Source organism: Coffea arabica, chromosome 1c (assembly GCF_036785885.1).
Source record: "Coffea arabica cultivar ET-39 chromosome 1c, Coffea Arabica ET-39 HiFi, whole genome shotgun sequence".
Lineage (NCBI taxonomy): Eukaryota > Viridiplantae > Streptophyta > Magnoliopsida > Gentianales > Rubiaceae > Coffea > Coffea arabica.
Genome location: NC_092310.1, coordinates 42,864,149 through 42,936,237, shown reverse-complemented (window position 1 = coordinate 42,936,237; position 72,089 = coordinate 42,864,149). Strand labels below are relative to the sequence as shown.

Here is a 72,089-nt window from a genome sequence, read left to right as displayed (position 1 = left end):
ATGGAAGTGCAGCAAACTGGTTTCATAGTGATGACAGAAATGTCTCATACGTTCTGTATGAAATTGTTTGAGTTGGTTCAGATTTGGCATTATTGTTGTTTGATTTTGGGGTTTAAATTGACAAATTTCATGTTTGCAAAGTAGAGAAATGTATGAGAGTTTGCTTAGTCTTTATTTGAGGAATATGTGATGGTTCATTTAATGTCCAATTGCAGCAACTCACGCGTCTCAGAAGCTGTAGAAAGAAAAGGAATTGCAGAAATTTTAGTCGTGAATGATATTTTGCATGCATGAAATAATTTCTTCAAAATTGCCTCTTAACCCCCTCAAGTTTCCTTTGGTTGCACTATGACCCAATCAATTGAATAATTTCATCAGTTTAGTCCTTAGTAGTTTTAATTTGTGCAACTTCATTGCTTGTTTGCCTCAACTAACTACCGTGCTTTGTTTCAATTGCACTTAAGCCATGACTTTAGAGGCTTTATGCTCAAGTGAGCCTTGTTTTGCACATTCCTTTTAGTTTTCTTAAATAAAGTGGTACCTTGACCTTTTTCTTGTTTTGAAGCCATTTTTACTTCATTTGATTACCATCGAAGGGGAGGTATAATTTCTTTTATCTTTTTTTGTTTCTTCTAGGTGATCCAACGTGCTACGTGAGAATTGCATGTCTACTTGCTTTACTAGTTTTTCCTTAATTCTTTTATTTCATTTGCTTTTGCTTTTATTTAAGTTATTCCTTATGGGGTATGTGTACACCTCTTGGCTTGTAATAGATAGGGCTTGGAGGAGCATTCAAGGAAGACCTATCGAAGACGTGTGCCTAGCTAGCAAATGTAATAGTTAGGGCTTTAATTGTCTTATTTGTCTTGCATACTTACGTGCTACGTGTTAATTTGCTTTATTAGGGCCTTGCATCTAGTCGAGTATGCTAAATGTTATGTGCTATGTGTTTATAAGTGTTTGGCATGTCTATCCGCTTTCCATGGCTATGAATGAATGTGATGGATGAATGTACGTTTCCGCTAGTCCAACGCTAGTCGGAATTCATAGAATGGGCTAGTCCAACGCTAGACCCTTAGGGATTTCCCCTCGTTAGTACATCATTTGCTTGTTCACCACATATCGCGCATTTTCCTTAGTTTTATCATTTGGCATGATCCTCGAACCCCTTTTCCCTCCATTTTAGGATTTTTTGCATTTCATACTAGGTATAGGTACATTTGCCTGAAGAGTCCCCTTAAATATGGGATATAGACGAGTGTGGCTTTTTCTAAGCCTTAGCACGCTTGTATCCCCTCTATAAAAGGGCAAATTGAGTCACGATTTAGGTCTCCCCGTACCCATTATGCATGAATTCCCTAGGTTCATGCATCCACTCTATCATTACATTTTCACTTTTCCTCCCATTTTGCACACGTGCACCTTTATTTTTCTTCACTTGCACACGAACACCTTTAATCGTCACTTGCACACATGCACTTCACATTATCATTTCACGTACCTTACCTTGCCCACTCACGTGCACATTTTCATTTACATATTTATTGTCTTTTATTACTTTTTCAAACTCATGTCCTCACATTGCATACATGCATTCCATTCATTTGCATCCCACTCGCATTATTCGTGGCCTCTTCAAAAGGATCGTTATTGGGCTTCACAATTAATGTGATTGGCACCATTCAACCTTTGAAGGGAAATTTCCCCCAATACCCCTAGGTCTAGGGTTTGCATTCATGTAGTGCATCCAAATGTAATAAATTCTTTGGTTAAAACGAGAAAATCTTTGATTAAATCAACGCAACTAGCCTTGGCTAGGTCGAAGGGGTGCCTTGGATTTTATCCTTGCCTTCCCCTTCGTCAAATGTGACTCCCGAACCTTTATCTTTATTTGCGTGGACTAGGAGTCGTTCAAAAGGGTTTTTCTTACTTTTTTCCTTAAAAATTCACTTTTTTTGGGTGACTTGGTACACCCTAACTCTATACCAAGTGGCGACTCCATTTTTCATATAAAAAAACCCTTTTTGAACTATTTTTCTTGGGTCAAATCGTCGCATTTTCAAAAAGTCCCATTTAGACCCATTTTTCTTTTAAATCACGATTCATCTTTTTCCAAACCAATAAAATCACAAAAACAATTTATTTATTTCATCAAAAAATGGGGCGCGACAGTTGGCGACTCCACTGGGGACATTCGAGAGTCCGAGCAAATTTGATTTAATCAACCTTTTTCTCTTTTTAACCTTTTCATTTATCACATTGGATGTTTAGGGTTGCATTTTTCCCTTTTTTAGGATTTTGCATTTCACGCGTATCCAACTACTCCCTCGCTTGCGAATGTATGTTTGGTTGATTGGATATATGTTTACTTGCTTATCTCGCGCTTGCATTGCATTTGGGTGGGGGACATCACCTTAGAGCCTTGCGTTGGTTCTCGATCCCTCCCCTCCAAACGAGCACTAGCATACGTGCATTCGCTTTATTATTCACCCTTCATTTATTTTTCTTTTAGTGGCTTGTCACGCCACTCCACCCTACTAGGATTAGGTGACTCACTTGGCCATGTGATCACGACACGATGTGTGTGTAGCATGTTCCAATGAGTCACTCAATCTTCCGCTTTAAACTATGGGTTGATAGCCTTTAGCTTTTAGTCGAAGGTTGAGGATTTTGATAGATTCACTCAAACACGTAGCCGCGACACGATGTGTGCGTAGCGGTGTTTGGGGAATCGCTCGAGCCACCGACAAAGAACCTTGGGATTGATGACCCTTGGTTTCTAAGTCTGAAGGCTCGGGGACCTGAGCTTATCGAGTCTAGATGCATTAGCGAACCCCAGCCTCATGCATCCATATTAGAATTGCCTAGGGTAGAGTCGGCCTTATCCTGAGCTAGGCACACTATTCACGAGGGGAGGGGTCCAACCCCTTTCTCCCTTTTATTGCTTTATTTCTTTATATTGATTTCGTTGCTACAATGTATTATGTGTATTTATCTGGCTGAACTAACTTTTCTTGGTTTTATGTCCCCATTGCATTCACAAACCCTATCAAATAAGAGGTCTGGCATGACCTTCTTTTAGAACCTACCCTCGTAGATAGGTTATTGCACGTTTAAAGATTTTGGTATATTGCATTCATAGATTTTGGTAATTGCATAGCATTTTAGGCCTACCCTGGCAAATAAAGGGTTCCTTAGGTCACGTTTCATTTCGAATTGCACATTTTATCGCTTTAATAACTGGCATCATGCATTAAACCCTAGAAAGGGAATGCCATTTAGGGGATCCCATATTAGGCATAAGCCACCTTGTGTCTCGGATACTTAATCCAACGAGACTTGCACGTTTACCTTTCTCGTACCATCCAAAGGGGTAGTGCACAAGGTAAGGTAGGATCCGATCATTTTCGTAGAGTGATCTTTGGAATATGAGCATCTAATAATCACTTTTTGGCCATTTTTATCAAAGTTGGTAAAAATCCCTTGCGCAAAGGACATTAATTTGAAGAAATTCACAAATGATTCTTCCTATTGAGACGATGAATAAATTGAGGCCAAATCGTGATTTTAGAAGGCTCATGGACTAATTTTCTGAAACCATCAATGGCCGAACGATTCAATCGATCCATTTTGTCAATTCCTAATCAATTTTGAATAAATCAATTCATTTGACCAATTTACCCTTTTAGGGTGATTTGGTCGATTTTTGCATAAATCATCAATCTCCATTTTATTCATTGGACCAATTTACTCATTTCTTAGGTCAACTCAATCAATTTTGAATAAGTCATTCGATTTCATTTGACTAGTTTACCCTTTTTAGGGTGATCTAGTCAATTTTGAATCAATCATTCGATCCATTGGACCGATTTGCCTAGTTTTAGGGCGAGTTGGTCAAATCATCATTTCACTCGATCTGTTTGATCAATTGACTTCATTCAATTCATTTGATTAGTTTAATTCATTCTTAGGGTTATCCATTCAATTTTGAATAAATGCATTTGACCATTTTACCCTTTTTGAAGGCGATTCGGTCGATTTTTGAATAAATCATCCATTTTATCCAATCCATTTTGTCAATTCATTCATCATTTGACCAATTCATTCATTTTGACCAATTTACCCTTTTTAGGGTCATCTGGTCGATTTTGAATAAATCATCAATTCATTTGACCTGTTTCCCTTTTTAGGGTAATCCGGTCGATTTTAAATAAATGGTCAATTTCATTCAACCCATTTGACTAATCAGGGTTTCAATTTCAAATTGGGAAATTTAGTTGATTTTTGAGAAAACCATCCATTGTATCCAGCCATTTGATCAGTTGGAGTTTTGACCCGTGCTCCACTGAAAAAATTTGGTCAACGAATTCCAATCTCTTCGATAGGAAGTTCGTCAAGGTCAAACCCGTGCGTTTTTGCAAGTTCTTGTATCGATCAAAAGTAATCAATCCCTTCGGACGAGGTCCTCATTTTGACAAACGTCTCTTCTCATTCCAATGGGCCAAATTTTTCAAATTATTTTTCACTCCATAAGCTGATCGGATCCATCAGGTATTGTATAGTGCCTGCTCTGAAGGATTGCATTTTCATGCTAGGCCTACCCTTGGCACAAAAAGGGCTCCCCCATAGGACATGCATACCGATTTTATATTCTTTCTTACTAACTCTGGGTATTTTCCTTTTGTTTTCCCCCTTCCCCCCTGCATTCATAAGAATATTTCAATAAGGCAAAAACATTTTTCTATGGCTGACGATAATTTTGATCTAATAAAGTTTGAAAATCACAAGTATTATTTGATTCTTGGGCAGATCCAACAATGGAAACCTGAAAAACCCATCTGAAAGCTCTAGGCTAAGAGCTTCTAAGAGATTTCATAATTGTTTTCAAGGAAAATTCTATATATTTGACTTGTTAATATATTTTTGTGTCAAAAGAAAAGGAGACAAAAAGTGTATATGTGGAGCTCTTTACAAGTTTCTCTCTTCTCATTTGTATCATAATTGAATGAGAATTTTTGTTTCAAACTTTTTCAGCAATAAAATTTTTGGACAATCATTGTCTTGTACATATCATTCTTTATTCTTATTCATTGGAGATTTCATGATGAATTTTGAGAAATAAAACAAATTGAGATTTTTTCAACCTCTAGCCTAAAAATTCACAAGTGTATGCTTCCTAAATCCTTACATTTGATCGGTGATCCAAGTTATACAATAAGAGTGCTCAGAGGAAAAAAGAGGTGAATGATCACTCAAAAAGCCCCTTGAGATACCTTTTCTCCTTCACTTAACCCCAAAATAAAATCAGTCACATTGATTGATAAATTGCAAATTGAAGCAACTTTTTGCTTGCAAATGCCCATTGGTTTAACCAGATTCAATTCACATCTAAGTGAAAGCAAAAATGTGCATTACTCTTGTTTGTTTTGAAAATTTGGAATGATACTTCGAGCAGTTTTTTCTCTACCTATACACATTTTATCATTTGCTCTCCCATTTGAGCCTTTGAAAGAATAATTTCGCTTCAAATAAGAGCCCTAATGATCACTACCCTATGTTGGAAAATTTTCAAATATCGAAAAGGGGAATGAATTTTCAATGACCATTTCGTTACTTTGGTTGTCATGAAGCGTAAGAATGATGCTTTGGCCATCGTTTCTCCAACCCAAACACTGTTTTACCCCTTGCATCCTCATTTGAGCTAAAATTGGTGGTTCTTTTCGAAGCACCTATGATCGCACCCCACATTGGGGAAGGAGATTGGGGAATTTTGAAAAAAAGAAAAAGAAAAGGGGAAAGGGAACCGCAAATTGAGAAAATTTGATTCCACTTGGGTTCCAATTTTGAAAAAAAAAAAAAAAAGAAAAGGAAGAGTTTTGTCCGTGTGGATCGCCTATGTTTCACAAATATGGATGAACAAGCGTCTCCCTCATTCAATTAATTCATATACATGCCAGAAATTTTGCATTAACGAAAGTTTCCTTTCAGAGTTATTGTAAGGAACGGAACAAAGGTCAGGCCCTCTTCTTTTCCAATCAAGCATTCTATCCCTAGTTATCCTTTTTTGAGCCTTCAAAATGAGTTATTTCGTTTGGCAACCCCTGAGAATCGCAAACCCCTCACTGGGGCAAGTTTGAGTTGAAAAGAAAAATTTCAAGAAGTGAAAAGTGAAAAGCCACAAAATCAAAAGACAAAAGAGAAAAGAGAACCTCAGTTCAAAAATAAACTGGGGCAAATTTTGTGAAAGTTCAAAAATGGCAAAAAGCTGAAAAATCAAAAGAAGAAAGAAAATGAAAGAGAAAAAGCCTCAATTGAGCATAAACTGGGGCAAAATTTTGATTTAACCCTAAAATAGGGTTGGCACAACAATGCGATCTCAGATTACTTAAACTACTCTTGAAATCTGCCTTCAAGCCTTAACTTTTCTAAACACCCCACCAGACCCCATTACAAAAGCCGAAAGTCCTGACTTCTGTTCTTTACAACGGCCCTGACAAGAAAATTTCTGATGTCGGAAAATTTTAGCTGTATTTCTGAATTGCTTGGATATGGGGTTGACGCTACTCACCAGGTAAAAACCTACCAAGTTGAGGGAAAGGAAAAGAGGCAAAAAGCAAAACAAGAAAAGTAAATGCAAGAAAATGTAGAAAATTCGACGCTGAAGTCCCTGGTGAGTGATGAGAAAAATGCAAACAAAGTCTGAGATCTTTAAGTTCAGAATAGGGGCGATTTTGAGAAGAATGCGATCTTTGGTGCAATGCCCTTGAAAATTATTTCTTTAACTATCGTTTCAAGCCACATTACAAGCTAATAAAGTCCATCGTTGACTTATTCTTTTATGACAATCCAAAGTGAGGATCATGCTCATAAGAAATTCATCAAGTCATTTGTGATCATAAGGGTATAACCCGTTTCCACATGTTTAGCTATCATTTCTACCCATTTGTTGCAAGCTTAAATCTTGTATGTTGACTAAGTTTTCTTGAAAATAAGGGTAACAAACTCTTTGCTTTCACTAAGATGTGATGTTGAATGGAGTACAATTTGTGGGCACAAGAACCAGACAAATCTTGACCTCTCATTTTCCTTGGCCACCTCAAAAATCGGAAATAAAGCCACTCGATTAGTCCTGAAGATGAGCCAACTGGAAATGGTGACCCATTACCCAAAACACAGATGCTAAAAGTGAGGAAGAAATCCTCTGTGATTTGGTTTTATTTCAAGAAATTCATCATGAAATTTTCTTGTAGGAAACATAGTTCTTACAGTGTTCAAATAAATGGAAAGTCATCCGAACAAGCTTTTTCCATTAAATGGGCCCACATTGGGACAAATTTTTATTCATGGGATTTCACAGAATAAGCCCACACTGGGGCAAAATTTTTATATAGTTCATTTGAGGATTTCGTCCAAGAATCAAATAATGCATTTTTCAAATCAAACACGCTGTTTCTTTTCATGAAATTCAAGTGCATGTCATATTTTTGTAAGCCCCCTGTGCAGGTATTCATAGTTGAAATCGACGAAGGAGCATCTGGTGATGTGGAAAGCAGACGCCGAAGAAAGAAAAGAGAGAAGGGAAAAGGGACCCTACACTGAGGGCAATTTATTTTGAAAAAATTTTTTTCGAAAAATCAGAAAATTCAAAATTCAAAAAATCAAAAAATCAAGTTCAAATTCTTGTTTCTTGGAAAATCAAATTTCTTGTTTCTTGACAATCACACTTAATTTCTTGACCAATTGGAGATAGGATTGGATCTTACCCCACTGAATATTTCAAAAATCACGTTGGGCCTGGATTTCGTGCCGCCAACCTTCCAAGAATCAAGTTGGGCCTGGACTTCGTGCCGCCAACACTCCAAAAAAAATAAAAAAAAAAAAAAAAAAAACACGTTGGGCCTGGAATTTGTGCCGCCAACTTCACAAAATCACGTTGGGCCTGGAATTTGTGCCGCCAACATCCCATTGAGTCTGAAATTTGTGCCGCCAGTGCAACCAAGGCAAGCTCGGGTATAATCCCACTGATCAATTCATCATACTGGGGCAAATTATTTTTGGGAAGTTTTTCAAAATAAAAAATAATAAATAAATAAAAAATCAAAAAAATCAAAAAAAATCAAAAAAATCAAAAATCAAAAAATCAAAAAAATCAAAAATCAAAAAATCAAAAAAATCAAAAATCAAAAAATCAAAAAAATCAAAAAAATCAAAAATCAAAAAATCAAAAAAATCAAAAATCAAAAATCAAAAATCGAATCAAGTTTCATCACGGCAGGCTCGGGTTTTATCCCACTGACCGCTTTTATTTTCGTTGGGCATGGGTTTGTTTTTATCCCTCCGACCTCGGCAGGCTCGGGTTTTATCCCACTGACCGCTTTTATTTTCGTTGGGCACGGGTTTTATCCCTCCGACCTCGGCAGGCTCGGGTTTTATCCCACTGACCGCTTTTATTTTCGTTAGGGCACGGGTTTTATCCCTCCGACCTCGGCAGGCTCGGGTTTTATCCCACTGACCGCTTTTATTTTCGTTAGGGCACGGGTTTTATCCCTCCGACCTCGGCAGGCTCGGGTTTTATCCCACTGACCGCTTTTATTTTCGTTAGGGCACGGGTTTTATCCCTCCGACCTCGGCAGGCTCGGGTTTTATCCCACTGACCGCTTTTATTTTCGTAGGGCACGGGTTTTATCCCTCCGACCTCGGCAGCCTCGGGTTTTATCCCACTGACCGCTTTTATTTTCGTTGGGCACGGGTTTTATCCCTCCGACCTCGGCAGGCTCGGGTTTTATCCCACTGACCGCTTTTATTTTCGTTAGGGCACGGGTTTTATCCCTCCGACCTCGGCAGGCTCGGGTTTTATCCCACTGACCGCTTTTATTTTCGTTGGGTATGGATTTTATCCCTCCGACCTCGGCAGGCTCGGGTTTTATCCCACTGACCGCTTTTATTTTCGTTGGGTATGGGTTTTATCCCTCTGACCTAGGCAGGCTCGGGTTTTATCCCACTGTCCGATTGTCAAAGCATGTTATTTTCATAGACACTGGAACGTGGGTCAGTCCCGCCAGTGAACATTTCAGTTTCACAGCCACTGGAACGTGGCTCAGTCCCATTAACACTTCATTTCACTTCTTTCATTTGCATCGCCAAAAAACATGGGTCAACCCCACTAAGACTCCATCTCACTTCAATTCATCTGATTAAAAATTCTGTTCGGGTCAGTCCCGTTTAAATCCTGTTCGGGTCAGTCCCGATTTTAAAATTTCCTGTCAGGGTCAGTCCCGTTTAAATTCTGTTCGGGTCAGTCCCCTTTAAATTTATGTTCGGGTCAGTCCCGTTTAAATTCTTGTTCGGGTCAGTCCCGTTTAAATCCTGTTCGGGTCAGTCCCGTTTAAAAATTCTGTTCGGGTCAGTCCCATTTAAAAATTCTGCTCGGGTCAGTCCCGTTTAAATTCTGTTCGGGTCAGTCCCGTTTAAATTCATGTTCGGTCCAGTCCCGTTTAAATTTCTGTCTCGGGTCAGTCCCGATTTTAAAATTTCCTGTCAGGGTCAGTCCCCATCATTTGAGTAATTCGCAGCCGAATAACGCAGGTAAGTATTTGGTGTCTACTTCTTTGTCTCAAGTTTTTCCAAAACTCAGACAAAGAGGGGCAAACTGTAGACACCAAATTTTTGGTGTTTTATTATTTACTTACTATTTGTTTTTATTTGTTCTATTTTTATTTGTCACATGTAGTTTTGTTTTCTTTTAGTTTAGTTGTTTTAGCATAGAATTTCTAAAAAAAAAAAAAAGAAAAATATATGTTTTAGATTAGTTTCTTCATTTAAAAGTGAAAAATTGAAAGAAATGAAAAAAGGAGAAAATGCCAAAAAGAAAAAGAGAAAAAATGAGAAAAAGGAAAAAATGGTTTAATGCATATGGCTTATTTTGAAAGAAAAAAAAGTGAAAAATTTTGAAAATTGAAGAAAGAGCTTTTAGTATAATAGGTATTATTTACTTTTTGATACATTTTAATTATTTTCAAAGAAAAGGAAAATTCCCAAAAAATATTAATTCAGGTTACAAGCATTTTGTTTTTTATTGATTGTTTCTATTATTGTTATTATTTATATTTTGTCAATTTCATTTAAGTAAAAAAAAAAAAAAAAAGAGGAAAATTGAAAAAAAAAAGAGACATTCTAGTCGCGGCAAGCTGCATTTTGGCAACTTGCACAAGAAGGGCCTGGGGGTTTCGACTGCAAATAAATGAAGGATTGCTGGGGTTTTAGGGTTAGAAACTGGGATATAAAAGAAAAAGAATGACAGCCGCAACCAAGAGAGAAAAGAGATACGAGAGAGTTACGGAGAGGGGGAACGAAAAAGAAACAGCAAGAAAAGAAAGCACGGAGGAAAATACAGCGGAAAAGACTGAGTGAGGAACCAGGGAGAAAAGAACAGAAAAAGGGAAAACAGAAACCAGGGAGGATAGTTTGACAGTCGAGTGATTGAGAGGATCCTTTGATGAAGTAGCGGCTGGAGAAGAAAACCAGAAGAGGCTAAGAGAGAAATCTGACCAGTGCTTGAAGGAGGAAAAGGTTTCGTTTCTGTCTTCATACGAAACTTTGGGAATCTGTTCACCTGAAACCTGCATCTTCAAAGTTGACATCTTGGTGCAACCTCTTCAATTTTTCTTTGCTCACTAGACACTATAAGGCATTAAAGGTAATCCTTTCTACCTAACATCTTTCAAGTAAGCTCAGTAAGTTGTATATTTCAGAATTGCATCATCCTTAGTTTGTTTTTTCATTGAGTTGTTTGTCCGGTTTCTCCTGGAATTTGTGCTTGGGTTATGAGGAAATTGACAGTTTTTTTGTGTTTGGGGTATGCGAGAATTGATAACTTGAGAGTGATGTGGGTTCGGGTCTAGTGAAGTGAAGGTTTCACCGTAGGAAGTATACCTGTTTTGTTTGTTTTGGAGTGTCGATTGTGTTAGTCATTTGATGGGGATATGTATGTATGTGGGCAGTGAGATAGAGCATGTTTCATTCTTTGGTTCGTTGTTTAAAATTGTGTGTCTGGATTGCCAATGAGCCGCACAGTCGCAACAAGGAAAATGGCAAGAAAACTTGTTCCAGATTTCGCGTGGCCTTTCCTTTCCTTTTTGTCATGTTGGTTTTTTTGGTTGTTTCTTTTTTTTTAGATGTTTCTTGTTGAATCTGCTAAGGCTGAGCAAATCATGCTTTGAGAATATGTTTAAAACTGATTGTGCTAGTTGGGTGTCGATGAAATGACAATTCTGGTTAGAGTTTCTACAGCAATAGCATCGCACAAAATGAGTTACGATTTTAGCAATAGAAATTTCTCTTTTACCAGAATTTAACAAGGGAATTATGGTTTCCTTTCTCCCTCTCCCTTGTATGTGACTTCTTAAAGATAAGTTTGCAGCTGGTTCCTATTTGAAATGACCCTTAAACATAGCTGCACAACGTTGCTGAAAAATGATTTTAGATTGCCGAATGGAAATTCTTTTTGACTTATCTCTTGAGTCTTGTCTCTCTTTTTTTTTCGAAATTTCAGTTATGGTGTTTGCTTAGATCATGATTCCATCCCATTTCTGTTTGGTTTGCTTGCCTGAATAATTTTAAATTGAATAAGGGAATGGCCTGAATGTGATTGAGGGGAAGGCTGAAGTCAATAGAGGAAGTGTCGGCAGTTTTGTTTTTCTTCAAATGATCGCATGTGCATTCCAGAATTTTGCATCAGTTTCTCTCCAGATTGTTTGTTGGTTTGAATGTTGAGGTTAAACATTTGTTGTCTGGTTTCAAGTTGTGATTATGTTTGGAATTTCGAAACAAAGCTTGTGTTTTTGGGGTCTGAAACACGAGTTTTAGAAATGGAAGTGCAGCAAACTGGTTTCATAGTGATGACAGAAATGTCTCATACGTTCTGTATGAAATTGTTTGAGTTGGTTCAGATTTGGCATTATTGTTGTTTGATTTTGGGGTTTAAATTGACAAATTTCATGTTTGCAAAGTAGAGAAATGTATGAGAGTTTGCTTAGTCTTTATTTGAGGAATATGTGATGGTTCATTTAATGTCCAATTGCAGCAACTCACGCGTCTCAGAAGCTGTAGAAAGAAAAGGAATTGCAGAAATTTTAGTCGTGAATGATATTTTGCATGCATGAAATAATTTCTTCAAAATTGCCTCTTAACCCCCTCAAGTTTCCTTTGGTTGCACTATGACCCAATCAATTGAATAATTTCATCAGTTTAGTCCTTAGTAGTTTTAATTTGTGCAACTTCATTGCTTGTTTGCCTCAACTAACTACCGTGCTTTGTTTCAATTGCACTTAAGCCATGACTTTAGAGGCTTTATGCTCAAGTGAGCCTTGTTTTGCACATTCCTTTTAGTTTTCTTAAATAAAGTGGTACCTTGACCTTTTTCTTGTTTTGAAGCCATTTTTACTTCATTTGATTACCATCGAAGGGGAGGTATAATTTCTTTTATCTTTTTTTGTTTCTTCTAGGTGATCCAACGTGCTACGTGAGAATTGCATGTCTACTTGCTTTACTAGTTTTTCCTTAATTCTTTTATTTCATTTGCTTTTGCTTTTATTTAAGTTATTCCTTATGGGGTATGTGTACACCTCTTGGCTTGTAATAGATAGGGCTTGGAGGAGCATTCAAGGAAGACCTATCGAAGACGTGTGCCTAGCTAGCAAATGTAATAGTTAGGGCTTTAATTGTCTTATTTGTCTTGCATACTTACGTGCTACGTGTTAATTTGCTTTATTAGGGCCTTGCATCTAGTCGAGTATGCTAAATGTTATGTGCTATGTGTTTATAAGTGTTTGGCATGTCTATCCGCTTTCCATGGCTATGAATGAATGTGATGGATGAATGTACGTTTCCGCTAGTCCAACGCTAGTCGGAATTCATAGAATGGGCTAGTCCAACGCTAGACCCTTAGGGATTTCCCCTCGTTAGTACATCATTTGCTTGTTCACCACATATCGCGCATTTTCCTTAGTTTTATCATTTGGCATGATCCTCGAACCCCTTTTCCCTCCATTTTAGGATTTTTTGCATTTCATACTAGGTATAGGTACATTTGCCTGAAGAGTCCCCTTAAATATGGGATATAGACGAGTGTGGCTTTTTCTAAGCCTTAGCACGCTTGTATCCCCTCTATAAAAGGGCAAATTGAGTCACGATTTAGGTCTCCCCGTACCCATTATGCATGAATTCCCTAGGTTCATGCATCCACTCTATCATTACATTTTCACTTTTCCTCCCATTTTGCACACGTGCACCTTTATTTTTCTTCACTTGCACACGAACACCTTTAATCGTCACTTGCACACATGCACTTCACATTATCATTTCACGTACCTTACCTTGCCCACTCACGTGCACATTTTCATTTACATATTTATTGTCTTTTATTACTTTTTCAAACTCATGTCCTCACATTGCATACATGCATTCCATTCATTTGCATCCCACTCGCATTATTCGTGGCCTCTTCAAAAGGATCGTTATTGGGCTTCACAATTAATGTGATTGGCACCATTCAACCTTTGAAGGGAAATTTCCCCCAATACCCCTAGGTCTAGGGTTTGCATTCATGTAGTGCATCCAAATGTAATAAATTCTTTGGTTAAAACAAGAAAATCTTTGATTAAATCAACGCAACTAGCCTTGGCTAGGTCGAAGGGGTGCCTTGGATTTTATCCTTGCCTTCCCCTTCGTCAAATGTGACTCCCGAACCTTTATCTTTATTTGCGTGGACTAGGAGTCGTTCAAAAGGGTTTTTCTTACTTTTTTCCTTAAAAATTCACTTTTTTTGGGTGACTTGGTACACCCTAACTCTATACCAAGTGGCGACTCCATTTTTCATATAAAAAAACCCTTTTTGAACTATTTTTCTTGGGTCAAATCGTCGCATTTTCAAAAAGTCCCATTTAGACCCATTTTTCTTTTAAATCACGATTCATCTTTTTCCAAACCAATAAAATCACAAAAACAATTTATTTATTTCATCAAAAAATGGGGCGCGACAGTTGGCGACTCCACTGGGGACATTCGAGAGTCCGAGCAAATTTGATTTAATCAACCTTTTTCTCTTTTTAACCTTTTCATTTATCACATTGGATGTTTAGGGTTGCATTTTTCCCTTTTTTAGGATTTTGCATTTCACGCGTATCCAACTACTCCCTCGCTTGCGAATGTATGTTTGGTTGATTGGATATATGTTTACTTGCTTATCTCGCGCTTGCATTGCATTTGGGTGGGGGACATCACCTTAGAGCCTTGCGTTGGTTCTCGATCCCTCCCCTCCAAACGAGCACTAGCATACGTGCATTCGCTTTATTATTCACCCTTCATTTATTTTTCTTTTAGTGGCTTGTCACGCCACTCCACCCTACTAGGATTAGGTGACTCACTTGGCCATGTGATCACGACACGATGTGTGTGTAGCATGTTCCAATGAGTCACTCAATCTTCCGCTTTAAACTATGGGTTGATAGCCTTTAGCTTTTAGTCGAAGGTTGAGGATTTTGATAGATTCACTCAAACACGTAGCCGCGACACGATGTGTGCGTAGCGGTGTTTGGGGAATCGCTCGAGCCACCGACAAAGAACCTTGGGATTGATGACCCTTGGTTTCTAAGTCTGAAGGCTCGGGGACCTGAGCTTATCGAGTCTAGATGCATTAGCGAACCCCAGCCTCATGCATCCATATTAGAATTGCCTAGGGTAGAGTCGGCCTTATCCTGAGCTAGGCACACTATTCACGAGGGGAGGGGTCCAACCCCTTTCTCCCTTTTATTGCTTTATTTCTTTATATTGATTTCGTTGCTACAATGTATTATGTGTATTTATCTGGCTGAACTAACTTTTCTTGGTTTTATGTCCCCATTGCATTCACAAACCCTATCAAATAAGAGGTCTGGCATGACCTTCTTTTAGAACCTACCCTCGTAGATAGGTTATTGCACGTTTAAAGATTTTGGTATATTGCATTCATAGATTTTGGTAATTGCATAGCATTTTAGGCCTACCCTGGCAAATAAAGGGTTCCTTAGGTCACGTTTCATTTCGAATTGCACATTTTATCGCTTTAATAACTGGCATCATGCATTAAACCCTAGAAAGGGAATGCCATTTAGGGGATCCCATATTAGGCATAAGCCACCTTGTGTCTCGGATACTTAATCCAACGAGACTTGCACGTTTACCTTTCTCGTACCATCCAAAGGGGTAGTGCACAAGGTAAGGTAGGATCCGATCATTTTCGTAGAGTGATCTTTGGAATATGAGCATCTAATAATCACTTTTTGGCCATTTTTATCAAAGTTGGTAAAAATCCCTTGCGCAAAGGACATTAATTTGAAGAAATTCACAAATGATTCTTCCTATTGAGACGATGAATAAATTGAGGCCAAATCGTGATTTTAGAAGGCTCATGGACTAATTTTCTGAAACCATCAATGGCCGAACGATTCAATCGATCCATTTTGTCAATTCCTAATCAATTTTGAATAAATCAATTCATTTGACCAATTTACCCTTTTAGGGTGATTTGGTCGATTTTTGCATAAATCATCAATCTCCATTTTATTCATTGGACCAATTTACTCATTTCTTAGGTCAACTCAATCAATTTTGAATAAGTCATTCGATTTCATTTGACTAGTTTACCCTTTTTAGGGTGATCTAGTCAATTTTGAATCAATCATTCGATCCATTGGACCGATTTGCCTAGTTTTAGGGCGAGTTGGTCAAATCATCATTTCACTCGATCTGTTTGATCAATTGACTTCATTCAATTCATTTGATTAGTTTAATTCATTCTTAGGGTTATCCATTCAATTTTGAATAAATGCATTTGACCATTTTACCCTTTTTGAAGGCGATTCGGTCGATTTTTGAATAAATCATCCATTTTATCCAATCCATTTTGTCAATTCATTCATCATTTGACCAATTCATTCATTTTGACCAATTTACCCTTTTTAGGGTCATCTGGTCGATTTTGAATAAATCATCAATTCATTTGACCTGTTTCCCTTTTTAGGGTAATCCGGTCGATTTTAAATAAATGGTCAATTTCATTCAACCCATTTGACTAATCAGGGTTTCAATTTCAAATTGGGAAATTTAGTTGATTTTTGAGAAAACCATCCATTGTATCCAGCCATTTGATCAGTTGGAGTTTTGACCCGTGCTCCACTGAAAAAATTTGGTCAACGAATTCCAATCTCTTCGATAGGAAGTTCGTCAAGGTCAAACCCGTGCGTTTTTGCAAGTTCTTGTATCGATCAAAAGTAATCAATCCCTTCGGACGAGGTCCTCATTTTGACAAACGTCTCTTCTCATTCCAATGGGCCAAATTTTTCAAATTATTTTTCACTCCATAAGCTGATCGGATCCATCAGGTATTGTATAGTGCCTGCTCTGAAGGATTGCATTTTCATGCTAGGCCTACCCTTGGCACAAAAAGGGCTCCCCCATAGGACATGCATACCGATTTTATATTCTTTCTTACTAACTCTGGGTATTTTCCTTTTGTTTTCCCCCTTCCCCCCTGCATTCATAAGAATATTTCAATAAGGCAAAAACATTTTTCTATGGCTGACGATAATTTTGATCTAATAAAGTTTGAAAATCACAAGTATTATTTGATTCTTGGGCAGATCCAACAATGGAAACCTGAAAAACCCATCTGAAAGCTCTAGGCTAAGAGCTTCTAAGAGATTTCATAATTGTTTTCAAGGAAAATTCTATATATTTGACTTGTTAATATATTTTTGTGTCAAAAGAAAAGGAGACAAAAAGTGTATATGTGGAGCTCTTTACAAGTTTCTCTCTTCTCATTTGTATCATAATTGAATGAGAATTTTTGTTTCAAACTTTTTCAGCAATAAAATTTTTGGACAATCATTGTCTTGTACATATCATTCTTTATTCTTATTCATTGGAGATTTCATGATGAATTTTGAGAAATAAAACAAATTGAGATTTTTTCAACCTCTAGCCTAAAAATTCACAAGTGTATGCTTCCTAAATCCTTACATTTGATCGGTGATCCAAGTTATACAATAAGAGTGCTCAGAGGAAAAAAGAGGTGAATGATCACTCAAAAAGCCCCTTGAGATACCTTTTCTCCTTCACTTAACCCCAAAATAAAATCAGTCACATTGATTGATAAATTGCAAATTGAAGCAACTTTTTGCTTGCAAATGCCCATTGGTTTAACCAGATTCAATTCACATCTAAGTGAAAGCAAAAATGTGCATTACTCTTGTTTGTTTTGAAAATTTGGAATGATACTTCGAGCAGTTTTTTCTCTACCTATACACATTTTATCATTTGCTCTCCCATTTGAGCCTTTGAAAGAATAATTTCGCTTCAAATAAGAGCCCTAATGATCACTACCCTATGTTGGAAAATTTTCAAATATCGAAAAGGGGAATGAATTTTCAATGACCATTTCGTTACTTTGGTTGTCATGAAGCGTAAGAATGATGCTTTGGCCATCGTTTCTCCAACCCAAACACTGTTTTACCCCTTGCATCCTCATTTGAGCTAAAATTGGTGGTTCTTTTCGAAGCACCTATGATCGCACCCCACATTGGGGAAGGAGATTGGGGAATTTTGAAAAAAAGAAAAAGAAAAGGGGAAAGGGAACCGCAAATTGAGAAAATTTGATTCCACTTGGGTTCCAATTTTGAAAAAAAAAAAAAAAAGAAAAGGAAGAGTTTTGTCCGTGTGGATCGCCTATGTTTCACAAATATGGATGAACAAGCGTCTCCCTCATTCAATTAATTCATATACATGCCAGAAATTTTGCATTAACGAAAGTTTCCTTTCAGAGTTATTGTAAGGAACGGAACAAAGGTCAGGCCCTCTTCTTTTCCAATCAAGCATTCTATCCCTAGTTATCCTTTTTTGAGCCTTCAAAATGAGTTATTTCGTTTGGCAACCCCTGAGAATCGCAAACCCCTCACTGGGGCAAGTTTGAGTTGAAAAGAAAAATTTCAAGAAGTGAAAAGTGAAAAGCCACAAAATCAAAAGACAAAAGAGAAAAGAGAACCTCAGTTCAAAAATAAACTGGGGCAAATTTTGTGAAAGTTCAAAAATGGCAAAAAGCTGAAAAATCAAAAGAAGAAAGAAAATGAAAGAGAAAAAGCCTCAATTGAGCATAAACTGGGGCAAAATTTTGATTTAACCCTAAAATAGGGTTGGCACAACAATGCGATCTCAGATTACTTAAACTACTCTTGAAATCTGCCTTCAAGCCTTAACTTTTCTAAACACCCCACCAGACCCCATTACAAAAGCCGAAAGTCCTGACTTCTGTTCTTTACAACGGCCCTGACAAGAAAATTTCTGATGTCGGAAAATTTTAGCTGTATTTCTGAATTGCTTGGATATGGGGTTGACGCTACTCACCAGGTAAAAACCTACCAAGTTGAGGGAAAGGAAAAGAGGCAAAAAGCAAAACAAGAAAAGTAAATGCAAGAAAATGTAGAAAATTCGACGCTGAAGTCCCTGGTGAGTGATGAGAAAAATGCAAACAAAGTCTGAGATCTTTAAGTTCAGAATAGGGGCGATTTTGAGAAGAATGCGATCTTTGGTGCAATGCCCTTGAAAATTATTTCTTTAACTATCGTTTCAAGCCACATTACAAGCTAATAAAGTCCATCGTTGACTTATTCTTTTATGACAATCCAAAGTGAGGATCATGCTCATAAGAAATTCATCAAATCATTTGTGATCATAAGGGTATAACCCGTTTCCACATGTTTAGCTATCATTTCTACCCATTTGTTGCAAGCTTAAATCTTGTATGTTGACTAAGTTTTCTTGAAAATAAGGGTAACAAACTCTTTGCTTTCACTAAGATGTGATGTTGAATGGAGTACAATTTGTGGGCACAAGAACCAGACAAATCTTGACCTCTCATTTTCCTTGGCCACCTCAAAAATCGGAAATAAAGCCACTCGATTAGTCCTGAAGATGAGCCAACTGGAAATGGTGACCCATTACCCAAAACACAGATGCTAAAAGTGAGGAAGAAATCCTCTGTGATTTGGTTTTATTTCAAGAAATTCATCATGAAATTTTCTTGTAGGAAACATAGTTCTTACAGTGTTCAAATAAATGGAAAGTCATCCGAACAAGCTTTTTCCATTAAATGGGCCCACATTGGGACAAATTTTTATTCATGGGATTTCACAGAATAAGCCCACACTGGGGCAAAATTTTTATATAGTTCATTTGAGGATTTCGTCCAAGAATCAAATAATGCATTTTTCAAATCAAACACGCTGTTTCTTTTCATGAAATTCAAGTGCATGTCATATTTTTGTAAGCCCCCTGTGCAGGTATTCATAGTTGAAATCGACGAAGGAGCATCTGGTGATGTGGAAAGCAGACGCCGAAGAAAGAAAAGAGAGAAGGGAAAAGGGACCCTACACTGAGGGCAATTTATTTTGAAAAAATTTTTTTCGAAAAATCAGAAAATTCAAAATTCAAAAAATCAAAAAATCAAGTTCAAATTCTTGTTTCTTGGAAAATCAAATTTCTTGTTTCTTGACAATCACACTTAATTTCTTGACCAATTGGAGATAGGATTGGATCTTACCCCACTGAATATTTCAAAAATCACGTTGGGCCTGGATTTCGTGCCGCCAACCTTCCAAGAATCAAGTTGGGCCTGGACTTCGTGCCGCCAACACTCCAAAAAAAATAAAAAAAAAAAAAAAAAAAACACGTTGGGCCTGGAATTTGTGCCGCCAACTTCACAAAATCACGTTGGGCCTGGAATTTGTGCCGCCAACATCCCATTGAGTCTGAAATTTGTGCCGCCAGTGCAACCAAGGCAAGCTCGGGTATAATCCCACTGATCAATTCATCATACTGGGGCAAATTATTTTTGGGAAGTTTTTCAAAATAAAAAATAATAAATAAATAAAAAATCAAAAAAATCAAAAAAAATCAAAAAAATCAAAAATCAAAAAATCAAAAAAATCAAAAATCAAAAAATCAAAAAAATCAAAAATCAAAAAATCAAAAAAATCAAAAAAATCAAAAATCAAAAAATCAAAAAAATCAAAAATCAAAAATCAAAAATCGAATCAAGTTTCATCACGGCAGGCTCGGGTTTTATCCCACTGACCGCTTTTATTTTCGTTGGGCATGGGTTTGTTTTTATCCCTCCGACCTCGGCAGGCTCGGGTTTTATCCCACTGACCGCTTTTATTTTCGTTGGGCACGGGTTTTATCCCTCCGACCTCGGCAGGCTCGGGTTTTATCCCACTGACCGCTTTTATTTTCGTTAGGGCACGGGTTTTATCCCTCCGACCTCGGCAGGCTCGGGTTTTATCCCACTGACCGCTTTTATTTTCGTTGGGCACGGGTTTTATCCCTCCGACCTCGGCAGGCTCGGGTTTTATCCCACTGACCGCTTTTATTTTCGTTAGGGCACGGGTTTTATCCCTCCGACCTCGGCAGGCTCGGGTTCTATCCCACTGACCGCTTTTATTTTCGTTAGGGCACGGGTTTTATCCCTCCGACCTCGGCAGGCTCGGATTTTATCCCACTGACCGCTTTTATTTTCGTTAGGGCACGGGTTTTATCCCTCCGACCTCGGCAGGCTCGGGTTTTATCCCACTGACCGCTTTTATTTTCGTAGGGCACGGGTTTTATCCCTCCGACCTCGGCAGCCTCGGGTTTTATCCCACTGACCGCTTTTATTTTCGTTGGGCACGGGTTTTATCCCTCCGACCTCGGCAGGCTCGGGTTTTATCCCACTGACCGCTTTTATTTTCGTTGGGTATGGATTTTATCCCTCCGACCTCGGCAGGCTCGGGTTTTATCCCACTGACCGCTTTTATTTTCGTTGGGTATGGGTTTTATCCCTCTGACCTAGGCAGGCTCGGGTTTTATCCCACTGTCCGATTGTCAAAGCATGTTATTTTCATAGACACTGGAACGTGGGTCAGTCCCGCCAGTGAACATTTCAGTTTCACAGCCACTGGAACGTGGCTCAGTCCCATTAACACTTCATTTCACTTCTTTCATTTGCATCGCCAAAAAACATGGGTCAACCCCACTAAGACTCCATCTCACTTCAATTCATCTGATTAAAAATTCTGTTCGGGTCAGTCCCGTTTAAATCCTGTTCGGGTCAGTCCCGATTTTAAAATTTCCTGTCAGGGTCAGTCCCGTTTAAATTCTGTTCGGGTCAGTCCCCTTTAAATTTATGTTCGGGTCAGTCCCGTTTAAATTCTTGTTCGGGTCAGTCCCGTTTAAATCCTGTTCGGGTCAGTCCCGTTTAAAAATTCTGTTCGGGTCAGTCCCATTTAAAAATTCTGCTCGGGTCAGTCCCGTTTAAATTCTGTTCGGGTCAGTCCCGTTTAAATTCATGTTCGGTCCAGTCCCGTTTAAATTTCTGTCTCGGGTCAGTCCCGATTTTAAAATTTCCTGTCAGGGTCAGTCCCCATCATTTGAGTAATTCGCAGCCGAATAACGCAGGTAAGTATTTGGTGTCTACTTCTTTGTCTCAAGTTTTTCCAAAACTCAGACAAAGAGGGGCAAACTGTAGACACCAAATTTTTGGTGTTTTATTATTTACTTACTATTTGTTTTTATTTGTTCTATTTTTATTTGTCACATGTAGTTTTGTTTTCTTTTAGTTTAGTTGTTTTAGCATAGAATTTCTAAAAAAAAAAAAAAAGAAAAATATATGTTTTAGATTAGTTTCTTCATTTAAAAGTGAAAAATTGAAAGAAATGAAAAAAGGAGAAAATGCCAAAAAGAAAAAGAGAAAAAATGAGAAAAAGGAAAAAATGGTTTAATGCATATGGCTTATTTTGAAAGAAAAAAAAGTGAAAAATTTTGAAAATTGAAGAAAGAGCTTTTAGTATAATAGGTATTATTTACTTTTTGATACATTTTAATTATTTTCAAAGAAAAGGAAAATTCCCAAAAAATATTAATTCAGGTTACAAGCATTTTGTTTTTTATTGATTGTTTCTATTATTGTTATTATTTATATTTTGTCAATTTCATTTAAGTAAAAAAAAAAAAAAAAAGAGGAAAATTGAAAAAAAAAAGAGACATTCTAGTCGCGGCAAGCTGCATTTTGGCAACTTGCACAAGAAGGGCCTGGGGGTTTCGACTGCAAATAAATGAAGGATTGCTGGGGTTTTAGGGTTAGAAACTGGGATATAAAAGAAAAAGAATGACAGCCGCAACCAAGAGAGAAAAGAGATACGAGAGAGTTACGGAGAGGGGGAACGAAAAAGAAACAGCAAGAAAAGAAAGCACGGAGGAAAATACAGCGGAAAAGACTGAGTGAGGAACCAGGGAGAAAAGAACAGAAAAAGGGAAAACAGAAACCAGGGAGGATAGTTTGACAGTCGAGTGATTGAGAGGATCCTTTGATGAAGTAGCGGCTGGAGAAGAAAACCAGAAGAGGCTAAGAGAGAAATCTGACCAGTGCTTGAAGGAGGAAAAGGTTTCGTTTCTGTCTTCATACGAAACTTTGGGAATCTGTTCACCTGAAACCTGCATCTTCAAAGTTGACATCTTGGTGCAACCTCTTCAATTTTTCTTTGCTCACTAGACACTATAAGGCATTAAAGGTAATCCTTTCTACCTAACATCTTTCAAGTAAGCTCAGTAAGTTGTATATTTCAGAATTGCATCATCCTTAGTTTGTTTTTTCATTGAGTTGTTTGTCCGGTTTCTCCTGGAATTTGTGCTTGGGTTATGAGGAAATTGACAGTTTTTTTGTGTTTGGGGTATGCGAGAATTGATAACTTGAGAGTGATGTGGGTTCGGGTCTAGTGAAGTGAAGGTTTCACCGTAGGAAGTATACCTGTTTTGTTTGTTTTGGAGTGTCGATTGTGTTAGTCATTTGATGGGGATATGTATGTATGTGGGCAGTGAGATAGAGCATGTTTCATTCTTTGGTTCGTTGTTTAAAATTGTGTGTCTGGATTGCCAATGAGCCGCACAGTCGCAACAAGGAAAATGGCAAGAAAACTTGTTCCAGATTTCGCGTGGCCTTTCCTTTCCTTTTTGTCATGTTGGTTTTTTTGGTTGTTTCTTTTTTTTTAGATGTTTCTTGTTGAATCTGCTAAGGCTGAGCAAATCATGCTTTGAGAATATGTTTAAAACTGATTGTGCTAGTTGGGTGTCGATGAAATGACAATTCTGGTTAGAGTTTCTACAGCAATAGCATCGCACAAAATGAGTTACGATTTTAGCAATAGAAATTTCTCTTTTACCAGAATTTAACAAGGGAATTATGGTTTCCTTTCTCCCTCTCCCTTGTATGTGACTTCTTAAAGATAAGTTTGCAGCTGGTTCCTATTTGAAATGACCCTTAAACATAGCTGCACAACGTTGCTGAAAAATGATTTTAGATTGCCGAATGGAAATTCTTTTTGACTTATCTCTTGAGTCTTGTCTCTCTTTTTTTTTCGAAATTTCAGTTATGGTGTTTGCTTAGATCATGATTCCATCCCATTTCTGTTTGGTTTGCTTGCCTGAATAATTTTAAATTGAATAAGGGAATGGCCTGAATGTGATTGAGGGGAAGGCTGAAGTCAATAGAGGAAGTGTCGGCAGTTTTGTTTTTCTTCAAATGATCGCATGTGCATTCCAGAATTTTGCATCAGTTTCTCTCCAGATTGTTTGTTGGTTTGAATGTTGAGGTTAAACATTTGTTGTCTGGTTTCAAGTTGTGATTATGTTTGGAATTTCGAAACAAAGCTTGTGTTTTTGGGGTCTGAAACACGAGTTTTAGAAATGGAAGTGCAGCAAACTGGTTTCATAGTGATGACAGAAATGTCTCATACGTTCTGTATGAAATTGTTTGAGTTGGTTCAGATTTGGCATTATTGTTGTTTGATTTTGGGGTTTAAATTGACAAATTTCATGTTTGCAAAGTAGAGAAATGTATGAGAGTTTGCTTAGTCTTTATTTGAGGAATATGTGATGGTTCATTTAATGTCCAATTGCAGCAACTCACGCGTCTCAGAAGCTGTAGAAAGAAAAGGAATTGCAGAAATTTTAGTCGTGAATGATATTTTGCATGCATGAAATAATTTCTTCAAAATTGCCTCTTAACCCCCTCAAGTTTCCTTTGGTTGCACTATGACCCAATCAATTGAATAATTTCATCAGTTTAGTCCTTAGTAGTTTTAATTTGTGCAACTTCATTGCTTGTTTGCCTCAACTAACTACCGTGCTTTGTTTCAATTGCACTTAAGCCATGACTTTAGAGGCTTTATGCTCAAGTGAGCCTTGTTTTGCACATTCCTTTTAGTTTTCTTAAATAAAGTGGTACCTTGACCTTTTTCTTGTTTTGAAGCCATTTTTACTTCATTTGATTACCATCGAAGGGGAGGTATAATTTCTTTTATCTTTTTTTGTTTCTTCTAGGTGATCCAACGTGCTACGTGAGAATTGCATGTCTACTTGCTTTACTAGTTTTTCCTTAATTCTTTTATTTCATTTGCTTTTGCTTTTATTTAAGTTATTCCTTATGGGGTATGTGTACACCTCTTGGCTTGTAATAGATAGGGCTTGGAGGAGCATTCAAGGAAGACCTATCGAAGACGTGTGCCTAGCTAGCAAATGTAATAGTTAGGGCTTTAATTGTCTTATTTGTCTTGCATACTTACGTGCTACGTGTTAATTTGCTTTATTAGGGCCTTGCATCTAGTCGAGTATGCTAAATGTTATGTGCTATGTGTTTATAAGTGTTTGGCATGTCTATCCGCTTTCCATGGCTATGAATGAATGTGATGGATGAATATACGTTTCCGCTAGTCCAACGCTAGTCGGAATTCATAGAATGGGCTAGTCCAACGCTAGACCCTTAGGGATTTCCCCTCGTTAGTACATCATTTGCTTGTTCACCACATATCACGCATTTTCCTTAGTTTTATCATTTGGCATGATCCTCGAACCCCTTTTCCCTCCATTTTAGGATTTTTTGCATTTCATGCTAGGTATAGGTACATTTGCCTGAAGAGTCCCCTTAAATATGTGATATAGACGAGTGTGGCTTTTTCTAAGCCTTAGCACGCTTGTATCCCCTCTATAAAAGGGCAAATTGAGTCACGATTTAGGTCTCCCCGTACCCATTATGCATGAATTCCCTAGGTTCATGCATCCACTCTATCATTACATTTTCACTTTTCCTCCCATTTTGCACACGTGCACCTTTATGTTTCTTCACTTGCACACGAACACCTTTAATCGTCACTTGCACACATGCACTTCACATTATCATTTCACGTACCTTACCTTGCCCACTCACGTGCACATTTTCATTTACATATTTATTGTCTTTTATTACTTTTTCAAACTCATGTCCTCACATTGCATACATGCATTCCATTCATTTGCATCCCACTCGCATTATTCGTGGCCTCTTCAAAAGGATCGTTATTGGGCTTCACAATTAATGTGATTGGCACCATTCAACCTTTGAAGGGAAATTTCCCCCAATACCCCTAGGTCTAGGGTTTGCATTCATGTAGTGCATCCAAATGTAATAAATTCTTTGGTTAAAACAAGAAAATCTTTGATTAAATCAACGCAACTAGCCTTGGCTAGGTCGAAGGGGTGCCTTGGATTTTATCCTTGCCTTCCCCTTCGTCAAATGTGACTCCCGAACCTTTATCTTTGTTTGCGTGGACTAGGAGTCGTTCAAAAGGGTTTTTCTTACTTTTTTCCTTAAAAATTCACTTTTTTTGGGTGACTTGGTACACCCTAACTCTATACCAAGTGGCGACTCCATTTTTCATATAAAAAAACCCTTTTTGAACTATTTTTCTTGGGTCAAATCGTCGCATTTTCAAAAAGTCCCATTTAGACCCATTTTTCTTTTAAATCACGATTCATCTTTTTCCAAACCAATAAAATCACAAAAACAATTTATTTATTTCATCAAAAAATGGGGCGCGACAATATTATACATCGTACCTTTGGCGGTGTGATCTATGCCAATAAATATGTTATTAAGGTATGCAATTGAATGTAGTAGAATGGTATACATATCACGACAACCATTCAACTGTTATGGTCGATTTAGTGAAAAATATCTGATCACAAAAAACACGCTTAATTCTATTGTAAAATTGTTACTTCAATTTTCTACCAACTTTATAATTTTCTAACAATTTTATATAATCCAATACAAACTATTGATGATTACTACCACTAGATGCGATTACAATTGTAATCCACTTGTCTAATTTTGAAAATAGTGAAATATCAATGGTGCCTGTACAACCTCGTCAATAAGTTGTAACACCTTATTAACTGCTTGTAACGTACATATGCAGTATTCCCAAGTTGGGACAACCACTTAATGTCTCGTTCAAAAAATATAGTTACACATCATTCATCAACCTTATTCTCGAGGGAGGCGACGTCAACGCGAAGTTACAATCCCTGGGTGTTATTTCTTCCTTGAAATGCGTAACGATGGTAAATCAGCAAATATTACTAATGAAACATACGATTAATGATATACGATGTCCAAGTCTCCAATTAATAACAGTACATAAATATGTGCTGTAACGATAAAAGTTTATCACCTGGGGTGAAGGTGCAAATACATGATATGTATTAACATCACAGTGTGTTAAAATTGCCGCACGCTCCTCCTACATTACATAGTATAAGTAATCGACTGTCAACAAATCATTACCAATGCCTATATTGCTCACTTATAAAGTTAAATTGGACTAGACATTATAACAAAAATGATATATCAGACCATTAAGACATCTCTGACGAAGTTATGTTTGGAAAAAATAGAAAATTTGAGATGCATCAATTCTGTAAGGACACTTGTAGGAGGCCCCTGATTAGCCAAACGATGAACCTTCGAATAATAAAAAATAATATGTTATTAAAGTGAGCATACGTTAACTACATAATTTGCATGATTTAACAGCTTTCAGGTGCCCACCATTACAATACTATAAAAAAAAAAGGTAACTCTACTACACGAATAAAAAGGTCTTTATTTTAACTACTAAATATATACATACCGTTTCACTTTCATCGATATCGGGAGCAATAGCGTTTGGAGGGCCATTCACTGTCTGGCTCATTGAATGCATCTACGAGTTTCGTATGGACCAAATCATTGTATAAGACAAACAAAATAGGTATATCAGGAGGGATGACAGCAGTAACAACATTATCACACAATGTAACATCAATGTAACTATTTATGCTATTAGAAACATCCAAATAAAAGCAACAGTCATGTCCATTTTATACTAACCGAAACAGAGTCAGTAGATGAACGACATCCCATAAACATGTATTCCTCAAATGAAACCGATGTCGGCTCCGAATCTGAGACCTACAGTATTGACACGGCAATAATATTATTTCATAATGAATGATACCTAAACTTTAGTTAATAGTATAACGATAACTTAGTTTTAGCATAAATGTTCCCCGAGTACCAAAATTTGATCCATACCGTAGTCTGTGTAGTTCTTGATAATCTAGATTTTTTTTTACTCTGTCAAATTTATCGACCCAACTTTGTATCACTCTACTTTTCTTCCCACCACCTCGTTTTTTAATGCCTCTTACGACTACTGCCTCCCCCATTTCATTCACAATTTCAATTTTATCCCGTTCCTCCATATTCAGATTTTTTTTATTTTGCAAAGGTTGCTCTTCGCTTTCTGAGAGGAGGAGCTCAACTCTCTTAGCCAAATCGGATATGACAGTGATTGCTACTTTGCTGGTGTCCTCCGACATTGCTGCTCGAGTTGCAACCTTAATCATGGCTGGAGCGAGCTCCCGATAACGAGTTGAAATCATTATTTTAGGATCAGCCACAATTTCCCGTCTTCGCCAATCAAAACAGTCTCCAGCCCGAGCTCTTTTTGTCCATCGCCTCTTAATGTATTCAGGAGGAATTATTTTTATGCCCATAGTATCAAACACCTTCAACGCGTGCCCACATAAAATGCCTTCATTCTCGTATTTTTTGCAACTACAACGTACACTTAGATCATTCCGATTGAATACCACTATTCTTTTAGATCCTCCATCATACCTCATGACCGCAAACTCCACAATCATCGCTGCATCTTGTTGTCTCAATATAACTATAGTTGTTGACTCGCCATATTCATTTTGGAATGCAACAAATACGGTTGGTGAATACGTCTCTGATGCATGCACAAGCATAGGTGTTTGCTTTAACCCGACCATGGGGAGCTTTTGCCTCATTTCATATTCTGCGATCAGTTCATTATGTCTCTTTTCATCAACCACCCGATTGAAATGTCTAAACAACTGCACAAGGTCATGATCCAGTTTCAAATGATTTTTAATTGTTGCATTTGGGCTTTCGCTAAGATGGGTGCTTCGCATTCCCACTGTCCATCTTTCTTTCATCATGCACCTTGCCCATTTAGCATGAATTCTATACAACGCGGAGAGCCATTCATTATTTTCAAGATTGTGTTTCTTCACCATCGCCTCCCACACTCTATTGAATTGTTCCACTTCTCCAAACTCATACATGCATGCACCAAACATGTATGGAAGATCACTATTTTCCTTGTAGTGATTGCCAAGATGTTTCATAAAATTACGCCTTATGTGAAATGTACATAGACCGTGAAATGTTTCAAGCATAACAACTGAAAGAGCGGCTGTCATGGCATGATCTTGGTCGGTTAGTATGGTACTTGGACGCTTTCCGCACATTGCTTCTAGAAATGTACCAAACACCCATTTGAAAGAATCTATAGTCTCATCATACATAAGGGCAGCACCGAATATCACAATTTACCTATGTTGGTTAAAACCCACAAACACTCCAAGTGGCCGGTATTCTTTATTTGTTTTGTAAGTTGTGTCGAATGTGACTACGTCTCCAAAAAATTTGTAGTCAATTAACATTCCTGCATCAGCCCAAAAGATATTCGTTATCTGCTCTTCACAGTCCAGCTGTACGGTATGAAAAAACGATGGATTTTCGAGTGTTTGCTCTTGAAAATAATTCAGCATGCTACCTATTTCTCCATATTTCAAACTCATTTCCCGTCTAGTACGAAGATATCGTTTCAGGTCTTCCCGAGTATATCCCACATTTTCCATCCCACCTGCCTCCTTTCCCATAAGCTCATGGCTCTGTTTCAATGAAAACCCAGCGTCCTCGCTTATTTCAGCTTGGAATCCTTGAGCCTCGCTTACTTTTCTTTGTGATGGCATCATGTGCGCACATTGAGCAATGTGCAACTCATGGTTATGCTCTAAGACAAGGTCATGCACACGGTGCTTCATTGTTCCTCTAAACAACACGATAACCATTTTAGCTCCACACCCTGTTTTCGTCGCCGCTCGTGTCCTCTTTGGCATCACATCACCTTCGTACTTGCGCTTCACACCTTCCTTGCAGCAACTATATCTCCTAGACGTGGTCACGCCGTCTTTGTCTTTACGTACACTAAAACCCATTTTAAAGGCATATTTGTTGTAAAACTTGTACGCATCCTCTTCGCTGTTGAACTCCATTCCTAACTCAGGGGTCCCATTTTCTGCCAATTTGCTGCAATCCATTACTTCTGATCCTGCCAATTATGCATCAAACACCCTAATTTGCAACACTTCATGAATAGTATGTACATAAACGACAACATAAATGTATATTACCATTCATAATGTGTTATGAATCATACATTACTCGTATACCAAATTCTATTATTACGCTATCAATATGATTAATGATTCACATCACCTTACTTTTACTCTAAGACAATCTGTGTCCAAATACAACTCCATGTACACTAACTTATACGGATTGTAACGTATTGGTCACACGATGTAAGTCTATTTTAATTGTATGTACATCCACGCTAGTGATTATATTTTGATTCTAGATTCTTTAGCTCACTGTACCTTATATCATTCGTTGATGACAACCGCATAAGCCAACTCCGCATTTTCTACTATTTCTACATTTTGAGGGCTAAACAATCACTTTCTATTCATTGTAATATATTTTTTAAATCATGTAATTTACTTACAATACAAGGTTCACCCATTTATTGTTCACATTTATGTCTTTTCCTCAGTTTCACCTCATTCAACTCTACACCTCTATTTTATACACACTACACGGTCAAGAGAGGGGCAAACTAATATTACTCTATGAGCATGGACCAATTACTAGATGCACAATGATTCATATCAATTGTAATACGGTGGCTATAACATGTAACTAATTTACAACAAGATGTACATTCATTCACTTGTTAAATGTGACTTTGTTTCTCTCATCTTTCCCTAATTCCGTTCAATGGTTTACTTGAATACATACCCCTAGGTCTTCCAAAAACTACTATCCCTTTATAGTCCATCACTGAAAAACTAAATGGTCACACACACACAGATACGGTACACACATGCAAATACAGTACAATTTCACTATTCTTCTATCATCTTCATATTATGTCTTCAGTGACTCTAATTTCATCCTTCATTTAACAGATGTGCATTTGGGTGACAAATTATTGGCCACAGTTACTGACATGGTTCAGTCATGTTACCTTGGTCTGCTAATACGCTTCACGTTTCACCGAAGTCGGAGAGCGTAGCTGCTTCTGCTATTAAGTTGAAGGACAAAATCTGGCTTCGTGAGATTTTGTCCTTCCTTTGTTTGTTTCTACCTTACCGCCTGCCTTGCGCGCATTCAAAATAGATACAATACTCTTATACCCAGTTGAAGACCACAGCTGCTCTTGCTATTCAGTTTTCCGTCCAAACTTTGGCTTCATCTCTGTTTGCTCTACCTTGTCGCCTGCCTCTCCACTCACTTTTCTGTCAATTGCTATTTTCATCAGAGTAGACTACACCCACTTCACCTAGAAAGAGCTAGTAGATCGAATTCCACTCGAACTTCAGCTTTCTACCTTCAGTGAGCGGTCGGTCAGACTGTCAGAGTAGAGCTCCTTCAGAAGCACGCCAAGACTCTTCCCTCAGTTTTGTTTTCTGCGGCTAATTCAAAATTTCAACTTGAATTTCAAAATCTACTTCTCTTCCATTTGCTCCATCTGCTCACGTTTGGAAGTCAACATTTTTTTATTTGGAACGATGCCGTTTTTCTGCCCTGCTTCAGCCTTGCTGACTTGGCTCATTTGTCTCCTCACGTTTTATATTGTGAGGAGACCGTTCAGGAGCGGTCGTCAGCCTGCCCCGTATCCCGTAGTCTCCTCCTTGCACTGTGTGGCGGCTCCCAGGGAAAACAAGACATCCATCAAATGACCGAAAAGGGCTTGTGTCCCTTTTTTCCAAAAATGCCCTTGCAAGCCTTTTATTTTATTTCTTTCCCGATGACTGTCAAAATAGCAGTGATTATGGTATTTTTGATCTACTCTCTGAAATAAATGCAAATTACGAAAAGTGAGTAGAATTCAGCAATTAATCCATATCAAGTCAGGTAATAGGGAAAATTAATAATAAAATAAATAGTAAAATTGCAACCTATCAATACCCTTCTGTCCAAGATACTTAAAGCCAAATATTTCCCAGTTGTTGATTTCCTGCAGGCTAGTTTGGGCTCGTGTCCATCCCTCACTTGGCATGGTATCCTTGAAGGTCGTAAGGTGCTAAATATTGGTTGCAGATTGAGAGTCAGGTCTAGCAATTCTATTCGCATATGGGTTGATAGGTGGCTGCCCAGACCACATTCATTCCTAGTTAATTCACCTTGCTGTCATCCTCCTCTTGATGCTCATGAACTCATAGATAATGAGTTGTCATGTTGGGATGTTTCATTAAATGATGATATCTTCTGGCCTGAAGAAGCAGAGCTCATCAAATTGATTCCTCTAGGCAGAGTATGAGCAACTGATAGATGGGTTTGGCATTACAAAAAGAATGGTAAGTTCACTCTACGAAGTGCTTACCATATTACCATGAATTCAGAGATTATTCAACACAATTGGCTGATCAAGGCAATTACCGCGGAGAACAGGATCATGTATGGAAGAAACTTTGGTCTCTCAATACTCCCAGTAAGTGCAAACATCTACTTTGGCCTGTTTGTCACTATTCTCCTCCTACTTGTGATAATCTACGGCGAGTGCTAGGTGACCTCATTTGTGTACTATGTTCTGAAGCTAATAGGGATCTTCTGCACACTTTATTTAACTGCCCAATGTCAACTCAGGTTTGGGCGCTATCTTTCTAGGAGCGAAAAATCCAGAAATGCTGACACGAGCATGTCACACGACACGACAATGTGTGTCTTTGGACAAAGGAAATGATACGAAAGTTCTCCAGCGATGATTGTGAGTACTTTGTTTTCCTATGTTTTATGATTTGTAGTGCTCGAAACTCTTATTTGCACAATCAGAAATGCAAGGATCCTCTGGCATTAGTCTCATTTGTGCCTGACAAGGGGAAACATCTCGAGAGAGTCCACCAAAGAATCCAATATATAAGTCAAGAACCCAACTCCGACTAAAAAACTTAAGTTATAAGGTCTCGGACCCTTACTTATATTAACCACTCTTTTTCTATCTCTTGCACCAAGGAGGGACATAACCCTTTACTTATAAATCTAACAAATCTCCTATTTCATGAGTAACCCCCACATTAAAATCCAAATCTATAATCCTTTTTTCGAGCCCACTTTAATACTTAACATAAGCCACCTTATCATTTAAGGTTATCTCTTCTCCCAAATATGGACTCACTCTTCTTCAACATTCCAAATGAATTTTTTTTTTTTTTGTGATCTCTACCAACCCTTGGCTCCATCTTACACCAACCGGATCCCTTGCCAAGCCCATAGCACACCTAGTTCAATACTAACTAAACTCCTTAGCACTTCCGTTCACCACTAAGAAGAGAATAACTGAAGCTCTGATACTAATTTGATAGGGGGAAACATCTCGAGAGAGTCTATCAAAGAGTCCAATATATAAGTCAAAAACCCAACTCTACTCTAAAAACTTAAGCCATTAGGTCTCGGACCCTTACTTACATATTAACCACTTTTTTTCTATTTCTCGGACCAATGTGGGATATAACCCTTTACTCATGAACCTAATAGTGTCTTGTCTCCATGTAGCTTTTAAAGAAGCTAACACAAGCCCTGCAAATCATAGTACTAACCATGAAATTGCTTGATGGTCACCCCCAGAAATAGGCCACTTTAAAGTTAATTTTGATGCTGCTATTTCCCAGGTTAAAGATGCTTATAGTATAGGTATTGTGTTATCCCGGATCACAGTGGTATTTTTTTCACTGGCTTAGCAAAGCAATTTCGTGGTACGGTTACTCCGGAAGTGGCTGAGGCTGCCGCCTAAGGGAGCTATCTTTAGGGCAAAAAATTTGTGTCTCCCCACTTGCTCTTGAAGATGATGGACTGGGAACCATTCAAAGTGTGCTCTACAGAGCATGTCCTTTCTACTACCGAGCTTTTGATCGATGATATTAGAACAGCTTTTTCACATCGTAGTTCGATTGATATAAATTGGGCTTCTAGGGATGCAAATAAAGTCGCTCATGAATTTGGCCCTCTATGTCAAATCAACCAAGTATGTTGAATCCCGTTGAAATTCTCCTCCAATCTTTGTAAATCATTTGCAGTTGGATGATTTCCAACAATCTTAGAAATAAAATTATTGTTTTTATCAAAAAAAAAAAAACTATCAATTGTGATCCAGATCCAATCCATTTTACAGGCCTAATTAGCCAGGTTAGTGGTGAACAATCAGCGTAAAAGGATGATTTTTAGAGAATGAAATTTTGATCTTGACAAGAACACTTTCGGATATTGATTAGATCTTTAGGTCGAGATGAGTATTGATGATTCACTTTGCAGTTTGAAAGCTTAAATTGGCAAATGCAAGTCACTTTGTAGGCCTACTTTGTTTTTTAGATTTGTAGCATCCATTCTTCTTAAATTTGTTCATTGATATGCCATTAGTATAGATTTTAATGAAATTATGATATTTTATCCAAAAAAGATCCCATTATCCAATCCTGAGGGGAGCTTCACCAAGTTGTGGTAAACTAGAGATCACTATGGTTATCTCAGTGCCCCAAATCTATTTGACCAAAGACGATAAACAACATCTATCACTTCCTAATTCCATACACAAGACTTCATACAAGTATGGTATTTGATCAAACAAATATCACACGGTATTTTAATACGAAGTGACATATGAGGAGTCATCGTAGGAATAGAAACTTGAAACACCAGAAATGATAATTGAAAGTTTCAACACCAGATTAGCTAAACAAATTGGCAAATAATTCCTTTTGTTGCTAAATCTTAGACGCCACAGTAAGTCTTGAGGGCAGATTGAGCTCTTTGTCCAGCCTCGGTGTAGTAGAATGACAGGAACTCAACATGATCAAATGGCTTGAACAGCAAGGGGTGCTCTTCATCTACGAGCTCTTCTGGGGCTTTTATTATGTAGCCAGCCTTTGGGATTGAAAATAAACCAGCTGAGTACCGGGCCTCGTTTCCAGTCATCATTACTTGGTGATAGGGAGAGTGCAATCGGCCATTTGTCCATGCCTGAAAAATAAAATATGGATCAGGTGGTGTGTGTGTCTGTACAGGTGGTGAAAAGCTATATATTTTCTTGTCCAACACGATATTTGGGAAAAACTTTGAATTACCTTCTTTAGATCAAGATGAAAAAAGAATTTAAAGGAAGACTTACGAGGAGGGAATCTCCAATCATGACAATGAAGGATCCTGGAGAAGGTTTGACATCAATCCAATGTCCATCTTTTGTGAGAAGTTCCAATCCTTGTACTTGATTTTGAGACAAAATGGTTACTATGTTCTTATCAGTATGAGCATTTAGTCCAAGCTTTGGCTCAGTTGTTTGAGGTCCTTTGTACTTCATGACTCTAAGAAGGTAATTTGTTGAATCCATGTGCTCATCCATATATTTTTCAGCGCCTAGGCTCTCCAATATCATCCTTCTCACAATCTTATCCAAGTCTGACAGCTGATCCGAGTAGGAATGCACAGTCTTGCTGCATATACAAGAAGAGTCCATCGAGAAAACTTGTTACGAATTCCTCATGCATGTAATGGTTAGAGCTATGGACTTCACTAGTTGGGGATTTGAATCTCGAGTATGTTAGTTTAGTCCATAAGAAAAGGTGGAATTCAACTCCCTCTAGAAACCAAATTTACAAAAAAAAAAAAAAAAATCCCTTTTAAAAGTAATTAAGGACAAAAAAACTGAGAACAAAACGGTACTTCATCAAATTTTGTCTTATATGTTTAATGGAATCGTGTAATGACTAAGCTTAATTTAGTATCATATATAGTGTTCTAAAATAAATCAGTTTCTCAATCTAATCCAAACTTTATTAATTAATGTCAGATAAACTTACTCCTAAAAAATGAATGTACTCTCATAAAAAATGAATGTACTCTCAATTTCTTAAAATCTCATGCGTTTACTCTGTGTTGATTTTGAAAATCACAGCGCCTATGATTCAACTATTGTGATATTCAAAAACCAAAGTGGCTTGCAACTGTTGTCATATTCTGAAATCGAGTGGCATATTCCAACGTCAGAGAGAACATTTAAAACAATTCTTCCACTGATAAGTTGGGATATCAATCTCTACTTGTGCTAGTTTGATCCATAGAAAAGATGTGGACTTTAACTACCTCTAATTCTCCTTCTCCCGAAAACCCAAGAACATTTTTTTTTTTTTTCTGTAATCTCTTTTAGAAGTAGGTAAGCAATAGAACTAAGAACAAAAAGGTATCTCATCAATTTTGTCCTACATGTTTCAATTGAAAATAAGGACATCTTATTGTGATGTGGATTATTTTAGTCCAAAATTCTGCATTATCGACTCCTATATGACTTTAGAATCACGAAGCATCAAATGTGCAAGAACATTGAAAACATAAGAACATGGAATCAACTCCTATGTTTCATAAGGAATTACAAATCCTAGGTTAAAAGCCCCCAGTCTCCTCCCCTCTTCTTAAGTTCCATCCCTCCTTAACAAGAAATTTAAAATAATGAAAAAAAAAACTAAGAATGAATCATAAGAACATGAACTAAAATTGGGATAAAATATCATTACCAAAAATTTGAGTTTCCCTCAGGCCACAAGAGGTCAGTGAAGCTCTCAACTTTTTCAGATATGGTTGCATCATCAATACCCATGCTTTCATACAGTGGCACCATGGGATACTGTCCAACATAGCCATGGAAAGGCTTCTTCGATGAGTTTCTGACTTTGGTCTGCAAAGGGAGGTCGAAAAGCTCTTCTAAGGCGTCAAAAAGTGATTTTTGAAGTTCAAGAGGGATTTTATCAAACAATGCTTCAAAGCAACCATATTCTTCAAGTGCTTTACGCACTTGATCTTTCACTAAATCCCACTCTGGAGCGCCTGGCTTCAATCCGGGGTTGGAGAAATCTATAGTAGGAAGGCTAGTGGTCTCAGAACCCATTTCCTCAAGTTTTCCTCTCTTTTCTTAGGATTGTTATTAGTTATTAAGCAATAGTAGAAGTCTCTGGTGTTCTTGATCTACTTCCCAATTAAGCGAGGCTGAACCATATATATAGTAATATAATCATGTGTACCGGTGACTAGCTGGCAAAAGTTACCGGTTGGGCCTCTCTAATTCCAATTCTGTTCAGCTGTATGAATTAATACATTTGTAATATAAACTTAAATTTTAAATCACTGTGCTTCGGCTCAATGGCCACCAAAAAGGGATTAAATCCCTCTTTGGGCTGCAAATTAGGGATTCAAACTCCACGTGTAGTGAAAAAAAATCCAAAGAAGGTGCTAGAGCATCCCATTGATCTAGTTAGATCTGTACACCTGTTAATTCCTTACATAGACTCTTGAGACTCAAAGAAGGTATCAAGGCATCCCGTGGTTTAATCAGGTCTATATACCTGATAGCCCCTTATATAGATTCTTTAGTCTCCCTCTCCCTATAAAATAAAATAGATTATCGTGTGCCAGAATATTCCGTTAGTCTAGTCAAATTTGCATACTTGCTAGTTCCTTACATAGACTCTTTAAACTTTCCTTTCCCGTAGAATAGAATAGATTAGATTATAAAAATATTATCGTTGTGATAAAAAATATATGTATAAACTTATATTTTAACTGTGGTAGTGCATGAACCAAGTTCATAATTACACTAAAAAATATTGGCTTATACCGATATTGTACCAGTTTACATAATTGGATGGAACTCGATAGAACCTCAACTTAAGAGGCCTAAATCCTAAGTTACCTATCACACTCAGTCACAAGTTCAGAGCTGTTTGGTTTGCATTTTGGGAATCAAGAATAACTATCGGTATGGGTTTTAGTACATCTTTCCCGTTACATGTTAGATTTGGAACTAATAACTGAATCACAATGGTTGTCACAAGTTATACCAATTTCTAACTTTTGCTAAAATCAAAATGCTAATTTTTGTTATATAAAATGTTAATCATTCTTCAACTTTTATAATAATCCTTATGCAAGATTACAACTTAAGTGTTTGATTGCGCTATATAATTTTAATCATAACTCTACAAAGGTGTCAAATTGGAGCAGGATAATTCTACAACACTGTCAAATTGGCTAAAGCATCCTAGATAGTTGTCTTTTCATCATGTAGTCTCGATGCTATTGCTGGACAAGGTCATGCTATTATGTGAAAATTAACACTCCTATCCATTTTTCATAGTGGAACTATAATTTACAAGTTATTGATGGGCATTTTTCTCAACATACAACTGATTCCATCAGAGCGGAAAGGGTTAATTGCTCAATGCCGAAGGAAATGTTAGGAAACCGAAAGAGAATATATGTTAACTTTTTCTTCTTTTTCGTTGCTGTTAAATTCGTGATATGTAACAAATATAATTTATTGCAATCGAGTAGACTGAAATTTCTTGGCACTGACGAAGTCTTACCAACAGAAATAAATGCTAAATAATTGCCAATGAAAATCATTGTTTTGCGACAATTGATGCTTACATTAGCTACAAGCCGAAGTTGATCCAGTTTATTTAGATTAAATCTTTAAGCTAATGTCATGACTCCCTCTGATGTGATTTTTTTAATTTTGTCTTATTCCTTGATTTTAATTATTGACCTTTGTCTTGATCATGTCAAGGATCTCTTATTATTGGTGTCTTGGTTATACCTGGAGCATCAATTTAGTGTGGTTTCAAGAAATATGTTTCCCATTTAACAAAGAATAATGGAGGATCATGAAAGCTAAAATACAGCATGGCAAGTTTTATCTTGATCAATGACCAACTACTAGACAAGTCTAATAGTTGGCCACGGGCCAAAAAGCAAACTCCAAATAGGATTATAGGACTTATCATTTTCCAAACCATCGGCCTTTGGGCTAGTGGCCACCACCTAAGTGAATGGGGAAACCTTGCCTCCCACCAAAAAATGCCACATCTAAGTGGTTTGTTTCTAAAAAATCCAGGCGGGTATACTGTGCACCCGTCTGGTCCGATGGTGGTTCAGTCCCCTCCGAATTACTCCTGGATCTCCTTAGGTCTGCCTCCTCCCCTTTAATGTAGGATAGAATAGGTTTATCGTCTCCGAAAAAAAAAACTTATCATTTTCCAGGACATATACTTTTATTTACTATGTTTTATCTGTTTTTCTAATGCCTTCATTGTTCCACCAACGATTTCAAGCACAAGTTAACCTCACCTCCTCTACTTTCTCTGCTGCATTGCCACCAGGACAAATATGTCCTACTCCTGCAACATTTCTTTTTTAAAAAAAAAAAAATTCTATTTGAAACTGATTGAAAGCAGCCATTCCTTCTTCTCTTCGGTTTTCCTGTAATTTCGAGAAGCAGCACTTGATCCCAGTTAAAGAATATTTCAGATTTCACAGTTCAGGTACATTTTGAAATGCACAAAAGAGAAGAAAAGAAGAAAAGGGAAAAAGGAATGCTCCAAATCCTTACGTTCCATTGTCTCGATTCTGAAGTGAAAAAAACAAAAATTGTACTCACTGCTCCATGAAATCTGCAATGGAGAGGACTACAATGCAGGAAGATGAATGCTGTAGTTAAAGCTCAGGGCACTTTTAGTTTGTAGATATATTGGTTTCATTGAACATTATTCATTTAATCTTTGAATCAAGTATTTGTGCTAATAGTGATTTAATCGAAGTATCCCAGCATAATTTTACATGAGTATGCCAGCGATTTAGCGTTGGTTTAATGTAATTGTCAAATTGTCTGCTTGTGTTCAACAAATAGTATGATATTCTAAAACAAGTACAGATTTCCCATTCTTTTGTACCCTGAGTAATTTCACATAATTTATTGCAGTCACTTGCGTAAATTATTCTAGCAAAATAACTGCCTCATCCGCAACTTTTGAAAATTTGGATGGCTAAGCTAGATTAAATGGCATATACATGTTAGCTCATTAAATCTCATTAATTTGGTCGAAATTTTGCATGCCGTGATAAAGCATTAACCACCAATCCAAAAAGGAACTGTGTGATTATTAAAACAAGGGTTCTTCTGTTGTGTGGTGGCCTTTTTTTTTTTGGTAAAAGTTTAGATTTCCTACGCCCCAAGTGTTTGCAATTTAGTTGGTTGGAGGTAATATTCGAATTTAGTAATGGGCTCCTTTTTCTTAGTGATCTTGTCATATGTACTAAGAGTATATAATAAAAAAACTATATATAAAAAAAAAATTTGCATTCAAACTTCTGCTGTTATTCACATCTTTTGATTCACATGAGATGAATATGGAAAGTTGATATTCTGGTCTAATAAGACCTCTCAGCCAATTAGACACATCTAAAGGGGTGAGCAACAGAATTCTTTGAGTAGAACTAACTATATTCGTAGATTCATCTTTTACCATGTTTGCTTGTCTCAAGGCATGAGAGAAGATCAAAATCAAAAGATCGACTTGAAATAATCACTGGAGTAAGTTCAAAGAATTCTTAAAATCCTTTTCACCATCAAATTCAAGGTTCGAATACTATGCGTCACAATTGGAAATGAATAGGGTATGAAGAGGGATAGGAGGATTTTTTTTTTTTTTTTTAAGGCTGACTTGAAATGTCTAGAATGATGTGAATAGAACATTGTAACTACCAATCATAACCCTTTGCAAGTTCAAATTTCCAACTGTCAGAAGGTCCTTTTCAAACACTGTCCTTAACCAACACTCCCAAAGCCTTATGCATACTATATTGGATTATACTCGATTCTCAAGCATTTTATATCTATATTTTTGCCAATGATACGTCATTGATAATGCAAGATCTTATATTTAAAGAACAATCTCATGTGCAGACATGGACACCATGTAATAAAATTAACTCGTCATACCATGATTAACAAATATAACGACAGGAATGGGAGGGACACGAAGACTTGTGTCCCCTCCAATAATTTTAAGTTCTTGCAAATGAAATAAAGCTCTAAAGCTCTCTCTCCCATCTTTTCATTTTTATTGTTTAATTTTGCTTTCATATTTGATCGAAGGGAGGTGTAATTAGGGATCACCAAATTGCAGCGTCAAAATCAAAATCTTACAATGAGAAGACATGAAACTGGACCACTAAAATTATACATAATTTTTTTTTAGCTCTACCCCTCTTTGATCCAAGATGAAAGAAAGAAAAGAAAATTATTGGCAAACTAATTGTATTATTTGCAACATTAGTCCAACATCATATCAATCTTCAGGGACTCTGAAAGAGAAATCAGTTGGAGAAGAGAAGCCAAATTCCGCGGTCCCCTCCAATAATGATGGGTAAAGCAAGAATTACGTATGAGCAACAGAATTTATTCCCACAAATGATGGAAATAAACTAAGCTGTTCTATTTGTTTATTTCCTAATTCTTTTTTAGTTCTTGCTTTGCTGTCTTGTTTGTTTAGTTTTCATATTATTTTAGAAAATCTAAAGTCAATTTTCAAGTAAGTTTTGGCTTGCAATTCTATTTGTTTAGAAAGTTCTACAATCTATAAGAACTACTAGTGGATTATCGTAAGCGAAAGGTTACGACTTGATATATTTGTTGTTAAATTTTTGAGTAAAAATTGCTAAGTATTTGGTTCTTTGTTTATTTTCCTCCTTTTCCTACATATTTTTATATGTACCAAAAATTGCTTATGCTATGTGTGTTTCCTTTTCTTCTTTTTTTTTTTTTTTTTTTTTTTTGTGTGCCTACAAGTGGTATCAAAGTTTTGAGCTTTGATCCTAGGGCTTGTTCACAAAATTAGGATACAAAATTGGTCCTAATTGAGTAGAGATTAAAAGTTAAAATATGGATCCGTATTATTTACAACATTGTGTTATTTTTATCTTTGATGGTAAAAACGAATTTGAAATTTGGAATTGGATGATGATAAAGGATTTTCAAACCATTGAAATTTGGGATATTGCCCAAATAGAGTTTGTGGAATTTGCAGAAGGTACAGAATCGTCAAGTAGTTTAGTCAAAATTTAAGGAGGAATAGACTTAACATTGTTACCATTGAGTTTTGAATTAATAAAATTGTTGAATATTCAACTGTTTATTTATTCTCCTTCTCGTCCAACATATTTTCATGTGTTAAAAATTGCTTCCACGGTGCGGTTTTTTTTTTTTCCTTTTGGGGTGCCTGCAACAAATTCCTATCGACTCGCATCATGGTGAATAAACTAAAAGAAACGATATACAGTTGATATAAAGAAATTTTATTCCTGCAAATAAACAAATTTATTGCTGCCAGACGAATCTTACAACCTCAAAGAAATCATCATAATGCTTATGAGCATATTGATGAATATGTTAATGGGGAAGAAGGAATGCGTCAAACTGCAGAAAATTCTACACTTCACCTATTAAAAGCCTTGTAATCCTCATTTTTACGTCATGGAAGCATTTTTACTACTTCAAAGGTCAAATTATTGTACAAACACTCATATTGGTTGTTAGGTACGTACGTAAAATACAGTATTAGACACATTTTAATTTCTCTAGTATGTAATTGAGCACCTTGCCGATAGCAGGGCTTGTTATGTATGCAATAATAGTCTCCCAACTAGTAGACAAATATTTACAAATTTATTGCTTAGAGTTTCACTAACTGACTTCTGAGCATTCTATCAAGCTGCACCTCACCCACCGTTAAGAATAATCTTCATGCACAATCATATTTGCTGCAAAGCATCGAAGCAATTAATTGCAGTAATCCAGCACAGATGAAGTAATTAGTGAAAACCTGATATGAGCAAAAACTAAAAATAAAAATAAAATTAGTTGATGAAGCCCAGGTAAAGCAGTTGATCAAACTAAACTTGCTTAATTTTTATCCTGGAATGATCAACAGCTAATTTTGATGGAGTACTAAGTACTAACTGGAATATGGGTATCGAATTAAGGGTCTTTTGAAAGCATGAACTATGAAGAAAATGCACAGCAGATGATAGGCAACTAAAAGAGAGGTTCCAGACTCGCGAACGACTGTAAGATCATGACTGATGGGTTTGATCTTCGCTATTGAGAAAGGAAAAAGTATTCATCTGTTCAATTTTACCTCTGAAGTATGTGCATAATCAATTTTAGTCAATCAAGGATAACAATTTTCCTAATTGTATGAGATGAGAAGATTCCTAACCCTCCCCCAACAAAAGATTATATGCCCACAGAGTACTATTAAACAAATAGAAACATTGGGGAATATCATCCTTAATATTAAGCAAAAGCAAAGATACAGACAGATCTCCCCATCCACAGATGAATAAAATAATTAGAATTGGCAACTGAATGATGCAGGAACAATGTAACTTTGATCAGAAGTTAGAGCGCGTCTCCCTTGTCATGGCAAACAAGTGCAGTAGTCCATTTTCTTTGCCTAAACATGCATTCACATGGATATCGGATACCCGCGCTAAAGTTTAATTCGGATAAGGATTGCTTTTGAATAAATCAGTGCTGAACACCAGGCTTGTACAAATATTCCAAACTCAAACTGTGGTTTATCAACAATCACTTCATAAGATGAACTGCAAAATGAATCAGTGAGATTCCTCACCTGAAATCTTCTGCATACTTAATTCTGCAGTAGAAGGATTTTGTATGGCAGTTTCCATTTATTTTCATGCTTCGTGCTTGCAGTAGTCATCGCATTCCAGTTCCACAGACAGTAAGTTCAAGAATGGCCCAACTATCTGCAAAGAAAACCAGTAGGAAGTATTAAACAAGAAGTTATTGGCAAGGGCAGCTTTTGAGATGTCCTGAGTTATCCAGCATTAGGGCAGGCAATGCAAGCAAAGACACCAGCAGTCCGTTGCAGTGACGAGTAAAAACAGGACAAATCTACGAATCTCCTGAAGCAGGAAAGCAGCACTTGTTTTGGAGCAAATCTATCTGAATTTTGTTAGTTCTGGACAAATCCTCTGAGAATAATCTGCATAAATACAAAAAAGCATAAAGATGAGACAAATGATTTTCCAACTGACATTTATTACTACTACTCAATTTCTATTGTAGCACTTCTCTTTAATAATCTGTTACAAGAAACAGTTAGCTAGAGCAACATGGAAACATGTTTTTAGTCCTCCAAGACATCAACAGACCAATCCACCAAAATTCTTCTCAGGTTTGTATTAAGATCCTTCTAAACTTAGTTCCACTGCTTATCACACCGTTGAACCCTAAGAAACTATTTATACACAGTAACAATTATAGATTGATTAAAAAAAAAACATTAAAGTCCTTTCCGTATAAAGTAACCCATTATCACAAAAGAAATCTTCAGCCACTTCACCATAATTTATTACCACATAACCCCATTGAAACCAAATTTATTACCACATAACCCCATTGAAACCAAAGAACCATATTTAAAATCATGAATTTATAAAATCAAAAAAGTAAATCTTTGAATCAAAAACCATTCCCAAGATGTGAACCATTTGACATAATTAGAACAAAACATAACAGTTAATTCCCTAAACGTGATCAAAGTCAAATCAAACAATAGCCTATTTCTTGATTTTCAGAAATAACCCAAACCAACTTCTAATAAGAACCAAAAAATAATATTAATAATAAGTTTACATTTTTCTACCAACTCCATTTTATGAAGATACTCCCTACCGATTTTACCATGGGGGTCAATAGTAGACAATAACTCCCATCTCCCCCCAACCCGTAAGCAATCATGTGTGCTCCAGAAAGCAACTCTTGTCAAAATCTCATTCAAAAGGTGCTGAGTTCGAATTACATATCAGAAACAATATATTTAGTTATCGTCCTTTTGGCATCATTATTAGCAGTGGCTTACCTTCATCAACTTCTCATTCTCCTCCACAGCCACCTTGAGCTCTTGTTTTGCCTTAATTTTCTGCTGTTTCTGACCTGAACTTCCAAGCTTTGAGTCTTAATACTAGACAAACTCTTAAACTCACAAAACACCAGTTACTTGCTCAGCCACTGCAGGAAGCAATTGCCCACTTTATTATGCACTTTGTAAATGGTGAAACAAGTTAACAATAATTCACATCTTCTGATTTTCCATTTCAGCTCTAGCCCATAGAACCAGTTGCCTAGTTCTCCGACTCTTTCCCACCCCAAAATGTGATAAATGGCTGTAATTTGATCAACTTCTCATGTTCAGTACTCATTTTGAAGTTACCTTTTTTCTATGGAGAATCTTTCACCATTCTCCCTCTGTTTGTCATAAAATTTGTTGTATAATTACACATATTAATGGTACTCAATGCGCACTGCTTATTTCTTTCTAGATATACCATTTATGTCTGATCACTTCATGCCTTTTCCTTGTCCTAGGATCTCACCACTCTTTCCTGAAAGCACTTCTTTGGTCGCCTGTTCATAGGCAGTAAACTTGTTTAGCCAGAAATGTTGAATGCAGAAGTTAAACTTTACAATCATAACCGCTAACCAACAGGCATCATAAGAACTGATGACAAACATTTGGTTTTTGGCAGGTATTTAAGAAGGAAGACATACCAGAGTTCAAAGATATATAATTCATAATGGGAGACACATGTTGTCAGGACAGTGTGGATGATTTTAGGCGAGCAGCTGCTTCAGAATGAAGAGCCTATGTCAGTTCAATCATAAAGCAATTCATCCTTCTCCATGTGACTGCTTATTGTGGACAGGCACTCATATACCATCTCTGCTAATGGGAAAGATTTATCCTCCACAAAGAAGGTCTGTATTCTCTTGTCAATTTCAACCCAGCTACATCCAGGGTTTTTTCTTACTCCAAGCTCTTTCATCTTCATCCTAAACTTGCGTGCAATATCCCATCTTCTGTTCGAAGAATACATGTTTGCCAAAATAGTGTAGGTGGATGGATCATCCAGGTCCTTTTGCATGAGCAATCTAGCAATTTCCTCCACTATTTCTTGTTCCCCATGCTTATGGCAAGCCCAGAATAGAGTGCTTAACAAACCAACGTCCTCTTTGATACAGGGAGTTCTCTGTAGAATCGCATAAGCTTCATCTAATCTACCAGCACGACCAAGAAGATCAATAAGACATGAGTAGTCTTCAGAATTTGGTTGAATTTTGTAGTCATTGACCATTACATTGAAATAATGATAGCCATCATCAACTAATCCTGCATGGCTACATGCAGAAATTATTGCAATGAAGGCCACTCTGTCTGGTAACACATTTGAGAGCAGCATGTCAAAAAAAAGTTTTAGAGCTTCATGAGCCTGGCCATGAGACCCAAAAGCCCCGATCATTGATGTCCATGACACAAGATCTCTCTTGCGAAGCTGATTAAAAACACAAAGAGCTTCATCTACAGCTCCGCATTTGGCATACATGTCAAGGAGGGCTCCCATGACTATCTCATTTGGCTCCACTTTACTCTCCATGACCAGCTTGTGAATTTCCTTGCCCTGTTCTAAAGCAGCCAATTGAGTACAAGATGCCAATGCACTGGTAAAAGTAACTGCATCAGGTTTTATGCCAACTTCTCCCATCTCATTGAAGATGGCAAGAGCCTCAAAGTAACTGCCAACTGATACATATCCAGAGATCATCACATTCCAAGAAATTACATTATTCTTCGGCATCTTCAAGAAGATTCTTTCAGCTGGTACAATACTTCCACATTTGAAATATAAATCAACAAGTGAGCTACTAACGATGATATCAGTTTCTATGTCATTCCTGATAATGTAGCCATGAACAAATTTCCCATGCTGCAGTTGAGCTGATTTAGAACAAGCCATCAGTAAGCTGCTAACAGTTGTTGAACTAGGCCTAATTTTTTCCTCATTCATCCTCAGCAAAAGTTCAATAGATGATTTACTATCTCCTCTCAATCCATACCCTGAAATCATTACATTCCAAGCTACTAAACTCTTCTTCTTTATTTGCTCAAAAACTTCTTTGGCCTTCTCTAAACATCCACATTTCCCATACATATCCACAAGAGCAGTAATAACAAAATCATCCAAAACAAATTCACTTCTTACCAAATCCTGGTGAATCCTCATCCCTCTTTCCAAATCCGTAACTCTTGCACATGAAGAAATAGCAGAGGTAAACGTAACTGAATTAGGCTTGAACCCCATTCTCTTCATATTTTCAAACAATTCAAGCGCTTTCTCATATTGCCTACTCTGATAATAACAAGATATCACTGTGTTCCAACTCGCAACATCTCTTTCAGGCATTTCATCAAACAGCTGTACAGCATAATCAAACATATCACACTTCGCATACGCACCAATCATAGAGCTAGCAACCACAACATCTGACAAAATCCCAATCTTTATCAACTGGGCATGAATCATTCTACCATTTTCCGCCCTTTTTAACCCGCTACAAGCCTTGATTACACTTGGGTAAGTGTAACTATCTGGCCTAATATGAGGGAACTTCAATAACTTTTCAAAAAGTTCAAGAGCTTCATTGTACATGAAGTTCTTGGAGTAAGCAGCCATAAGGCCATTCCATAAGGTGATGTCTAAAGGGTTTTCTATGGTTTGGAAAACTAACTCAGCAGATTGAAATTCATGGCAAGAGATATAGAGATTGATGAGGTTTTTGGACAGCCCAATATCGTTTTGTAAGCCTAAAGTGATTAATTTTTGGTGTATGACTTTGCCATTTGTTACTGATTTTGAATTAATGCAAGATTTCAAAAGAGAAAACAGCTTTACACTGTCCATGTAAAACATTTCGACGAATTGGAAGAGCGTACCACCAAATTGCTTTGGAATTTAACTAAACTGGTTCGGTTAACAGGGTTCGAAAATTATTCCACAGGACAAGGATCTTTTATTTTTTTGGATATTTCTCTCTAGATTACTCTTATTTTCTTGTTTCTTTTTTACCTGTTCTTTAGAACTTTCCTGCTCTTACTTTATTTTCTTTTTTTGGGTAATTTTCAGGATGCTTCAGAAATTGCCCTATTTCATTCATTAAAATTTAGTATTTTTTTAAGAGGATCATAAGTAAGACCTTACCTATCTTCTCATGACTTTGCATAAAGTTTAGTTATATTCTGGTAACGTAAAATTAATTCAACCAATAGATTTCTAAATGTACTCAATTTAAAAATATCAGTTTCATACCAGAAAGTTCAATCGCAACCATCCCATTAACATAAAATGGGAATGGAAGAATTTCAATCCTTGCTCCCATTAAGGCACCAATTACATGTTAAAGTTGCCGCCAATTAAAGTGCAAGAACTATAGAAGTAAAAAACAGAGCAGAGATATAGCTGAGGAGTCTAAAACAAAAACGATAAGCAATAGAGTTAAACTTTTTATTTTGGGTTAATTCCACTTGGACCCCTCAAACTATGCCCATAATTCTACTTAAGTTCCTAAACTTCAAAATGGGACACTTAAGTCCCTAAATTACAAAATGGGACACTTAAGTCCCTAAATTACAAAATCCATCTCACTTAAATAAATATTTTGACGGAATCTAGAAATTCCTAAGTTTTCACAGAGCGTCACGCTCTGTTAACCGAAGGGCATCGTTGAAATTTCCCAAAAAAAAGGCAAATAAAATGGGCCAAGAGAAGGAAAGTTTCCCTCCATTTGACCAAAGCCAATGGGTCCTTAGTCCTTACATGACCTGATCCAAATCCAAATTATAAAAAGGCATGGATGTGCTCTAATCAAAATGAGAACAAAGTGGGAGTCTTCAAACGGGGAGGTGAAGAAAGAAGAAAAAAAAGCAGATTACAGCAAAATAAGAGGGATGGTCAAGGAAACTTGTAATTGTGGAAAACAAACACTACTGATGATATCATGGACAGACACAAACCCAGGAAGAGGATTTGTTTGATGTCCTCAGGATAAGGTAATGAACAAGAAGTTTTTGTAATTTTGCTTATCGTTGGAATGTAGGTGTTCTTGTGATTTGTTCGATGACATTGTGGTATGTAAATAGGAACCGGGAGGCTATAAATATTGGGATTGGGTTGATCCTGAGATGTGTCAAAGATCTAAGGAAATAATGCCAGGATTGTTACGGTCCAAGAACAAGATTGCAGCTGAGGTCGAGACGTGGAAGGAGAAGGTACAGGTGCAGCAAGGAAATGCGAGGAGATTGAAGATGTACCTGATGCTTCATTGGGGTGTCATTCTCCTGTGGCTCTTTTTCTTCAAATCTGGGGCAAAAGGCGATAATGGAGTTAGAGAAGAAACTACACCATGATGTGGGAAATTATTATTTTGGCCTAGTGCTGAGACCGAAGGTCAGTAGGGGGTAGGTTATCCAAGTTTCGTAGTTGTAGGTATTTGAAATAGGTTGTGTAGTGGACTATGTACATAAGCTGGTTCTGGTGTTGATACTGTAATACTGCAATGGATGAGTGTTTTTGTTGGTTATGTAATTTGCAGTATCAGCTATTATTTTTGGATGTAATGCATTATTAGTAGAGGCTAAGTGTATCCTTGTAATGAAATATAAGGATTTAAATTATCCTTTTAGAAGTGTAAAATAACTGAACTGTCTCATTATTTATATAGAATAGTTCCTCTAAATTGTCCCTGTTATCAAGTTCATTATAACTTGTTACCAACCACAGCATTTCATAGAGAAAAAGGCAAGCTTAGCCTTACACAAATAAAAAAGAGTCCAAGTGCTACTAAAAATTGTAATGTTTACAAATATAGAGCAGGTTGTTGTTAGTACCATCAAAAACTGCTCATTGTTAAGCACCATTAGCAAATTCAAAAAGTTTTGGAGCGGGTTGTTCTAGTTGCACTCAAAAACTGCTCATTACCTAAACCCAAATCCAAGTACCTAGTGAGTCCATGCAATATGGGAATTCCCTAACACCAAAAGCAACCCTATTTGTTCTTGGCATTTAAATTCCCTAAACTAGTATGTTGGTTCCCATCTCCATGGAGCTGCATATTCTCAATACCAGTTGCATCCTTGTGGTGGCCTACAACCATATGCAACGTAGATAAGTTAATGCACATATTACCCCTCCAAGTGAATGATGATGGCTGAAGTCCTTGGGGAAGGTGGAAAATTGTAGATAAGTCCTCTGTGTATCTTTCATCTAGGTATAATTCTAGAGCTTTCATTGTTACTCCGGGACTGTGGGAATAAACTATACCTGCAGCATTGGAGTTCAACCGCATTCATTAAACAACAAGGAATGAATCAGAAAGTGACTAATCAAAGTAGAATTAAATTCAAGCTTGTATTCAGCCACTTGACTTATGTGTGTAGTAACAGTAGCCTTCTTCACATTCATTACAATATTGTCAACTTCTCTATACGGGTTAGAGGGGCCATCACCTGTGCCAGTAGCCCTTTTCAAGCCAAGTTCTCCTGTCATATCAAGCAAGTTTATAAATGTCCACTATCGATATTTGCAATTGTTTTTACTGTGGCCATAGTTATGACAAAATAAGCATTTTCTACCTTTTTTTGATGACTGGTTGTCCTTGAGCACCAGTTGGTTGATTGGATGGCACATCTTGGGGCGTATTTGACATGCTCTCCTAGGTATTCATCATACCCACATCAGCCATTAACCCGCTCTTAGATGGCTCTTGAGCACTTGAATTGTTGTTAGAAAGGAAGGCAGATTGAAGTTCATTTCCTGCAACACCATGTGTCATACTAGGCATTCCATCTTGTGCAGTAACAGGTTGTTGTTTAGCACATGTTTCAGTAGTGAATTTCTTGTTAGCTAGGCAACTTCTCTTATTGTGGCCCTTTTTGCACAAACTGTAGCTCATCTTAGTGCCAACCTTGCTCACTTTGTGAGGTTTATTTGGGTTGACACATGATTTAGAAGTTGCTTCCTCTTCACCTGGGCCCTTTTTTCTCATTTTCTTAGGCCTACCAGGTGATCTTCCAAAGTTTGGAGGCTTCATTGCTGGTAAATTAATGTGCTCCCACAAATTTGGGCCATTGATTGGATTTAGTATGGGCCCATAGCTTGCCACGTAAGTAGTCTTCAAATATCTGTGAGACACATGTTGCTCAGGTTGCTTATGCCTCCTATTAATGCATGCAACAGCATGACCACAAGGAATTCCTCTCAGTTGCCACTTGTGACAACTACAAGTTTTGCCAGCCATATCAACAACAAATTGCTCACCAAAGGGACAAGATACTTGGTACCTGTTTGTCCCCGCATAAGAGGCAATACACATGCATTGATCCTTTTTTGCTTTCTCAAGTATCTCAAAAATTTTCGGACAAAGGAGACCTACAGTAGCAAAATACAATAGGTTCATTTCAACTATAGTTATAAAGAAAGGGCAGCTAACAGTCATTACATTAACACATCAATATAGATGAAAAGGTACTTAACCTTTATGTTTAGCCATTGCCTCCCTATTTATCTCTATTCTCCTCAATAAATAAAGGTAAATGGTCTACAACATGCCTATTATGGGCAGTGATCTTGCTTTTAATAGCACAACATTGAAGGATTCACATATGTTGCTAACCAGAATGTCATAGTCCAAACCAGTCCTAAAATGAGATCTTGACCATGTTTTAGGGTCTGTCATCCAGCCATTGATATGCAAGTTCATATTGTTGCTTCAGCAACTCCATTTCACGTTTGCACTGGTTCACATATGATGCCCTTGCAGATCTCCACATCCTATCTTTTAGTGCCAAGCCCCTATGACTGAGTTTGAAGTTGGAGTACAAATGTTGAGCACAACATCTATGTTCAATCTCTAGGAGTTTGTCTCTAACTGCTTGGACTAGTCCCTAACCCAGTCAGAATCAAAAGGAGATAGTTAGTTACAACATGACAACAAGGTATTTCCTAATTAGTAAGTCTAGGATGCTAATTTCAGTTGTCATTTATCTTTTGTTTATCAGTCGTTATGTACCAATTCTTTGAATTTGAAATTTTCAAGTCCTGGACAAGTAGTCCCAAAAACCAACTCCAGTTATCATAATTTTCCACTCCTACAACTGCTATTGCCAAAGGATACATTTTATTATCCGCATCCATGCTGATGGCTGTCAAAAGTTGTCCACCATAAGGGTCCTTTAAGATGCACCCATCCAATCCAATCCAACATCTACATCTTGCTAGATATCCCCTCTTCACTGGCTCTAGACAAATATACAACCTCATGAATCTGGAAGTTCCATCATCATCAACCTCGGTCTCTACAAAAACAATAGGCCCTGGATTTGCTCTTCATAATTCTCCACAGAAGTCTTCTAGCAATTCATACTGTTTCTCATGGGACCCTTGAATTGCAGCTCCAACTTTTCGAAGTGTCATGTATCCTTGTTTTAAGGAAAAATCTACATTGAGCTCTTCAGTCACTTTGGTAAGTAGCTCATGTACATTTATTGAAGGTGTCTTTCTCAACTCATCTAGAAACAATTTATTAGCTAGTCTTGAGGTCATATTCTTGTTATGGAATACTCTGCCACAAGTATGTTCAACACTCATTGTTTTAATTTTAAAAGTGCTCTCACCTTTCATTTTCGAGCCAAGAAGCTCCCACCCACAACCTTTACATTTCACTCGCACCCTGTTTGTGTCATTCTTGGTGAAGTAAACATCCCTCCCATCCATAATGGCTTGTATTTTGACTGCCAGTCTGAAGATAACCACTGATGTGAACTGTTAGCCAACAGTAAATTTAGCACTTTTCATATTAGTTTTGTCATTGAAAACTAGAAATTTAGGTGGCTTATTTCTGCGGCAACCAGATTCTTCATCTGAGTCACTTTCACTCTTCAACTCTGCAGAAGCATCTGCTTTATATTCTGATTGCATGCCATCAATATTTATCACATCAGGATCCTCACAAGCATTGACTTTGATTGCCTTTTCTTTTTTCTGCCTACTTTCATCCTTATTTTCATATTTGGGTTAGAAGGCCCAGCTTCATTTTCTATGGGGTTACAGTCGAATTGTTGCCCAACATTTATGCATTCATCAATGATATCAGCTTCATCTGTAGCCATTTCATAGTCTAAGTCCTCTAGTTTTTCTTCAATTGGGTTGTTTTCACCTTCACCATTATTATTTTTCATTGCCTCCTTGGGTTGATCATCAATTGGGTTGTTATTTTTGCTTCCTCTAGCAGGTTGCACTTCATTATCTTTGCTACTGCTATTTCCCTTTTCAGCATTCACATCAACTTCATTGATGTCATGTTTCTCCACTGGTTCCCCTCCACTTCATTGCTGTAGTTAACTCTCGGGTTTCCTAAAGCATTTTTCTTTCTTTGTCATTTCATTTTTTGCTACCTCTTCATCAGGTCCCCACTCCTCTAATATCACAATTTCACTATTGCTCTTATGTATGGTTTCATCTTCCCTATTTGATCTGACTTAGCATCATCGTATGCTTGCTGGGTGTGAGGTCTCATCACTTTTGCTCTAGTTATAACCCCCAAATGCACCTCTGTGACTCTATTATTTGGTAATGTATTCACCATTATCTTGCAATCTCTATCACACATGCAAAAATACAGCCCTGTGTCCAAAGGCGTCCTTGGTAATCTACAGTACCACAAAAAACCTGAGTCTTTTGGGTATCCAAGTTTCCTCCCACATTTATCCAGCATTATCAGGGACCACTCTTCCGGGTTGCAACCGTCTATATAGTCCATCTACCCTCCTAAGTATTGTACATTGGGGAGATCTGTGAAGTTACCTTGATGGTGTATTTCCAAAGTGAATGGTTGACCCAAAATTGCTCCATTACCACCCTCTATTATTAAAAGCAAGAATTTTTTAATCAAAAAAATAAAATTTAAAAATACTTGTCTTCAATGGAGGAACATTAGGGTTTCAACATCACAAATTTCCAGATCATTTTTGAAATAAAAAATTTCCAAGTAAGTATATTACATATTTAAATATTTTCACAAACCCTAATTTTTCACTAATCCCTAACTTCATCAGCCTATTTATCATTTTTTTTGTTTCAATACAAATCCCAACCCACCAACATATTCCAATTGCAAACCACCCAATAGCACTAATATGCATCAAAAGCCAGGAAAAATTTTGAAATTTTGAAGGTTCTTACAAGTTTCCATCTTCACATTCCCTTTCTTTGCTTTTACCGGAGATGCCTTTCGATGCCCTCTCTTCCTTCCCATATCACCAGCTATGAATCTCGATCAATGGTTGATTTTTTTTTTGCTTTTCCTATTCCTATCATCCCCGTTCTGTTTGTCCCCTTTCAAACGGATGTAGCAAATGAAGAACAATTTATTCATTCAACCTTAAATATTTACAGGCAAATTTACGTTCATATCCTCGCCTTTTTTCTTCACACAACTGAGACAACCTCGGTTAACAGAGCGTGTTTGCAGGCTCTATAAGAACTTATGAATTTCCAGATTCCATCAAAATATTTACTTGAATGAGACGAATTTTGTAGTTTAGGGACTTAAGTGTCCCATTTTGAAGTTTAGGCACTTAAGTGGGATTACGAGCATAGTTTGAGAGGTCCAAGTGGAATTAACCTTTTTATTTTCATCAAGTTTCATTTTTTTTTAATCTTCCCCTCACTTTCCATATCCTTTCCACCCTAACTATCAAACACATGATTTGAACCTTGAATCTGATAACAAAGAGACTCTAAGATCCCTCTTCTGATTACTAAACTGATCCCAATGATCAATAGATAATGAAAAATAAAAAGTGATGGCACGAAGAATGAAAATGTTGAGATATTTTCTTTTTTGTACTGCATAAAATGCATTAATCTAATTAATTGTCTTTTACAAAATGATGTAGCCAAAGGCCCTTAAGTCATATTCTAATCTACTTATCAAGGGGGGTTTACAATTAAACAAAACAAAATCTTCATTTAGCTCTGTTCCCAATTTTGCAAGGAAGTCCACGCACTTGTTCCCTTCACAATACACATGGCTAATTGACGTTTCTGGCAGCATTGATATTAAGGTCCTACAATCAGATAATAGTGAAGCAAGCTCATGATGATTAGTATCCATACAAGAAATTGAATCAATTACAACTTTGGAATCTAGTTCTAATTCCAGTTTGGGTATATGAAGTGAAATGACTAATTTTAGCCCATTTCTTAAAGCCCTCAACTCCGCACTGTGTTACTTGGTAGTACTACTATGTTCCCATTTTTGCAAGGAAGTCTACACACTTGTTCCCTTCACAATACACATGGCTAATTGACGTTTCTGGCAGCATTGATATTAAGGTCCTACAATCAGATAATAGTGAAGCAAGCTCATGATGATTAGTATCCATACAAGAAATTGAATCAATTACAACTTTGGAATCTAGTTCTAATTCCAGTTTGGGTATATGAAGTGAAATGACTAATTTTAGCCTATTTCTTAAAGCCCTCAACTCCGCACTGTGTTACTTGGTAGTACTACTCTTCTCCTAAAGTCACCAAACCAATCTCTATGTTGATTCCTTATTAATCCCCCTCCTCCAGAAGGGCCCAAATTGCGAAGACAGGACCTGTCCATATTAAGCTTTAAAAAGCCATCTTTTGATGGTTCTCACCTATTAAGCGGTTCTTTCCTTCTGATGATTTCTTTAGAGAAGGACCTAAGAGCAAGAAATTGTGCTCCTTCACTAATGGTGGTTGTAAGAAGGCCCCTAAGAGGAACCTCAGGTTCAAACAAAAATTTGTTCCTATACTTCCACAACAGCCAGCATCTATAAGTAATTAGATTATCTTAAGAAATGTCATGGAATGGAGAAGTTTCTATGTAGAGACAAGCTTTTTGAAGCTAGACTTATGTATCTGAATACCTAGAAAGATTGAGGCTATGACGAATGCCCAATTTGACCCATAAATCCTTTGTGAGTCCACTGAAGCTTAGGACATGGCCTATATTCTCTGCTCCTTGACCACATGCTATGGCAGCAATCATCATCAATTATGTTCTTGGTCTTGAGAGTAGACTTAGAAGAAAGTCTATCTTAAGAAGCCACCTATAGAAAATTTTTCACTCTTTCACTAGCACTAACTTTACAAACAAAGTTATGAGTGTCTTTTTCAATAGGATTGTCAGTTTGAATAAATCCTAGACAAGACTTTAGAGAATAGACTCCAGTGGGGTTAGCGAGCCATCTGCTGGAGTCCTTTTCATTCGCTAGTTGCTGTTTTCGAGCAGCTTTGATGGATTGAAGGAAAAGATCAGTTGAGATCATGGATAAGTAGCTTAAATCCCATCCTCTATCCTCACAAAAAAAATTGATAAACCCTCACTTCATCTTCACCTTCCATTAGTGGCCCTTGAATGATCTCTCTTAATGCACCCAATCCTATCTAATTGTCCATTCATACTCTAGCAGTAGTTTCATTTTTTGATGACCCATCCCATCCCTCTATTGAAGAAGTTCTTCCCTAAGTTAAGGCATTTCTTATTGATAGATCCTACCCCCATTCTTCACTGAAAGCTTCCTACTAAGGATAGACTGATTTTCATCCACATACCTCTACTTTAATATGGCAACCCAAGGTAGGAACAGATTCTTAGTCATTCTCTAGCATAGGCCTGCCATAGCAACATTATTGATGTTTGTAGTTTTCCTGATACCCAACCCTCCTTTCTTTTTTACTCTAGAAATAATGTCCCATCCTACTAGATGAATTTTCCTCTTCTACTTTGTGGAACCCCAAGCAAAATTCTTTTGGACTTTATCTATCTTCTCATACAATACACAAGTAAGGGGAGGGAGTATGCATAGAAGGATGTCGTGGATGTTTTCACTTGTTGAATCACAGCTTTCCTTTCAACAAATGATAATAAGTTAGTTTTCTCCCCTGTCAGTTTGGCTTTATTCCCTCAAAGATGAACATGAACATTTGTTTCTTGGTTCTTTTATGACATATAGGGATCTCCAGGTATTTTCCCTACTATTTTATTCCTTTTATGGAAAGGAAATTAGTGACTTTATCGTTGACATGAACATCCATATTTCTAAAGAAGAAGAGCCTGGATTTTTCTAACCTAAGAGCAAGGCTATATCTGGAGAGTGTCTTTCGCGGAGAAGATAGAAGACTTAGAGAAATTGCTAAACAAGATGATACCATCAGCAAAAAACAATGGGACAGTGAATAGTTTAGAGTTAACTGCCTCCTCAATGCTAAAGAAAAGGTACTCCATACAAATCAAAAATAGATAAGGAGACATGGGGTCCCCTATCGTAATCCTCTTGAAGGGTGAATCCACACTAGGGGTGAACCATTAACAAGGATTGCAAGTCTACTAGAGGACACACACTTGAGAATGATAGAAATGAGATCAAGAACAAAATCAAAATAAACTAAGGCTTCACTCACAAATGACCATTCTAGCCTATCATAGGCTTTCTCTAGGTCAATTTTTTATAGCACATGAGCCTTTCTTTTCCTTTCTCTTACTGAGAATATGAATGGCCTTTTGAACTTTGATGACATTATCAAATCTTCTTCGACTAAGAATAAAGCTAGCTTGAATTAGGTGGATAAGTTCATTCATGAAGGATTTGACCCTATTAACCAATAACTTTGAAAGAACTTTATAAGAGGAATTGCAGAGACTAATAGCCCTGAAATGTTTGATAGACTTAAGCTGGTTGACCTTAGGAATCAGATAGAAAAAGTAATCATTCACTTGCTCGATAAGTTGGCCCCCATTGAATATGTCAAGAATAAAACTGCATATGGATTCTCTAACCTCATTCTACAAGTTTTGGAAGAAAGATAGATGATACCAATCAAGCCCAGGTGTCCTTAATGGTTTCAAATCAAAGATTATTTGTTAAATTTCAAACAATATCAGGAAGGGTAAACAGTCTATTTTTGATACTTGGATCTAACTTTCTATGCATGGTAAGGAACCCATGAAGATGGTTTTTGATACTTGGATCTGACTTTCTGCATATGGTAAGGAATTCATCAAGATGGATTTTAGAAGAGATATTGCCAGTGGAAAACAAAGATTGGAAGAAATACAAGATGTGGGAATGGATATGAATAGAGTTGGAAATCCAATTCCTAACAGAATCTGTCAAGCTCTAAATGTGATTATTTCTCCTTCTATAAACAATAGAGGTATGAAGATATTTGGTGTTCAAATCATTCCAAAGGATACTATTTATCCTGGATTTCATGGCCTGCAAATTTTTTTCATCTCTCAAATTTTGATCATGTTGTCTCTGAAGATCAATTTCTAAGGATGCTAGAAATTGAGAAGTTCACATGTTGTTTTCTTTGTATGCCAGCAAGTCTAGCAAGGAGGTGGCATTTTTGTTTAAAGTTATTTTTTATGTTAGTTTTGCTCCAATCCTTCACAACAACTGTGAACTTTTCAATAGTTTCCGGAAAAGGGTTGGAAGAGCTCCAGAATTGACTAGCTAAGGGTAATAAGAAAGGAATCTCCAACCAAAACTTCTCGAATCTAAAAGGGAAAGAGTTAGGAGAAGAAGCACCAGCATCTAGACTAACTAGGATAGGGCAATAGGTAGATCTAGTGTGCATGAGGTGAAACACAATAGCATTGGGGACAAGGTTGTTCTACCCACTATTACAAAATGCCCTATCAAGTCTCTCAAATATAAGGCCCCCATCGTATCTTTTATTCAATCAAGTAAATTTTGGCCTCGAAAACCCCATGTCAATCAAGTTACAATCATTCAAGCAATTCTAAAAAGTTTAGCATAATGAGCATTAATAGGGTTACCCCTAAGTTTATCTACATTACTTAATTTTTCATTGAACTCTCCTAGGCATAACCAAGGAAGTGAGCAATTTTTAGCAACAATCCTGAGATTGTCCCAAAGCACTACTCTATTCTCATGTTGGGGACTTGCATAAATAACTGAAAATAACCATTTAGGAGTAGCCGAAAATAACTGAATGGTAGCATGCAACTCCTAATATGTTTTATCTGTGATGTTAACTGTCACTTCTTCCACTTTCCACAAAAGCCACAGTCCCTATTTCCTTCCCGCCGAGTTCACAATTTTTCATCCAGAGAAGGGAAGACTCATATATTCTCATCGCAGTTTGCCCACTTATTTTAGTCCCTACAACTACCAATACAAATGGATGATTGAGGTTAATTAACTCCAACAAGTAGTTTCTAAAAGTGGAACTACCTGCTCCATGAATATTCCATAGAATAATTTTCATCATTTCAAATGTGGGGTATCTATAGCCCTCTCAGCGAACCATCATCTTGCCCCCTGTTGGGTTCCTTCCTGCTAGGTTCAGTAGGTAATCATCTACCTTTGGCCATATCCTCATGATAAAGTCTACATGTAGGACTTTATTTTCTATTGCATAAAATGACGAGTTCTACTCCTCACACCTCTCGATCTGGTAGAATAATTATTTCTTTATTTTCTGCCTTATAGTAATAGGGTAGCGAGAAAGGGATTCTTCTACCTATCTTTGATTTCTATAATAGATTGAATTTGATCTTTCATTTCCATAAGGGTAGTTGGAGCTTCCTTTGGCTTCCCCTCTGTGGTTTTTGAATGCTCTTCCACTCTTTTGCCTAGCCAATCCTAATTCTTGACCCTAAGTAATGTTTGGAAAGTTTCATCTTGGAGTTAGATCTATCATGATGTCTACCATATTCCTATAGGAACAGAGATCGATTGCTCTTAGCACTTCTCTATCTATTGGGAGTTGATGACCATGATTTGTCTCCCTCATTGTCAAGTATTCATCTGAGGGCAAGAGTCGAATATCAGGTAGGAACACGCTAGTTCCTAAGGGTCAGGATGCTGTTTGGTTCCCAAAATTCAGTCTTGCGACATTACCATTCTTCCAGTCTGCTCTCAGGGTAGGCTCTCTGTTATCAACATAGTCTTTGTCCTTGAACTCTTCTCGAGGATGGGCTCCTTCTCTGGCAAATGTCCTTAGGATGTTGAGAGCTTAGTAGAGTTTGCATGAACAACATCGTGATTTGCTCTAAGAAATCCTATCTACTTGTGGGGTGTAAACAGGCAAGGGCGATTGATTATTTCTCCCCTCTTTGTTCTTCATATCACTTATACCTTAGTACTGAATCCCTCTGTTTATCACCTCTATAGAAGACTCTGTACCTGAGGTTTTTGAATATTTCCTTTCTAGTATCACTAGCTTCTGCTTGGAGGAAAAAAAAATTTCTCTCCTATCACCAAAATGCAAATTCTATGTATTGTCAGTTTCTAAGATATCACGTGATAGCCTCTAGTCGTTTGACTTTGGAACCCAAATGGTGTTTGCTCTTATCCCTGCTGATGCCAATCTTTTACTTTTAACCAGATCAGGATATTCATGAATTGTAGCTTTCAACTCCCTCCAATTTGGCCCAACATAGTTATTTGAATTTGAATTCAAATCCCTGAAGCCATTTGTGTTGAACTGCTAGTCCCTTCTATTTTGGACCATCATTCACAACCCGTACTCTTCTTCTCTAGGCTCCCTATTCTGGTTTTCCCTGGTCTAACTCGTAGTCGTATCCATGATTGATGTGTATCCGATCTCTAGTAATGCACTCTTCAATTTCATTTCCTGCTGGCATGGGCAAAACTCTGTTTCCATACCTATTTTATCATATTTAAATTACAAGTGTCAAAATGGATTTATGGATCATAATTGATTTTGTATAAATGGATTATGGATTAAATAATCCAATCCACTTAATATCCATATAATAAATGGTTGTGTGTGAAGTGGATCCAATCGGACGATGGATATCCAATTACCCATTTAACTAACACACAGCTAATTCTGGCGTTTCATTTTTTCATTTTTCCTCTATTTTTACTTTCTATTTCCTGTCTATCTTCTTCTTCTTTGGCGGAAGAAAGAGGATATAAAGTTTGTAAAGTATCTAATCCTCAAATCTAAACAAAATTTTCCTTCTCCTTTCTATTTTAGCAAGAATTTAATCTTTAAATTTGATAATTTGAGGAAAAATTTAGATGGATTTTTTGAAGGAAATGCCAAACTACTTTTTTTCAAAAAAGAAAAAGAAAAGAAAATTATGCAGGAATGGAAATGGAGGTAACTCTAAAGAGTCGGACAAAGTGAACGGAAGAATATGCAATAGCATCATGTAGGGTTAGATCACCTACCTAGCTTAGAAATGGAGAATGTTCAGTGACAAAAGGAAAATGACAGAATCTATGGGGACATTTGGCCTAGAAATGGAGAATGTTCAGTGATAAAAGGAAAATGACAGAATCTCTGGGGATATTTGACTTTCATTGAATTTTTGGATGGAAAAAATTTGTGAATCTAATAGTTTTCCATCAAGCAATGAGTAAATGGGTTTGCTCATTATTTTCTTAAATGGATTTAGATGGATTATGTAGATTATCCATTTAAAACCATTAACCCAATTGGTTTTACTTGGATGTCCATCAATGTCCATCTAATTTTTTTAGTAATCCAAAACCATTTAAATGAGGTGGATATGGATGGTTAAATGGATATAGATGAAAATTGCCACCTCTAATTTAAAGCATAAATTGAGTCCCTTGTATTAGATCTTGTGGAGGAAATCCTCTACTTGAATGGAGTGCTTCAGCAGTTGGTTTAGATCCAATAACACACATATACGAGCAAATCTACCTCTTTCACAAAACGCTATTTTCTCATCTATTTTGACTAACGAACCTAGGGTGTTTCCATCATTGCTCAACAAAACATGATCACAATATTCTACAGTGTGGCCTAGAAATCTTAACCACACTACTGCAAGTGATGATGTGCTTTCATCGGGATTGAAGTTCGGCTGCCACAGATGTATGGTTACAAAATAATTGTTGATGAGCCAGGGTCTCTCTATAAGCACTCTTTGCATATCCTGTGGTTCTGAGGAACTGCAAATAAAGAAATCCCATCCTAAGTTGATGATCTCCAGGATCTCTCTAGGCTTCCATAGTTCCCTTACTTTCATTTCAAAATACTTGAAGTAGAAGCTTTTCCCAAATGGTTTGATGACCAAGGCATTATTCCACGGGGATCTTAAATGGGTTTTGTCTTCTTCTGTAACTACAATCTGAGCCTTTCTCGTAAAGGAACCTGTGGAGTTTGGCCCTTAAAAGGTCTCTAATGGTTGGGAGGTGGTGGAAGAGAATTAGAAGTATCGTGGTTCTGAACTTGAGGAAGTTTAAAAAGCATCATATCAGCCACTTAAGGTGAGAGATTATAAATGGGTTGCGCGTGGAGCAATCAAAATTGAGGATTGGATAAAGTAGCTTGGTGAAACATACATACATACATATATGCATGCATATATATATATATATATAGTGTGTGAGTGTGTGTGTGTGTTGTCGCTGCTTGTTATGGCTCAAACTTTTTGTTTTTAGGCAAGTGAATTATGATTCAATTGCACAAACTCAACTTCTCTCACCATTGCCTCTATTCCACTTGATCCATTTCCTCCGACATTTCTTTTCATTGATCCCTAACCTATGCACTAAATGCAACAATAATTTCTTGCTAAGCTAACAATAAAAATAATAATAACACAAGCTTCTTTCTCAGTTAAAAAATTAAAAATGACATATATTTCTTTCTAAGTTAACACCAAAAGGAAAAAATATCTTCTCTTCTATCCCTAGGCAAACAAGGCAAACAAAGTATTATTATATTTCTTTTTAAGCTATCAACTAAAGATACATTCAATCAATTACGAAGCTTACAACTAAAAATAACAATAATAATATCTCTTGTTAATTAGATAACAACTACATTCAAATTGTTTGACCATTTGTTTCTAAAATATTTACTAAGAAATAAGCTAAGCCATTTGTTACTCAGCTAACAAAAATTAAATATGAAGATCATAACCTGTGATGGGCTATGTGATCCTTCCTATGCTTTTAGCTTCTAGTTCTCTCCGTTTATTCTAATATTTCAATGTGTAAGAGTTGTCATTTGGGTTTTTCTTCCTTTCGTATATGCTATGTGGGATGCTACTTCTGTTGCTACAGAATATTATCTTTTGTTTCCTACATTAAATTAGGCACTTAGGTTGCTCATCATATATATATATATATATATATATATATATATATATATATATTAAATTTGTGCATGTACCTTAGACGCATTCGCTACTTCCTACTTCCATGACTTCATAATAATATTAGGGGAGAAGCCTGCGCATTGCTGGAATGAGTACTTGTGTTATAATTTATTAAGCATCATAAGATTAAGAAAGTAAAAAAATACTATTAATATTGGTAAGAAAATGAGAAAGTATAGTAATTTTTAAATGAACAAATAGAAACAAACACATTAATTTGTTTAAGTGGAGAAATATAAAAGTAACCAAATGATCATTTAATCACATAATCATAAGTAAGTAAGAATTTTTGCAAAATTTAAGACCAAACATCGACAAAAAATTGAATCAGTTTCGTCATTGCAATTGTAATGATTAGAAATAAAATCAAACCATATTTTGTAGTACTTTCCTTTGTTACTAAAGGATTATGAAATTTCAGTACAATAATAAATTCAGCATGCTACGAAGAGATTGATCCTCCACAAACAATTCGAGACAACTTCAATTTGCTGTCATGAAATTCCAACTGAATATGAGGCGAATTGATCTTGCAAGTGTTATTCTTTTGTAATATTTTATCCCAACCCTATCAATAAAAACAGAAAATCATAATCAACCCACTTATATTAAAATAAGAGAAATTGAAACAATATAAGATCTTAACGAAGGAGCTAATTAAAGATGTAAGAGTAAAGTACGATCTACCAAATAAAAATCTACTGATATATGCGGGTCTAGTAAATAAGGTAATTTTCATCTTAGACCATTGCCAATTGCTATCAGCTCAAAAAAATAATAAAATTGCAAGAACAAAGTGAACGTCAAATGTTTTCAATCAGAACCAATAACAAACTATCAAACACTACCTATTATATTCCAATAGTAGGAAAACATCTTTCTTCTATTAAAAGAATATGAAACTTGAGCCTTTAATTTATACAATATATAGAAGAAATTCAAAGGCTTTGGATTTCAAACAAATAGTAAATCACATACCCTAATCATTGAATTTTTAGTGCAACTGTCATTGAGCGGGGCCTTCAACTTGTTGGTAGAAAACTCCTATTGACAAAATTACAAGATAAATAAACATCAAACATTTTTTTTTGTTGAATCAAAGCATATAGTAAACTGATTTAACAAAAAGATTAAATGAACTAAAAGATGAAATTATATCTCTGCAAATTACTACTTACAATATCAAATCACTAAAGCAAAAATTATGAATCAAGAACATGAAATATACAAATAAGAAAGAGAACAACAAAGAATTGCACACCTTCAATAAGAAGAAACATAGAGTAAGAAGAGGAAAAACTACACAAAAGAAAAGAAGATAGATAAAGTTATAAACTAAGATGAAGGAGAAACAAATAGCCGTTTCCAACCATAACGGCTGTTCGGGCAATTTAAAGGAATGATGCATATTAATTTGTAATTATTGTAATTTAAACCACTCTTGAAGAAAGCAACATGGAGGTTACAATTGGAATTTTCCAAACAATAGCTAAAAGTAAATGAACAAGCAAGAATGCAGCCAGCCATTGTACCAAAATATAGTATGCTGCCACCACTCCAAATTAATAAACTACCCTTGGATGAGGCAGGTGAAATTTGAGAAAGAATACCCACGAAAGTGCTCTCTATATATATATGTATAGATATCATAAAGTTTAGCATTTATTTCTTTAATATTTGCTTGTCTACATTTATGTTCGAGGCTTCGGTTGAAACTCTACTAGTTCGACCTTTAAAGGTGTTTTATTATGGTTGTACTAATTGCCACTTCTCTTTTCTTTTCTTTTCTTTTTTTTGTCTTTTAATTTCCTCTAGCACCAAAACAATGTAGTCTTTTTTTTTTTTTTTTTTTTTTTAACGGCGGCCGGTAGTTGAACTCATCGACAAAGAAACTAGTCATTAATCCAGGCTAGGTTCCTAATTTGCCGGATAAGGAATCAGTCCGATCAAATCATTCATCCAGTCTAGGTTCCTAATTTGCCAGATAAGGTACCAACCCGACCAAGCTTAGTGCAATACGTTTGACTCGGAATTCAATTGGGCACCCGCACAGATTCTATGACCTGATAGGTCTTTGTTTTTGGGCCAAAATGTACGAGTTTGCCAATGTATGTATCTTAAAATCTTATTCTTGATCCTTATTGTACAAGAGACTCTCTACTCATGAGCTATTCTTTCACTTGTTAACCAAATATACCTTCAAATATATTTGGTTATTTTTTCGTTATATGATTAATTCAACTTTGAAATAAAAGTGTTATTATTATATAACAATAATTTATAGTTAAAGAAATATTTTTAAGGCAAACTATTAACAAAAATTTCATTCCATTTCCTTAAAAGATTTTTTTAATAAATAAAGTAAATTTTGTTTTATCTCTGAATACATGATCTATATTTATAAAATATAATATAAAGGAATTAATTCCGTTATTGATGTTTCTATATTCATAATAGGATTAATTTTAATAAATCCCTTCAAAGTACACTCTTTTCCCAACTTGCACCCCTAAAGGATTAATTGCACCAATCTTTCCCTACTACTGTTATTATGAGACTCCAAAACCAAAAACGTCCCACATCGGAAGTGAAGAAGGAAATGATTGATATATAAGTCTAAGCTCCTAGGTACTTGAATAATGTGGATTAACTATTTTGCACTTATGGTTTTGTTCAAAAGATATTTGGGTCAATCCATGGAATCAGAATTTTACAGTTGATATTAGCGTGAATCTCGCGTGGTCTCTGCACGAAATGAGTCTAAGGTTGGTGGCCAATATATATAACTTTAGATCCATGGACCAATGAACAATTTAGATTAATCATTTTGAGTTAGTAATTTCAGGCAAAAGTTATTTGGGCCAATTCATTGACCAGAGGGTTACAATCCCAATTTTTAAAACTAGGTGTAATCGGGTCGGACAACCCTATTTGTGACTGATTTGCTCATATATACCTCACATGATTTTGTAAAGTGACCACAATATCTCCACAAAAATCAATAATTAACATGGGCAAAAAAGGCACAAATGAAGTGATCAATCTTCCCTTTTTAGTGGGAGAATAACCCGGTTTAGGACATTATTTACTACCTTTACAACTCCGAAGTACTTATTTTGTTGTCCAAAAGTAGATAGATGGATTTGTTTATGTAATCATGCTTCACATTTATCCTGAAATTGAGCCATCGCAATAAATTTTACGACACCAGAAGAAGCAGCAGTTGGTGGATCTTGCTGGTTTTTTTTATTGATTTTGGTAGAAAAAACAATCAAGTTCTTTAACGGCAAACAAGAAGGTAACTCTGGATCATTTGTTAGACCTTTTTCTTAGCAAGAACTTAGAGATTAAGGACGTAATCATGGATTAGTTTCAAAATAGTATGGGCCATCAAGAATGAATATGTAATGCATGTCAATAATGAAAAGATTTGTTAAAATAATAGATGATTTAACGATGTAGAAAGCACTAGGAATGCACACGATCCGACAGTTTATTGGGATTAATCCTTCAGAATATATCTTTATACATGTAATAATTAATATCTAAAAACACTTTATTTATAAATTATATGCAAATTAGGATAACTAATATATTACTACATGTATTTATAAATAGAATAACAGTAGCATGACAGATGCTTGTGAGTCTCAAACTCACAGACGCTATTCTTCTAATTTTTTCATATTTCCAAATAAGCACCTAAATTAACTTAATTAAAGAATTAACCCAATGCATCACCAAACTCTAATCACCATATCCCTGCACATCTTTTGCGCTGAGTGTAATCTGTCCTTTCTAGCTGTCCTACCCTATGCCCACTTCTTTGATTTGTTGAATCTCTCCTTGAAAAACAGCACCAGCCGTTGCCACCTCTTTCACCGGCCCCCTTTCCAAACGCACCAACACACCGAAGGCTCTTCCACCCAACTCATCCAAGCCTCCCTTCCAAGTTTAGTCTCTCAAAAAATCTGATGTTTTATCCGACGCTTTAATATGATGGATTCAATTTCGATTTTACAAATTCGATTCGATAGCTCTGGAAATGTTGTTTCTAACATGAATTTTGTTTTTTAACAATTCAAAAAAGTCATGAATTTCATCATAATAACTTTTGGTGAAATATTTTTATGTGAAGTGATGAAAGTAAGCGGAGAGGTTGCAAAGCAAGTAGACGGGATATTGAGAATATGGAAATTCAGGAGGAAAAATATTAATGCCTTTCTATTTCCGTGTCACAGGGTAAACGTGTGACTTGTCTCATAGAAATGATAAAACGGTTGGAAAGTCGATAATTTAATTTCGAGTTATAAATTATCATAATGCTAATATTATTTTGGTACCTATCCGTTCTACCACCGATCCACTGATTATACCAGTAACCCATCCATTTAAACCCTCCGTTGGCTTCCTTCCCTAGCAAGGTTTAATAACTATGCCAAACAGGAGCCTCTGATATTTCACGGACACTGCAATAACATTGATGGATCCCACGAAAGAGAAGAAAAAAAAAAAACTTTTTTGCCTGTTCCTCTCAAGTCCTACTCCCATTTAATGTGCATTTTCTGAAAACTGCACTGGCCCATGTTCATTTCCATTCGGCATATTTGACCCTCGTCAATCCGATGTCTCCCTCAGCAGAGGTACAATTTCTACACCGTAGAAGAAACACATCAATAAGCATTTGTTTGAATACGCACTTGAAAAAACGTTTTCCTTGACAGCAAAATCCTTCTGCAGTATGAAAATACAATTACAAGGGTTGGCTGGGAAGTATGACTAACTTGTAAATCTGCAATAGTTCTGGAATGGTGCCTATTCAAGGTTTAATTTGACACGGTGTTCTGAGAAATAATATTGCAAACTATTTGCACTTACTGTATGCTTTCAAAATGACAGATTCTGTGCAGTACATGAACCTTCCGCTAATTAAATACAGACATCATGGCGCTCCGAATATAATCAAAAAGAGAAATTTCACAAGGAACAGCAATAACCATACAACACCTGCAACTAAACCACATGAAGTGAAGGAGAAAGATGAGCAAGGAAATTAAAGATACATTTGCTTGTGGAATTTACAAGGAAGCTGCTCCCAACAAGAGCCAGCAGCCTACTAGAACTTTACATTTCTCACCCTCATCCCCCACACATTGTGTCATCTGGGAGAAAAAATGAAACAGCATAGTCAAGCCAAAAAATAATAAAAGGGGAAAAGAGGTGAAGGTAAAAAAGGAAGAAAAAGAACCAAAAACAGGGGACTCGATAAAGCCCAATAGCAACCTCTACTGCTCTATCCTGGTAAGGCAAACTTTTTGCTTCCAACGCTTAGTGAAAAGAAAGCCAATCCTACCAATCAATGTGATCTTCCCTATATGACTGGAAGTAACGTAGAAAAGGTAAAGAAAAGAGACAGCATATACATATGATGTATCGACATGTCAATGTGCTAAGTCCTCACTTCCTACACCAATGCTTGACTTGTCAACCATGCGTACATTGTACTGTTCATATACTCTTGCCCGATTTTCTGCCCACCAAAGTTCTGCTTCCTTCTCGCTGAACCGCTTCCGGCTGCAATAAACCATTGATTGAAATATTCAAATTCACAGTTAAGCAAAATCGCATGTACAAATTACCTTCTCTCATCAGTGTAACTTGTCATTTCGTTACATCAGAACAATAGAAAGGGATAGAATGAACTAAAACAGCATTTAGTTAATGCATAGATGTATAGCTAAGGAACATAAGACTGACAACAAACTTTTCTTTCATTTGTTTACTGCAGGGTGGGATGTGAATAGGCAACAAGACTCAGATATCTACCGTATAGCCTCAATTGGCAATATGGTTTTGTCCCTTTTTTTTTATTAGGAAAATTATTTAAAACATTGCCGCAGATAGAATCGTGCATTCACATTGATGGCAACCAGATTTAAGATATCTACACTCTGAGACATTTAGTTGTTTGCTACAATGTCAAAGAGGTCCAAGGTACAAGCTGGCTATCTGTGTACAATCGATGCATTTACTATGAAGAAGACTTAAAAATGCATCTTTAAATTCATATTTATAGAGAAACTAGCTAAACAAAATTCAACATATCCAGGACATTATTCACGTGCATTTTCTTTTTTAGGATTATACAAACATTTTATGGCTTTTTAAATTTATAGTAGTAGCTATAAGCAGGGACAATTTATACATAACGGTTGAAATGGAGACACCAAAAGCAAAAGGCTGTTACACTATCCAAGTTGCATTTTTACAATTCATTCTACAAAGGAAATAGCTTTGGAGATGAATCATGTTATGAATATCTTTGAGGTTATTTTTGGTCCAACAATTATGAGGTCTCTAGCCCATTAGGTGGACTATAGCTTGGATACCACCAAATGGTAACTAATTAATGAAACAGGTTTAGCAAGCCAATTCTTTCTACGCTGCTGTCATATCCATTCTAGTTATCCTCGACACTCAGTCTCCAATTGTCATCCTCGTTCTTTAGAATCCAGGTCCATAATTTCATCACTTTTACATGTGCAATAATATTAATGCAAGAAAATTCTCTGTTCAGCATCAGTTGTGGTAGATGCAAAATTAGCAAAACATTGCATTTGGATTATGACTTTCCTGTGTTAAATAGTTATTAAACAATTCTTTCATTCCTTGCTTAGCATCTATATTTATGGTAACAAATATCTGATAGCACATAAAACCAAAGTTGTAGTCACTTGTAACTGCAGTCAGATATATTTATGAACTAAAATGCCACAACTGCTCTAGCTTCCCATGCCTGATTGGCTCTTAGCATGTTCTAAGTAGCCACAAAATGAGTAGCGATATAATATGCAGCATAAAAACAGTATGAAAAAAACACCAGACATTGCATGAAAGACAACCTAGAGATGATGATAATGCATACCTGAAGCGTACTCGCTTAAGATCTTTTGAACCTCCAGGTAAGGAGGTAAGTGTGATATAAACACCAGGTTCATCTTGCTCCACCCATTCGTTTTCATTACGAGAATCACCTTCTCTTGTTCTGCCCCCATTTCTTGCAGCTGCTTCTGAATGCCCTTGTTTGTTGTGACCAGAACTACGAGTACTGTTGGTACTAGATCCATTGGGAAGTAACTGATTATTTACTCCATTGGATTCCAGCTCTAGGCCAGATGCTGGACCATGCAATTTGTCAGTAGAAGCATTTGGAACATCACCAGAGATAGGATTAGAACCCAGTGAAGTCAAGGGAGGAGATTTGATGTTTCTGGCAGCACCAACAGGAAGCCTTTCTGCCATTTCCTTCAGCTATCATATGCAATAAAAGATTAGCAACAGTGACAAAAGCTACCAACTTCATTTTTAATCCAATCTGTAGCTACCAATCAACTCTACATACCATTCTACCTCTAATAGAAATGACTCCAGCACTTGTACAACAATGTTACAGATTATCAACACTAAAAGGAATGAAACTGATTTGATTGAAGTTTATATCCCTTTGGAGATTGACAACTGTTCTTACTACAACATTAGAAAAAGAAAAGGTTTTAACTTTAAATCCAGATCACATAACGAATGAATATTGTGCCAATAGATCACTTCAACCAAAACCCTAGAGAATCATTCTAAAACCATGGCAAGAATACAGAATTAATGTTGACCACAACAGTTCAAATCACTAACATTGACGAATTTGAACACTATGAAGTTCAAGCATGAACATGCAAAACAATTGACAAATGGATTTCATACCTAATTATGTAAGTTATCATTGTACAGCAAAACATAATTGACAGATCAATAAATATCATGAAGCAAGATAAGCTTCCAAGAGTTAAAATTATTTAAATTTAGCAGGCATGTCATATAATACAAGCTTAGATAGGAAAACCATCATCTTCACAAAGCCATTTATTTTTAAGCTTCATTTGCCCATTAGCTTAATTAAATATTTATCATCAAAATTGCTCGTGAGGTAAAAGTGAAGAGGAGTCTTTAAGCTGACACCTCTTAAAACCACTAATCTCCTTAGTGAGACAATGAACTATCAAAAAGTATCAACTTCTTTTAACACCGACTCTTTTCTACCACCTTGTTAGAAAATCCAATAGACATTTGGACATGTACGAGGATCTAGATTCACTATTGTTCAACAAAAACAAAAAAGAAGAGGAAGAAGACCACGAAGTTTTGTCCACACTGGGTGCGTATCTGCTACTAACAACGCAAGTCAAGCATATTAAGCCATTGGTTTTGAGATCCAAAACTTGATTGGCTAATGCTCAACTCTATTGTTATGGTACAAAACATAGCAGCCCCATGTGGTCATGCAATTCGTGAGTACGATTCCTATGTTGGGCTGCCATGATTGCATTACTCCTTCAATGTGAGCTCATAGTTAGACCTAAATAGCTTATCTGACACTGGATATGGGAAATTGTTCGAACGGGTTATAAACATGTGGATGGTATGCTAAGAAAACTGGCTTTGGAATTTAGTCCGCAAAATTTCTCAAGCAAGTGCAAAGCTCAGGTTGTTTCAAGAGCAGAGCAAAATGAAGTAGCTGATGAACTCATAGAATCTTTTCTTGGTCTGACTTGAGTAGTCACCTCCACATACTTTCTGGGTTCAACACAAGCTAAAATATTACTTCATTGACATAACATTTTTATTGATCTAGGCATGGATTTCAAAAATTCTGCAAGAAACTGGATGCTCAAACTTGACTTGGCACAAAGGATTATAAGTGCGAGCTGAAAACACAGAGATTTTTTTTAAACAATAAACAGCATTCTAAAATAATATGGGAAGAAGGGAATTAGACTTAGGGTAACATGCATCAAAAGAAGCACGGAATAATCGACTTCAAATGCTATATCTGAGTGAAAAGTATATATTGTATTTTGGGAGAATAAACATTGGTTCAATTAGACATAAAATGAAATCCTTGACCAGTCAGTCAATCAGAAAGGGCAAATTTTTTACATGTCAGACAAGATATCAACAAACAACTAACGTAACTTTAGCCACTTTAGAACTCCAATACTCACAACCATCAGCATATTGCACCATGTGACCTAAGTGTGAATTAGCACACCTTCTTTCAGTCAAACCCTCCAAGTCACTACCCTTTTAAACTCATTGAAAATATAGTAATATAAGACAAAATTCAAGTATATCAAAACTAAAGATTAAACCCTGTCCCCCTGCACAAGAAACTCCAGCAGACAGATTCATCTAAAATGCAACAAAGCCAATACAATCATCCGTGAATCTTTGTAGAAAATGAATGACTACTTAAAAGAATGAACGAGTCTAAACCTTCATGTTACCTGAGCAGTAAGTGACTTTATTACTTCTTTAGCAGCTTTGCATTTTGCACTTTCTTCCCCAGCAATTGCTATTGCCTCCTTCAGCTGCTTATTAGTTCGTTCCAGCTCTATTTCTTGAAGTTGAGCCTTACGAGTAAGATTTTCCACCTGGAAAACTAATTTGTCAGACTTGGGCATGTTATTCACGACAATCAAAGACAGA

At 36.7% G+C, this 72,089-nt stretch overlaps 4 protein-coding genes across 15 annotated transcripts in view; all 4 read right to left on the bottom strand.

Annotated features, from left to right (window-relative positions):
* Positions 1-26,785: 26,785 nt before the first annotated feature.
* Positions 26,786-29,613, bottom strand: LOC113739817 (protein FAR1-RELATED SEQUENCE 5-like). The gene is made up of 5 exons (XM_027267164.2): positions 29,067-29,613; positions 27,628-28,763; positions 27,308-27,388; positions 27,069-27,140; positions 26,786-26,899 (listed from the first exon to the last, which is right to left on the bottom strand). Exons 1-5 carry the CDS (start codon positions 29,611-29,613, stop codon positions 26,786-26,788), a joined length of 1,950 nt encoding a protein of 649 aa, XP_027122965.2.
* A 4,517-nt stretch (positions 29,614-34,130) lies between these two features.
* Positions 34,131-36,601, bottom strand: LOC113714058 (probable 2-oxoglutarate-dependent dioxygenase AOP1). The gene is made up of 3 exons (XM_027238089.2): positions 36,139-36,601; positions 34,740-35,061; positions 34,131-34,591 (listed from the first exon to the last, which is right to left on the bottom strand). The coding sequence occupies exons 1-3, from the start codon at positions 36,507-36,509 to the stop codon at positions 34,343-34,345; spliced, it is 942 nt and encodes a 313-aa protein (XP_027093890.1). The 5' UTR covers positions 36,510-36,601; the 3' UTR covers positions 34,131-34,342.
* Positions 36,602-42,019: 5,418 nt separating this feature from the next.
* On the bottom strand, positions 42,020-47,712 carry LOC140003935 (pentatricopeptide repeat-containing protein At5g27110-like). Of its 6 annotated transcripts, none has more exons than XM_072068837.1 (5): positions 45,036-47,711; positions 44,698-44,891; positions 44,347-44,495; positions 43,093-43,467; positions 42,020-42,217 (listed from the first exon to the last, which is right to left on the bottom strand). In XM_072068837.1, the coding sequence occupies exon 1, from the start codon at positions 47,231-47,233 to the stop codon at positions 45,140-45,142; it is 2,094 nt and encodes a 697-aa protein (XP_071924938.1). In that variant the 5' UTR covers positions 47,234-47,711; the 3' UTR covers positions 42,020-42,217; positions 43,093-43,467; positions 44,347-44,495; positions 44,698-44,891; positions 45,036-45,139. The 6 variants fall into 6 exon arrangements, with proteins under 6 accessions (XP_071924938.1, XP_071924995.1, XP_071924957.1 ...); XM_072068894.1 differs by having other exon boundaries at positions 44,813-44,891; XM_072068856.1 differs by having other exon boundaries at positions 42,020-42,295; positions 44,347-44,891.
* Positions 47,713-67,590: 19,878 nt separating this feature from the next.
* Positions 67,591-72,089, bottom strand: part of LOC113723835 (PH, RCC1 and FYVE domains-containing protein 1-like) — a 13,720-nt gene continuing 9,221 nt past the window's right edge. For 2 of the 7 annotated variants that reach the window (XM_072068690.1, XM_072068659.1), the window contains exons 8-11: positions 71,888-72,034; positions 69,475-69,860; positions 68,011-68,123; positions 67,591-67,711 (exon numbers count right to left, since the gene is read on the bottom strand). In XM_072068690.1, coding sequence (XP_071924791.1) covers positions 67,689-67,711; positions 68,011-68,123; positions 69,475-69,860; positions 71,888-72,034 — 669 coding nt within the window. In that variant the 3' untranslated portion in view covers positions 67,591-67,688. Of the gene's footprint in view, positions 68,124-69,474; positions 69,861-71,887; positions 72,035-72,089 lie in introns of all 7 variants that reach the window. The other 5 variants (XR_011822344.1, XR_011822343.1, XM_072068766.1 and 2 more) reach the window with 5 other exon arrangements.

Bases quoted from the DNA above. Each gene is read 5' to 3' on its own strand.
- LOC113739817 (XM_027267164.2), bottom strand. From the start codon at position 29,613: ATGGATTGCAGCAAATTGGCAGAAAATGGGACCCCTGAGTTAGGAATG. The intron at 28,764-29,066 runs GTAGCATGCTGA...GTACATTTCTAG, and splicing joins TTTGAAATATGGAGAAATAG to AAGCAATGTGCGGAAAGCGT. The intron at 26,900-27,068 runs GTATGTATATAT...TATTATTCGAAG, and splicing joins ATATCGATGAAAGTGAAACG to GTTCATCGTTTGGCTAATCA.
- LOC113714058 (XM_027238089.2), bottom strand. From the start codon at position 36,509: ATGGGTTCTGAGACCACTAGCCTTCCTACTATAGATTTCTCCAACCCC. The intron at 35,062-36,138 runs GTAATGATATTT...TTGTATATGCAG, and splicing joins GAGGGAAACTCAAATTTTTG to CAAGACTGTGCATTCCTACT. The intron at 34,592-34,739 runs GTAAGTCTTCCT...TTTATTTTTCAG, and splicing joins TGATTGGAGATTCCCTCCTC to GCATGGACAAATGGCCGATT.
- LOC140003935 (XM_072068960.1), bottom strand. From the start codon at position 47,233: ATGTTTTACATGGACAGTGTAAAGCTGTTTTCTCTTTTGAAATCTTGC.